General features: G+C 39.8%; 1 protein-coding gene and 1 pseudogene across 1 annotated transcript; both read right to left on the bottom strand.

The window, feature by feature from the left end:
- Window positions 1-22,885: 22,885 nt before the first annotated feature.
- On the bottom strand, window positions 22,886-28,254 carry LOC134486334 (zinc finger protein 431-like; annotated as a pseudogene).
- Window positions 28,255-52,956: 24,702 nt separating this feature from the next.
- Zfp931l4 (zinc finger protein 931 like 4) lies at window positions 52,957-61,139 on the bottom strand. The gene is made up of 5 exons (XM_063285225.1): window positions 61,131-61,139; window positions 55,395-55,521; window positions 55,134-55,194; window positions 53,940-54,010; window positions 52,957-53,618 (listed from the first exon to the last, which is right to left on the bottom strand). Exons 1-5 carry the CDS (start codon window positions 61,131-61,133, stop codon window positions 52,957-52,959), a joined length of 924 nt encoding a protein of 307 aa, XP_063141295.1. The 5' UTR covers window positions 61,134-61,139.
- Window positions 61,140-72,089: the final 10,950 nt, after the last annotated feature.

Raw genomic sequence — 72,089 nt, forward strand, 5'->3', positions numbered from 1 at the left:
AACAAAACTTGAAAATCTGCAGGAAATGGACAATTTCCTAGACAGATACCAGGTACCGAAGTTAAATCAGGAACAGATAAACCAGTTAAACAACCCCATAACTCCTAAGGAAATAGGAGCAGTCATTAAAGGTCTCCCAACCAAAAAGAGCCCAGGTCCAGATAGGTTTAGTGCAGAATTCTATCAGACCTTCATAGAAGACTTCATACCAATACTATCCAAACTATTCCACAAAATTGAAACAGATGGAGCACTACCGAATTCCTTCTATGAAGCCACAATTACTCTTATACCTAAACCACACAAAGACCCAACAAAGAAAGAGAACTTCAGACCAATTTCCCTTATGAATATCGACGCAAAAATACTCAATAAAATTCTGGCAAACCGAATCCAAGAGCACATCAAAACAATCATCCACCATGATCAAGTAGCCTTCATCCCAGGCATGCAGGGATGGTTTAATATACAGAAAACCATCAACATGATCCATTATATGAACCATCTGAAAGAACAAAACCACATGATTATTTCATTAGATGCTGAGAAAGCATTTGACAAAATTCAACACCCCTTCATGATAAAAGTCCTGGAAAGAATAGGAATTCAAGGCCAATACCTAAACATAATAAAAGCTATATACAGCAAACCAGTTGCTAACATTAAACTAAATGGAGAGAAACTTGAAGCAATACCACTAAAATCAGGGACTAGACAAGGCTGCCCACTCTCTCCCTTCTTATTCAATATAGTTCTTGAAGTTCTAGCCAGAGCAATTAGACAACAAAAGGAGATCAAAGGGATACAGATTGGAAAAGAAGAAGTCAAAAATATCACTATTTGCAGATGATAAGATAGTATATTTAAGTAATCCCAAAAGTTCCACCAGAGAATTACTAAAGCTGATAAACAACTTCAGCAAAGTGGCTGGGTATAAAATTAACTCAAATAAATCAGTTGCCTTCATCTACCCAAAAGAGAAACAAGCCGAGAAAGAAATCAGTGAAATGATACCCTTCATGATAGACCCAAATAATATAAAGTACCTCGGTGTGACTTTAACCAATCAAGTAAAAGATCTGTACAATAAGAACTTCAAGACTCTAAAGAAAGAAATTGAAGAAGACCTCAGAAGATGGAAAGATCTCCCATGCTCATGGATTGGCAGGATCAATATGGTAAAAATGGCCATTTTACCAAAAGCGATCTACACATTCAATGCAATCCCCATCAAAATACCAATCCAATTCTTCAAAGTGTTAGAACAATTTGCAAATTAATCTAGAATAACAAAAAACTCAGGATAGGTAAAACAATTCTCAACAATAAAAGGACTTCAGGGGGAATCACTATCCCTGAACTCAAGCAGTATTACAGAGCAATAGTGATAAAAACTGCACGGTATTGGTACAGAGACAGACAGATAGACCAATGGAACAGAATTGAAGGCCCAGAAATGAATCCACACACCTATGGGCACTTGTTTTTTGACAAAGGAGCCAAAACCATCAAACGGAAAAAAGATAGCATTTTCTTCAGCAAATGGTGCTGGTTCAACTGGAGGTCAACATGTAGAAGAATGCAAATAGATCCATGCTTATCACCCTGTACAAAGCTTAAGTCCAAGTGGATCAAGGACCTCCACATCAAACCAGATACACTCAAACTAATAGAAGAAAAGCTAGGGCAGCATCTCGAACACATGGGCACTGGAAAAAATTTCCTGAACAAAATACCAATGGCTTATGCTCTAAGATCAAGAATCGACAAATGGGATTTCATAAAACTGCAAAGCTTCTGTAAGACAAAGTACACTGTGGTTAGGACAAAACAGGAACCAACAGATTGGGAAAAGATCTTTACCAATCCTACACAGATAGGGGGCTTATATCCAAAATATACAAAGAACTCAAGAAATTAGACCGCAGGGAGACAAATAACCCTATTAAAAATGGGGTTCAGAGCTAAACAAAGAATTCACAGCTGAGGAATGCCGAATGGCTGAGAAACACCTAAAGAAATGTTCAACATCTTTAGTCATAAGGGAAATGTAAAACAACCCTGAGATTTCACCTCACATCAGTGAGAATGGCTAAGATCAAAAACTCAGGTAACAACAAATGCTGGCGAGGATGTGGAGAAAGAGGAACACTCCTCCATTGTTAGTGGGATTGCAGACTGGTAAAACCATTCTGGAAATCAGTCTGGAAGTTCCTCAGAAAATTGGACACTGAACTACCTGAGGATCCGGCTATACCTCTCTTGGGCATATACCCAAAAGATGCCCCAACATATAAAAAAGACACGTGCTCGACTATGTTCATAGCAGCCTTATTTATAATAGCCAGAAGCTGGAAAGAACCCAGATGCCCTTCAACAGAGGAATGGACACAGAAAATGTGGTACATCTACACAATGGAATATTATTCAACTATCAAAAACAATGCCTTTATACCCAAAAGATGCCCCAACATATAAAAAGACACGTGCTCCACTATGTTCATTGCAGCCTTATTTATAATAGCCAGAAGCTGGAAAGAACCCAGATGCCGTTCAACAGAGGAATGGATACGGAAAATGTGGTACATCTTCACAATGGAATATTACTCAGCTATCAAAAACAACGACTTTATGAAATTCGTAGGCAAATGGTTGGAACTGGAAAATATCATCCTGAGTGAGCTAACCCAATCACAGAAAGACATACATGGTATGCACTCATTGATAAGTGGCTATTAGCCCAAATGCTTGAATTACCCTAGATGCCTAGAACAAATGAAACTCAAGACGGATGATCAAAATGTGAATGCTTCACTCCTTCTTTAAAAGGGGAACAAGAATACCCTTGGCAGGGAAGAGAGAGGCAAAGATTAAAACAGAGACTGAAGGAACACCCATTCAGAGCCTGTCCCACATGTGGCCCATATATATACAGCCACCCAATTAGACAAGATGGATGAAGCAAAGAAGTGCAGACCGACAGGAGCCGGATGTAGATCGCTCCTGAGAGACACAGCCAGAATACAGCAAATACAGAGGCGAATGCCAGCAGCAAACCACTGAACTGAGAATAGGACCCCCGTTGAAGGAATCAGAGAAAGAACTGGAAGAGCTTGAAGGGGCTCGAGACACCATATGGACAACAATGCCAAGCAACCAGAGCTTCCAGGGACTAAGCCACTACCTAAAGACTATACATGGACTGACCCTGGACTCTGACCTCATAGGTAGCAATGAATATCCTAGTAAGAGCACCAGTGGAAGGGGAAGCCCTGGGTCCTGCTAAGACTGAACCCCCAGTGAACTAGACTGGTGGGGGGAGGGCGGCAATGGGGGGAGGGTTGAGAGGGGAACACCCATAAGGAAGGGGAGGGGGGAGGGTGATGTTTGCCCTGATACCGGGAAAGGGAATAACACTCGAAATGTATATAAGAAATACTCAAGTTAATAAAAAAAACAAAAAACAAAAAAAACAATGCCTTAATGAAATTCATAGGCACATGGATGGAACTGGAAAATATCATTCTGAGTGAGGTAACCCAATCAGAGAAAACACACATGGTATGCACTCATGGATAAGTGGCTATTAGCCCAAATGCTTGAATTACCCTAGATGCCTAGAACACATGAAAGTCAAGACGGATGATCAAAATGTGAATGCTTCACTCCTTTAAAAGGGGAACAAGAATACCCTTGGCAGGGAAGAGAGAGGCAAAGTATAGAACAGAGACAGAAGGAACACCCATTCAGAGCCTGTCCCACATGTGGCCCATACATATACAGCCACCCAATTAGAAAAGATGGATGAAGCAAAGAAGTGCAGGCCGACAGGAGCCAGATGTAGATCTCTCCTGAGAGACACAGCCAGAATACAGCAAATACAGAGGCGAATGCCAGCAGCAAACCACTGAACTGAGAATAGGACCCCCGTTGAAGGAATCAGAGAAAGAATTGGAAGAGCTTGAAGGGGCTCGAGACACCATATGGACAACAATTCCAAGCAACCAGAGCTTCCAGGGACTAAGCCACTACCTAAAGACTATACATGGACTGACCCTGGACTCTGACCTCATAGGTAGCAATGAATATCCTAGTAAGATCACCAGTGGAAGGGGAAGCCCTGGGTCCTGCTAAGACTGAACCCCCAGTGAACATGATTTTTGGGAGGAGGACATCATTGGGAGGAGGATGGGGAGAGCAACACCCATATAGAAGGGGAGGAGGAGGGGCTAGGGTGATGTTGGCCTGGAAACCGGGAAAGGGAATAACAGTCGAAATGTAAATAAGAAATACTTAAGTTAATAAAAGAAAAAAGAAAAAAAAACACTTTTCACAGGTCCAAAATTATAATTAAGAAAAATCCCTCACAGTACAGAATTATTTGGCTTTCAGTTAATTCCTAATGCACTCGGTTTGACTACCAAGAAATGCTATCACAACAGACAAGACAGAACAGCCGGGAATCATTTTTCCTGTGGCAATGTCTTTCTTCAATAATGAAGCATGGAGATTTTACTTAGGAACTCTGGATGCCTTCACACACAGGTTTTCCTACTCCTATGAATGCTATGTTAAATCCTCTTCTGAACATGGTCAAATGTAAAAGCAGGGATAGGAATGGGACAAGAGCTCTTGCAACTTGAAAAGCTCAAGTTGTAAGGAGCCAGAAAGGTACATTGACAGAGTCAAGGGGTCAGGGCTGTGCTGTGCAGCAAAAGATAAGATGGATTAACCTAACAAGTACATGCTAAGGGGAACTGGAAATAGATCTCCCCTGAGAGACACAGCCAGAATATGTAAAATACAGAGTCCAATGCCAGCAGCACACCACTGACCTGAGAATGGAATCCTGGTTGGAGGAATCAGAGAAAGCACTGAAGGAGCTGTAGGGGATTGTGACCACATAAGAACAACAATGTCAACCAACCAGAGCTTCCAGGGACTAACCCATTACCCAAAGATTATTCATAGCTGGACCCTGGGCTCGAACTAATAGGGAGCAGTGAATAGCTTTGTTGGGGCTCCAGTGGAAGGGGAAGCACTTGGTCATGCCAAGTCTGGACCTCCAGTATAAAGGATTTTTGAGAGAGGGGTGATAATGGGGGGCTGGATGGAGAGGGGAACACACAATAGAAGGGGAGGGCAGGGGTGAGGTGGCTGATGGACAAGAAACTGGGAAAGGAAATAATATTGGTAATATAAATAAGAAATATCCAATTTAATAAAAGTAGATGAAAAAAGTCCTTTCGCTGATTTGGTTTTCAATAATATTTTTTCCTTTTTTAGTATAATTTAATTTTTCTTGGATATTTTATGTATTTACATTTAAAATGTTATTTCCTTTTCCCACTCTGCTAACCCACTGCCCACCCCGTTTCTGGGAGTATGCTCCTATTCCCACCCATCCACTCCAACCTCAAAACTCTGAAATTATGATACAGGGGGATACAAGTCTTCACAGTACCAAGGGCTTTGTAGGTGCTCTGATTTCTTACTTGTTTCAATTCTTCAGTATTTCCTAGTCATAATGAATTTCAGTCCCTGGGCAAGATAGATGCCTCAGTGGTTAAATGCTAGGCTCTCAACCCCCTCCTACTCACCCCCAAAAGTAATTAATAAAAAAATTTCATTCCTTTTTAAAAAGAGATTTTATACCTCTCCGATTACAGCAACGTCTCCTATAGCTCAATCTGTGTGTGTGTGTGTGTGTGTGTGTGTGTGTGTGTGTGTGCGCGCACACACACACACACACGCACGCACGATGGAATTAAGGCAGACTTTGAATATCCAATGTTGCTAGGAAGTCCTGTAACTTCTTTTAAAGTGGGCATTGACAGGTTAGTGAGAAGAATAATACAAGTGAATGAATGGTGCTCAACCTCCCTGTCTTAGGTGTAAAGGAATTACTAATAAAGAGGGAACTGTAAAAGAACTGAGTTCACTGATCCACTATGAGGCTGGTATAATCTATCACAGAAAAGGAAGAGAAAAAAGGAAGATGGGGCCTTTCTGATTTGGCAATTGTTGGCATTAACCATGGTTCTATAAGTCATCAATTTTACCCAATCAGTAAAATTACAAACTGGTCATCTTGGGGTGTTTCCCAGGTCAGGGCAATCACAAATGTATATGAGAAACTGACCTTATTTCTAGCAACCAAATTTCTGTATTTATACTAGGTCAAGAACCCAAGATCTAGCCAAACTGTGGTTCCTTTGCCTTATACCAATGCTATTCTTCCCATTTGAAAATACACAATATATGAAGTTGTTGTATATAATAGCTGAATAGTCCACCACTGTTTAAATGTACCTCAATTTTTTTATCCATTCCTATCTTGTGGAACATCTGGGTTGTGTCTAGCTTCTGGCTACTATAAATAAGACTGCTATGAATACAGTGGAGATAGCATCTTTGCCATGTGTTGGAGCAGCTTTTCGGTTTATGCCCAGGAGTGGCATATCTGGTTCCTCAGATAGAACTATTTCCAATTTTCTGAGGAACCACTAGAGTGATTTCCACAGTGGTATCATCCTAAATGTGGTAACTCAGTCACGAAAGAACGCACATGTTATGTACTCCCTGATAAGTAAATATTGAAAAAAAAAGCTCAGAAAATCCATGATACCACTTATAGACGATATGAAGCTGAAGAAGAAGGAAGATCACAGTATGCACGCTTAGGTTCTACTTAGGAGGGGAAACAAAATAATCATAGGAGGAAGAGGGAGTGAGGATTCTGGAAGTGAGACAGGAGAGGGATGAAAAGGGGATCACATCAGGTTCCCCAATGGAGGAATGAGGCATGGAAATAGGAGAACATTACCTAACAATTATATCAATGTTTATTCTTTCATGTTAATGATAAAATAACAGTAGTATTTCATTTTAAGTATAAATTAATACCATCTCTTCATGTTAAAAATAAAATAATATTATTACTGTAGGGGACATGAAATACACTAAGTGTTGGTCAAATATCTTCTATCTCTAACATCACAGTTATGGAGCTAATACAGGACTTTGCTGCACTTCTCTTTTGTATATTTTCTTGTACACAGAAACCGCATGCCCTGCAGCACATGTAGGAAATATTTGGTAGTTAACCATATGTGTTCAGGCAAATGTAAATTGTTATAATATGCCAAGGATTATGTCATGTTATAATATTTTAGAACCAACTTCTATCTCAGGAAAAGAAATTTTAAAAATTAACAAATAGCAAAAGATAGAAAAATGCTGGGAATGGAACAAAAATATTTCAAATGAAGATGGATTTGTATGATTAAATAAGATTTTGTCTTAACAATAATAATGATCCATTATGGCAAGTTTGACTAGAGGTGACTTATAAGAACCGATAGGAATATCTAATCAAAATATTTCCATTTTTGTTAGCTTTGTTATACTCTAACCACTTGAAGACTGAGTCATAACAAAATCAGGGTTTATTTAAAATAGTTGTGGCTTTGAAAGGCATTTTTTACAAGGTGTTTTGTACATCTGTTCACAACATGTACTATCCTCTGAAGCCAGAAGAGAGCATTAGACCACTTGTGACTGGAGTTATGGATGCTTGTAAGACAGCATGTGGGTGCTGGGAACCCAACTCAGATCTCCTGGAAAAGTAGCCAGTATTCTTGGCTGCTAAGCCACTGTTCTATCCCACAGTTTGAATTTTAATCTATGTTTTATCAATATGTTACACAAAAGATTATGTTTTAAAAACAGCAAAGCTTTCATTCTGAGTATTCAACATTCTTAGAGGCATACACAGGGAGGAAAGAGGACAAAAAGGGTTGGCTAATATTTTGTCCCTGGCCCTCGGATGGTAGCCAGTCCCCAGAGGATGATGGGACCCATTCTGGTTAAATCAGGTGAATTTTTGATAAAATTTAAACAAATGTGAAAAAAATCCTCAGTGTTTAATAAACCATGAGCCCTTTCTGCAGCTTTATTTTGAAGCTTGGTGACCTGGTCGCCTGCTCCTTTAAACAATCCAAATGGAGACACATCCAGCACATCTGAGAAGGTCCTTAAGAAATGTTTTGTTTATTCCATAACATTTCTGCCCACCTACATCAGAACTCCAGATACTGAACCATACAGATAATATTCTATTATTTCCCCACTCATATTCCCTGCTTGCTGAGTCCTCTCAAACAAGTCAAGCTGTACTTAGCAGTATCCTAGCCTAGGTAGGATCTCTACTCACCTTAATCAAACCTGGGGTTGTTGAGGCACACAAAAATGCAGATCTGGAAGCATACAGCCCGAGGATACCCATCAAAACTTCAACACATGAAGACCATCAAGGCAACATCCCATACCTAATACAATACCTACTACCATAGGAACATCCAGGGAATAAAGCCATTCACGTGGCTAAAGGCCCTCAAGAGAACACAATTAACAAAATTCTGGAATAGGACAAATTCAGAGCACAGTTACTCTACTATAGCAAGCCCTGAATATACTAACAGAATTGAAACACAGCACAATGACCTCAAATCCAATCTTATACGGATGATAGAAGCCTTAAAATGGAAAGGAATGAATCCAGTAAAGAAATACCGGAGACTAAAATAAATCTAGTAGAAGTATTTAAAGAGGTAAGAAACAAATCCGTGAAAGATGTACAATTAAACAGATAGTGGCAATAAATAATACATTGCAAGATCTGAAAGTAGAAATAGAAGCAATAATAAAGCACAAATTGAGGAATTCTTGGAGATGTAAAACTTAGAGAAGAGAACAGCGAAAACTGAAGCCAGCCTCACCAACAGAATACAGGCATACAAGAGTGAACCTCAGGATTGTAAAAGAGAATTTCAGGTACTGATACACCAGTCAAAGAAAATCTTAAATCTAAAAAGTACTTATTCAAAACATCCAGCAAATTTGGGATACCACAAAAAGACCTGATATAAGAGTAATAGGAATAGAGGAAGATGAAGCGTCCCAGCTCCAGATCCAAAAAATACATTCAATGAAATCAGAGAAGAAAACTTTCCGAAAGAAAGAGATGACTATAAAAATTCAAGAAGGCAATAAGGCAACACATAGACGAGAAAAGAAAATCCTCCTGCAATTTAATAACCACACAGAGAAACTAAAGGACAAGGAAAAATATTAAAAGCAGCAAAAGGAAAAGGAAACATACAAAGGCAGACACATCAGAATTACAGCAGACTTCTCAACAGAGACTCCAAGAGCTAGGGGAGTTTGGGCAGATATCTTGCAATCTCTAAATAAACCATAATCGACAACCTATAATATTATAGCCTGCAAAATTCTTAATCACCATTGATGGAGAAAACAACATATTCCAAGACAAACCTAAATTCAGAAAATACATAGCCACAAATTGAGCCATAAAGAAAATACTAGAAGGAAAATTCCACACCAAGGAGAATAACTATATACAAGAAAACACCTTAAATAAGTAATTCTGTGCTAGCAAAACCAAGAGAAGACCATAAAATCATACAAAGATACAGAACACAATAATAACACAAACATCAAAATAGCAGGAATAAAAAAATCATTCATCATTAATATCTCTTAACATCAATAGATCAACAAAACCAAAGAAATAGGTAATGCCATATCAGCAAAAACATTGGAAGCAGAAAAACCAACAAAGAAACAAAGAAACAAACACACACACACACACACACACACACACACACACACACACACACACACCACATTCTTATTTAGGATTTTACTGCTGTGAAGAGACAACGTGACCAAGGCAACTCTCATAAGGGCAACAATTTAACTGATGCTTAAAGGTTCAGAGCTTCAGTCCATTATCTTCAATGCCGGAATGTGGCAGCATGCAGCAAGGCCTGGTGTAGGAGAAAATGTGAGGTCTACATCTTGATCTGAAGGCCACTAACAGAATTATTGTCTTCCTGGCAGCTAGGATGAAGTTTTTATAGCCATCATCCCCAGTTACACAAACACACCAACTGGGCCACACTTACACCAACAGGGCCACACTTCCTAATAGTGCCCCTCTATTGGCCGACCATATGCAAACCATCACAACCTCTAATATCGAAATAACAGGAATTAAGAGTTACTTATCATTAATATCTCTCAACATCACTAGACTCAATTCCCCAATGAAATGACACAGGCTGAGAAAGCACATGCAAAAAACAGGATCAAGTCTACTGTAAACAAGAAACAAACTTCATCCCTAAAGAAAGACATGACCTCAGAGGAAAAGTGCTACAAAAAAGTTTTCCAATAATGAGACCAAAAATCAAACTGTAGTTGCCACTCTAATGTCTACTAAAATAAACTTTCAACCAAAATTAATCAAAAGGGACAGAGAAGGATATTTCATACACATTAAAGAAAAATTCGACCAAGATGATATCTCACTTCTGAACATCTATGTCTCAAACTCAAGGACACCGCACATTTGCAAAAGAAATATTGCTAAATTATAAATTGCACATCTAACCCCACTGATTAACAGTGGGAGACTTCAACACCCTACTCTCACATATTGTTTTGTCCTCCTGATAAAATTAAACAGAGAGATAATGAAACTAATAAACTCTATGAATACAATGGACCTAACAAACATCTATAGAATATTCCACCCAAACATGAAAGAATGGATCAATACCTCATGGATCCTTCTCCACAATGGACCATATTGGCATTCACAAAGGAAATCCCAATCATACAAAAACATTAACGAATGCCTTGTATCTTATGAGACCACCATGGATTAAAGCTGGGCTTCAATGACAACAGAAATAGTTAAATAGTTCAGACCTATTTCTTCTATGAACAGAGATGCAAAACTTCATAAAATTATTACAAAGAGAATCCATAACATGAAAGACATCATTTTCATGAACAATTAGGCTTCATCCCAGGAATGTTGGTTTGTTCAAAACCAAAAATCTATCAATTTAATCCACCATGTAAACAAACTTAAAGGAAAAAAAATCACATGATTACCTCATTAGATTTAAAAAAATCCTTTGAAAAAATCCTACTCCTCTTTATGTAGAAGGTATTAGAGAAATCAGGGATATTGTGCATATACCTAAACAAAATCAAAGCAATATACAGCAAATTTACATGCACCATCAAATTAAATGGAGAGAAACTTGAAACAATTAAATTAAATCTTGGAAAAGATAAAGCTGTCCACTCAATTGTATATATTCATTATAGTACATGAAGTTTTAGCTACAAGAATAAGACATCTGAAGGACATCAAGGGAATACTATGTGGGAAAAAGTAGAAGCATAACTATTTATAAATGATAGGATAGTATACATAAGCAATCCCAAAACTTCTAACAGAGAACCCCTAATTCTGATGAATGCCTTCAGCAAAGTGGCTGCTTACAATGTTAACTTGGAGAAACACACAGCATTCCTTTATACAAATGATAAACAGGATAAAATATTATGGAAACAACACTGGAAAATAGCCACAAAAATACAAACTATCATGGGGTAACTAATCAAGCAAGTGAAAGATTTGTATGACAAGTAATCCAAGTCCCTGAAGCCAGAAGTTGAAGAAGTTATCAGAAGATGAATAGACTTCCCATGCTCATGAAGAATTATTTTAACACAGTGAAATGGCCACCTTACCCAAAACAATCTACAGATTCACAACAATCCACATCAAAACTCCAACACATTTTTTACAGATCTTGAGAGAATAATTCTCAACTTAACATGGAAAAACTAAAACACCCAGGATCGCCAAACTATCCTCAGTAATATAAGAACGTCAGGAGGAATCGCCATCCCTTACCCCAAGCAGTACTACAGAACAATAGTGACAAACTGCATTATAGTGGTACAGAAACAGACATGTGATCAACAGAATGAATTGAAGACCCAAGAATAAACCCACACACCTGTGGACACATGAATTTTGATAAAGAGTACAAAACCATACAATTGAAGAAAGAAAACATCTTCAACACATAGTGCTGGTCGAACTGGAGGTAAAAGAATGAAAACAGATCTATACTTAACATCCTGCAGAAAAGTCAAATCCAAGTGGATCAAGGACTAAACATTAAACTGGACACACTATTTCTCTTAGAAGAGAAATTGGGAAATACCCTTGAAAGCACTGGGAAAAGAGACAATTTCATGAACCTAATACCAAGGACTCAGGCTCCAAGATCAACAATTATTAAATGGGGCCTCATTAATATGAAAAGGTTCTGTAAGGCAAAAGACATTGTCAATCGTATAGATCAGCAGCCCACAGATTGGGAAAGTATCTTCATGATCCCTACATCTGACAGAGGGCAAATGTCCAAAGTACATAAGAGCTTAAGAAGTTAGACACCAACAACACAAATAACCCAACTTAAATAGAGGTACAGAACTGAACAGAGAATTCTTATCAGAGGAATAACCAATGGCTGAGAAGTCCTTAGAGAAATGTTCAAAGCCCTTACTCATCAGAGAAATGCAAGACAAAACAAATCCAGGGTTTCATTTCACACCCATCAGAATGGCAAAAACAAAAACAAAAAACCCCAAAAAGAAAAACAAAAAAAACAAAAAACAAAAATCAAAACAAATAATCAAACAAACAAACAAACAAACAGAAAAAACCTGAAGAGATAGTAAATGCTGGCAAAGATGTGAAGCAAGAGGAACAGTCCTGCATTGATGGTGGGATTACAAATATATACAAACACTCTGGAAATCAATTTGATGTTTCGTTTTTTAGAAAATTCAGAATAGTTTTATGTCATGACCCAGCTCATAACATTTTATTTTTAATGTCTTATATTGAGCAAATAACACTAATTGTATGCTGAACATTCTTCCTGTAATTGCACTGGAAATGGATTCTTTTCCAAAAGTATTGTTAATACAAACACAATGATCAACTTTTTTCTTTCAAAATGAATCATAAAAACAGATGAATATGTTTGATTTTCAAAAATAGTTGTGTTGTTTCCTTCTGACATCTAATTTTGTGAAGATGTAGTAAATACATGTACAAGCTTCCTCAATGCATGTAAGGCTGTGGTTTAAATTACAAATTGGATATTACAATACATGTTTCAGAAACCTAACCATGTAAATATATCAATAACCACATACATTCAACATTGACTACAGCAATGCAGAAAGAGCATCCACTCACTTATTAATTCTGAAGTGAGATCATTCTGTGTGCTAGTAGAATGATGATACCAGCATGTCAGATGAGATGAAAGTGAGTCTCTCAGTGTTTAATGATAGGATACAATCAAGAAAGGTCACCACAAATGAATAGGAGGCAGTCCGTAACAAGTCCTAGATGCCAGGGAACATAAGGATGAGTTGTGAGTAGGATTCAAAAAGGGCATGTGGCAGACTTTAGAGAATTATAAGAGATACCCCTTAGAAATTCCCCATCTTTCTTTTAGGACTATGCATTCTGCCAGGGCAGATTATCAGCATGTCCTCTTCTCATCTGAAGTCCTTCTGGGAAGTCTGCTAGAGCCTTGGGCACAGGTAAGGGCCACTTCCAAATAACAAAAAGAGCTGGGAATCCTGAGGTACCTAGCAGACATGGAACACATCCTCATGCCAATCCCTAATGTAAATCTCCACCCACTCTTCTTTCTGCACCTTCTACCTGATCAGATGATCAGCTTGGCTGTTCCTCTTAATACCCCACAGTCTGAAATCCTCCCAGGAAGGCTGTTACAGCCAGGGCCACAGGAGACCTGCACCAACTCTGGGAACCAGTAGGCAGGATGCAGACACAGACACCCAGGCCAGTTAATGCCAAAGATATCTAGATGGTGAGAGGCAAGCACAAGACCATACACAACATGAGGCAATACACTCCAGCACCATCAGAACCCAGTTCACCCATCCCAGAAAGAACTGATTACTTCAACACACCTGAACTTCAGGATGTCCTAACCTAAAATTTTATCTCATAAAGATAATAAAGCATACATTAACAAATAGAGATTTTAGAAAACAAAATTTTGTTTTTTGTCCTCAGGCTGGATCCAGGTACTTTTGACATGGTGGTTATGAGAGAACCCTCAGAGAAAATCAGGAAAAACATGGCAGACACTGTGAAGCACTATTGTTAATCAGCACATTGTCCTCAGTGGGTAGGGAACACAAGCATAACAACAACAAGGAATCCACAACTATATTAGTAAAGGTTCTCCAGTTAAACAGAGTTGGTACAATGAATCTCTCTCTAGTGTGTAGAAAATGCATACATTAGAATAGCTCTCAGGTTATGATTCAACTAATAGAACAATCCACGTGGCTGAATGTCTCAGTAGGTCTACAGTATATTCCTGAATTCTGGAATAAATGGACTCCAGTGGCTAAAAACATACTTGCTAGACAATGGTATGGCAAGTAGACAAATAGGAAAAGTTACCATCCTCAATGTCCTTTATACGTGTAGGCTGTCACCAGAAGCTATGTCCAAGATTAAAGGTAGCTCTTATCACCTCTAAAGACCCAGATTACAAACACTTTTCACTGATCCAAAATTACAATTAAGGAAAATTTGTCACAGTACAGAACTCTTTGGCGTTTAGTTAATTCCCAAGGTGCTCAATTTGGCTACTAAGAAATGCTATCACAACTGACAAGACAGAACAGCTGGGAATGATTTTACCTGTAGCAGTGCCTTTCTTCAACCATGAATCATGGATATTTTAATTAGGAAATCTGGATTCCTTCACACAGAGGTTTTCCTACTCCTTTGCTTGCTAAGATAAATCCTCTCCTGAACATGGTCAAATGTAAAAGCAGAGATATTTAAGGCTATTCATAGGTCAATGTCATCCAACAGCCTATGAAAATGATAAAAATGTTGGATACAAATGCCTCTTGAAATTCATTTTAGACTCCAAATCTTATTTGTAATTCAAGTAAATGACATTGTGAAAGTAGATTGCTCAGGGACAATGGCTACATGTTGATCATGATGTGCGATGTGACAAATAAATGGATCATGCAAGAGTTTCCACAGTGGTAAAGGACAGAGAAGAAAAATTCAGTAAAACTTAAGCATAATTTACTGTTTCAGCACAATGTACACTCTTCTTAGAGGAATTACTATTTGTCTCTGAGCTATGACATCATTGTCTCTCTCTCTCACACTCAAATATATATAAATGTATATTCCTCTGTAGAGGAAAATATCAAATACATTATGCATATATATGTATATTACATAAATATTGTAATGATAGAGACATATTTAGGAAATAATATTTTGATTTCTGAATTAAATTTAAACTTGTGTTAATTAAATGCCGATATCTCTCATAGTCTGTTTCAGTCTAGACAGGGCACTGTAACGCTTATACCAAGCATCTCCTGTTTCAAGTTAGTGTAAAGAGTTCTTAGTATTTATTTTATGAGTCACGAATAAATGCTGAACAACCAATGCTTGGGCAGCATCAAAGGACAAGGAAAGACTTCCAGTAACAAGAGGGAGGAGAGTAGGATAGCAGCAGTGCTGGCAGCAAAGAAGAATTTGAGCTAGGAAAATGTTGTCTGAAGAACTAGATCAATAATAATAAGTAAGTATTTTGGGAAGGGTTTTGGAGGTAGCAACATTAGCATAGAAAATAAGAATGTATGATTTAATACATTAGGTACAGAGTTTTAAAAAAAATCTAATTTTTGCTGTGCAGGAACCAGGGTCGAAAACAAGGTAAAGAACATTGCAATATTAATGTTCTGTTTACATTCATACTAAAAATTATTCATGATCAGATATATATGTATGCAATAAAACTATGTTTGTATGCATGTGTGTTTATTGTATTTACATGTGTCTGCAACCACAGTCCACTCTGTTAGACTTTTTTCTAAGCTACCCTGCTCCCCCATAACTTGGCAACAGCTAGATGTACCTGACTCACTATAAATGGATGGTTTTCCTCCTCCTCTTTCTCTTTTCTATTGCATTCTTGTTCTAGATCCTTACCTTCACCACTTCTGACATCCTCAACATTCGCTTCACCACCCAATATGCTGCATGCTCATGTCTGGCCTCTATTTCTCTAACATTTCCCTCTACCTTTCTCTATCTCTACCACCCTCTCAACTCACCGCCCCATGCCTTGTAAAAACCCTACTCTATATTATACCATCATGTGGTTGAACCCTCATGGGAAAGGAATGCCTCAGAATGGACCTAAAAGGAACCCCTTTCACCACAACTGATTACACATCCAGCAACATATTCCTTCTCTATCATTGTTTAATGAAATACAATTTGGTTTCATGACTGAGCATCTCTCCTGTTACCCAATGGAGACCTAATGATTTCTAGCAAAACTATGGGAGACCTGCTAACCTCCCCTACCCAAAGTTGTCATCATAAACATCCACAAGTCCAAGGGGAGAATTCTTGTTCTCCTAGCCACTGCTGTGCTTACCTTGAGGACAGAGATATTCAGTCTTTATGACTAGCCTTTTCACTGACCCTGTTTCTAGGTCATTTTCCACTGGGTGAGGTTTTGCTCTTTCCTCTAAGACAAGTCTTTTCTCGCTTCTGAGAACCTAGAGTTAGGTGACCCTCTTTCCCTCTATCACTCCTAGCACAGGCTCAGAATTTAGCCTCTAATTCGCCATGTGATGATTGGTGATCTGTCCCATCTGCAATTGTCTAGTTATTAATTGTATCCTTTGGAAGCTGTTATGGTAATTAATAACCGTATGATCGATGAAAAGGTTGATCTTAACTGCTTTGTATCACATCCTACTGGGATCTCCCAGTCTATTTCATAGTATGCAGCAAGAAATGTCTCTGCATGGGCACTCATCTGGCACATTTAAACAATTCTCTCACTAGCAATCTGTAGCATAGGTTTTCCCTCTCCCTCTCCCATTCTATCCCCATTTGCTCTGCTCCAAGTTCACTGTAGCAGGTCTGACCCTGATCCCTAGTTCTTGCAGGGGAGACTACTGGGACATTCCTTTGTTGAATGCATATACCCGTGGGAAAAACTGCTATGAAACCTCCACCACGTACTTCTCATGCATTCTGGGGCAAGAGGCTGCAATTTTCCTCTGACCAGCTTCAGGCTGGCACACGTGTTCTCCACAGCACAGCGTTGAACCCTTGACTCTGTCAGTGCCTCCTTCTGCCTCCTCACAATCTGAGCTTTTCAGGCTGCAAGAGCTCCTCTCCTACTCACCTACAAGGCACATAACTAGTGCTTTAGCCTCACAGGTTCAAGCTCTCCCTCTCCTGAGCTCTTCCCTTCCTAGGAATCCATTCCTGCACTCTACCCACCACAGCTGCTACAACTCCTGCCTGGACTCACGTTCTGCCACATCCATGGGAAAAGCAGCTATGGAGCTGCCACCATGTGCTTCTCATGCAATCTGGTGCAAGTGACTGCACTGCTTTCCCCTGCTCTCCCCCACTGCATTTCTCTCTTCTCTTCTCTTCTCTTCTCTTCTCTTCTCTTCTCTTCTCTTCTCTTCTCTTCTCTTCTCTTCTCTTCTCTTCTCTTCTCTTCTCTTTCTCTGGCTCTCTCTCTCTCTCTCTCTCTCTCTCTCTCTCTCTCTCTCTCCCTCCCTCCCTCCCTCCCTCCCTCCCTCCCTCTCTCTCTCTCTCTCTCTTTCTCTTTCCCTCCAAGTGATTACATTTTCCATTTTCTTCTACTACAGTTTGTGTCAGAATTCTTTCTTCCCACAGGCGTGGGGTGCTAGGAGACTTAATGCTGAACTCCTAAGCCAGGACTTCCTATCGATATGAGGAAGGCAAACCCTGTTTCCTTTTTCCCTCCCTCCATGCTGCTACAGTGCCCCACTGCATACAATTGGCCTCTGCCCAGCTACAGGCCAGCACAGGTGTGTCCCTCAGCATAGCCTTGACCCCTTGACTCTGTTCCTGCTGCCTTCCTGGCTCCTCAGACTTAAAGAGCTCCTGTCCTACTAGCCTACAAAGCACATCCGTGGTGCTTTAGCCACACAGGTTCATGCACTTGTGCCTGTCTCTTCTCCACAAATCATTCCAAGTAGGAAACATAACTGGTCATATCTCCCCAGCTCAGCAGGGATTAAGCCACAAGCTTGCTGGCCTCTTCATGTTCTATCCTTCACATGATCAGTATTGAGAATGGACCTGCACCCTTGAATACTCATCTGCTCTCTCTACACTCCATTTCATGAGAGCTATGTGTCAGTACGACTGGCCATTTCTGAAGACCTGTATGCCCACTCACTTCATGTCTCCCAAGACTGAAACCGACTAGACACATTCACTTTCTGTGGCTACAGTCCAACTCCACTGTGGTCCTGTCTCCTATTCCTCTGTTAATTGAAAATTTGTTTTTCTATACTACACAATCTCTCAAAGTTACTTAACAATTAAGATATTCATTCATATTCTGCTTTGGTAAATCATTTTTGCTACTACAACTTTGTTAAAGTGTGCTCTATATATTATACACATTCTCAAAGAAGTAATTTAACAAACACAAGTTGTCCAATTCAGATGTGCTTAATAGATACCATTCTCGATCTTGTCAGAAATCTGCTAATATATCAGTATTACTTGAGCTTATGACAAGAGACTCCCAAAACCTAATAGACTCCACCCCTCTACAACTCTCTGTCGATAAAGGACAAATCTACAAGAGACTGCCTCGACTGTAGGTATGAAAAACAAAGAAAACCACCACCATTTCCCTGCCCAGGTTTGGTCTACATTGTGGAAAAATTTTAGAGTCAAATGATTCATATTGTCTAAATCAAGGTCATTTCTCATTTCACACATACCTGTTCTACAGACAAAAAAACTCTACATCATCTGGTCTTCAAACGAGACTGACTCCACTCAAGTTGGCATGGAGGGAGTTATTTATAGTATGAACTATAGAGGAACTCTGTCATTTTTAATAATACATGATTCCTAGAGTGGAATTTATTCTTCCCCAGATTACTCACAACATGGACAGCTTATTTAACTGTAGCTTGACAGCTAGAAAACAGACTTAGCTCCTTTCCCTATAGTAATCTACCACTATATTTACTCATTAATTAATTTGTGAATGAGCTGAGACTTCCAAATTTCTTACAAAATTTACTATCAATGATACAAAAGTTCAGATATTTGCTTTCACAGATGTAATCTTTTACTTCCTTACCAAAACTCTGTTTCCATTCTCTGAATGCTTCCTATATTTTCTTCTGGCTATGCCACTGTGTTAAATTTACTGGAGTTCTTATAAATTTCCCTAACCCTAATAAAACATTTCACGACATGTTCCAACCATATAATGACAAATTCATATTCTAAGTCTGTAAATTTCTTTTTAATTAAATGTAATCTACATTTTAACTAAATGCTGAATCTACATTATAAGCAATACTACTCAAATATATGTTTCATTTGATTGTATTTTAACTATAAAGTAGATGTTTCTCTTATGATCAACTGTACTCACAAAGTAAAGATTATGAATTTCTTTTGTCTCATAATTATGAACTTAAATTTTTTCCAGTCATGCATATTCAGTCTCCAAGACAGAAGTAAAATAATCACTTCCTAATGCTTCTGTTCCATGAAAACCTCATGTTCAAGAATGTTGATGTCATTAACTCATTTAATATCTTTTGTAATCATATAAGCTATTGGAAACCCAATCAGATCTACCTCAAATTGACCAAATAGACTCTGTCCAGATAAGTACACCAAGCTATTATAGACGGTTGGATTCCTCTCCTGTGACCTGGAATTGAGACTCATTTGCCACCACCAACCAAAAAAATATGTTTCCCAAATATGCATAACTTTATTCTTTGCCTATAGTGTGCATATGTCCACATGTTTGTATGCATGTTTGCATTTGTGTGTGTGTGTGTGTGTGTGTGTGTGTGTGTCTGTGTGTTTTTCTGCATCTTGTGTAATTGAGGCATTTACTATATCTGGGACACCTCCAGAGAATCAACCCTCAGATATTCTAATTTCTGTCACATAAACAGACTCTTCTACTGGACTGGTTCTTATGATCTATCTACAGATGGGTTGACGGTCTGTGAGGAAGAAATAAACAGATAGCTCTCCTGACACTGCATCAACATCCATATACCCATGTTCCTAGGTTTTCCAAAAACATGTCACCCCAAAACAAGCACGATGTAGCTAAGGATCTCAATCACTCTATAACCTTTTCATCATCACCTATTTCTAATTTTTCTCTTTTAATTAAAACAAAACTGAGGAATGGTAGCATTTTGTCTAAGCTCTGACCCCAGTCTCCTGACAACAGCCATGTGTGCCTGACTCACTATAAAAGGTGTGGTTGCCCCCTCATCTGTTGCTTGCTCTCTTAACTTTTGGCTTTCACTCTGCCCTCCTGCCCCTAACACCTCTCTCCACATGAGACCCCATCTTTCACATGCACATGGCCTCTACTTTATTCTCTCTTTCTTCCTTTCTAGGCATCTACTATCCTCTCAGCTCTCCTCCCCAAGCTGTGAATAAATTCTATTCTATACTATACCATTATGTTTGTACTCCCTCATGAGATGAAGATGCCTCGTCATGCACAGGCATAGGCATCCCCTTTCCCACCACCTGAGTACTCATTCACCAATCATATTCCTTCCCTCCCTTTTCATTTTATAATACACTACATAGACAACCACAGGATATCACTGGGACTCAAATAATAGAAAAAGCAATTTTTAGTGTGGAAACTGAACCCTTTGCAATATCAGTTGCTCTTAACTGTAATCTAGTCCTCTACACAGATTTTATATTCAATTTATTTTTATACCTTTTAATTAAAATGTGTTACAGCACACGTTCCCTTCTTTTTCTAGATCTGTCATATCCCTAAGTCTTTCCAGTCAATATCTTCCTACTTTACTAAAAGTAAATATGTATGTTCCAATATATGAGTCCATTTGTATTTCTGGTGTACATGTGGTTTCAGTATTGACCACATTGCATAGATTGCACTGAATAGCCAAAGAGGAGTCTCAGGACTTCATAAGTCTTACTGTCCAACTAGCATGAGCATTTTAGTCTTTAATGAGCAGGAGAATATTGGACAGACAGCGGTCCTTGGAAGCACATATTATTAGGGAAAACATCCCTTAAATTCATTTACAAATATTAATGTTGCCAACCATGATAATATGTACTAGCAATCAAATCATTTGGAGACAATTCACATCTATGCCTTGTGTGCATTGTGGTCAGTGGAGTTGTAAGGCTCAAAGTGAGTCTTTACTACAGGGAGACACCCTAAGTGAGTCATGAGAACTGAGTTCAATGCAAATGCAAGAGGTTTATTTTCTAGCCTGTCAGGGTCAACCTTCAATCAGTCCCTCATGGTGAGTGACAGGAAAGAGACCCCAAATGGCCATAACAAGCAGTTTTTACACTTCAGTAATAATTAGGGTCTTTACTACCCTCCCCCTTTGTTTTTTGTACAAACTGCAATCTTGGAATTATGCTCAAGGGTCTATGGTGTCTAACTTCATTTTTAGGTCCTTTTCTCAGAGTCTCATATTGTTAGCACAGGACCAACAGCTGTACTGCACCTATTTTCTCTTTTATGAAGGATCTAAATGTGTTCAGTATGTAGGCTCTAAAGTTCTACAATAGTGAATTAGGGGTCATAACAAGATGGATAAGAAGGTGGTTATCCAAGGGGATAAGTTAAACCAATCATTGAACCATTCCTTAGTGATCTCACTCTTCCTTTGGCTATCCCGTCTCGCATTTTGAGCATGATATCACAATTTGTACAACCTGAGTCCCCAAGTTTTCTCTTTATCCATCTCATTGGTTCTTTGCCTTTCTGAGTGAATGTGATTATTGGTTTATTGGTTTATAGGTAGGATTTGCATAGAAATAATCTCCTTGGGTTCCTTGGTAGGACACCTCAGTAGTATAATTCATTTACTGGGATCTAGTCCCAAGAGTAGGAAGGTTTGCTGTAGGTTGCTCCTATACTCTTACATTTCTCAGCAGGGCAACAAAACAAAACTAGTGTTGACACCCACATCCATGAAATTCTACCCTGTTTCTTCCATTGACAGTAAATGTATATTTGGAGTCTCCTGCAACGGACACCTCTGGTCTCGGAATGTCCATTTTACCACAATCCTCTCAGCCCAGGGATCTGTTTCTCCCATATGGGCAGTTTGCTTTCACCAGCACTCCCTTCATGGGTACTGATGTCCCAAAACTCAAGTCCTACTGCCAGCTGACACAGGTGAAAAGTCAGGTTGGGCTACCAGGTGTTGAGCAGTTTGGAGAAACCCAGGGAAGTGACCTCATCTACAGATCCAGTAGAAACCAAGGTCTAGGTTTGACAGACCAGCAAAGGGGTGCCTAAGGAGTGAAGAATCTGCAGATTTCACATGGAATGCATGCCCCAGGGCTGCAACGCTCTCCACCATAAGGAGTATCCGAGGTAATAATTGTAGCAGGAAGGGTACCTTCCACCAGGATCCCAGCGACTGTGCCCGATGCCTCTAGATGTATATCCAGTCAACAGGCTGGAAATGGTTAGCGGTCTTTGGCCTTCCTGGAGCTCATAAGGCAGACATTTTGTGTAAAATCTCATGTTGTATTGACTGACAGGTTTGGAGCCTGAAGAAGAGATTCCTATAAGTGCGTTGGGATACCTATAGCAAGGGCCCAGTGAACAATAAGGGAGTTTGGATATCAAACAGGATCTCAAAGGGGTCAGGTTTAAATGGTAGGGGGTTTTGTTGGTTCAGAACAGAGCCAGGGGCAGGAGCATCACCCAGTCAGCACCAGTCTCCAAGGCCAATTTAGTTACGGTCTATTTTAGGTTTTGCTCATTCTATCTGCCCTTAACTCCAGGGATAGTTCGCACACTAGAGCTTCCAATTAGTGCCCAGTATCTTTGCAGTTGAATATTGCTGCAGGATGTTCTTTAGAGAAGCATTGGTCTCTACAGTGTTTTTCTTCAAGTCCAGGACCTGTGAGAATATTGGAGACAAAATGCTTTTAACCAAGAGGGTTGGGGGGTATTTCTCGAGTAGATACTTGCAGGTAACTATACAGGGCACTTGATCAGAGTACCCAATGGAACCTGACCTAAAGGATTATTTCTCTACTGCTTGATCACCTGCAAGTCTTAGGTTCCTATGGGTGGCCACCCTACTCTGAATATAGGCAATTTGGAGGAGTAGAGAGTAACTAACCTATTCCTGCCCTATACAGAATTCCTGTGGAGTGCATGATTAAAGTACCCAAGTCCCTGCCCTTTCACAGACATTTTGAAATTTTCCTTAAAATATTTTGCCATTCATTCTCCATTGTATGGAGATTAATAACTCTTAGCATTATTTGTTGAGATAGGCTTTCTCTCTAAGTCTATGTCTCTGCTTCTTACATTTGTGATCAAAGGTCTGGAGTATTTGACTTTGAATATTTAAAAGCAGTCACAGAATTAACTGTATCCATTTTATCCTTAACAACAATTAAACAATTCTCATTTACCTCGCTTCCTAGTTTATCTTATGCAGGCTGTTGCTACCACTGACCTCTCTCTCTGTCTTCAGAGCAGCCTGGATCTTTATGCATGAAGGGTTCCCAGCCTTCAGAGTTCAAACTCTAAGACACCCAGAATCCTTTGAGAAGGACCTGGTATAAATCCTAGTCACCTGGCTTGATTGTGTGGCCTTGAAAAACTTTGCTGTGTCCCACCACATGCCATTAACCCCAGAATTATAAATGGCAGTTCTGTATACCATTTGCTCTAGTTCCAAGCCTGCACAGCTTGGTGAAGAACAATGTTCTTTAAGCAAATCCTGCAAATCTGCTAAGAAACTAATTTGCCCCATGTAATACTCTCACATCATGGTAAGTGTTTTCCACTTGAAAATCTTCAATTAATTTTTAATACTCTGTTTAGGCCTACACATGAGGCACATTCTGTAGAGGTAGTTGTTCAATCTTCTCTAATACCTCACGGCAACTGTCAGAGATCTTTGTTGCCCACTTAATTTCCCTGGATTTTCAAATCAAAGTCACAAATACACATGCAGTTTGATTAATATGTGTAAATCGCCTCAAAGGCTGGATCAATCCCAAACTTCCTCATTGATAACTTCTCTCACCACATACTCCTGAATTGTTACTTAGTAAAATCTGTGTCGTATCTTTACTACCCTAGTCCCAGTAGGAAGAGGCAAAGAGGCCATACTCTCCCTGTACTTTCATGGCTGGTGTTCTCGCTTTCCCTCCTCTCAAGCTTTCATTATATTCCTTTCTGGGCATGACAATCCTCGATCGAAATCTTTTTTTTCCCTTTCCTTAGGAATCCAAAAGTACTGACTCTCACTCTCTGCCTGGACACTGGCTGCTGGAAATTTTATTTACCAATTAGAAAACACTCAGGTCAAGGACATTCAGCCTGTCAAGTGAAGGATTCTCCTGCAATTTGGGAACTGATTTTACACAAGTAGGATTAGAAACAATCCAAAACAATTGGGAACAAGCAAAAGAAACAAATCCTTAGAACTTCCTTTATGTTGTCAGCCTCCATTTTATTAAATGATGAACCTAAGTTCCAGTTTATTTGAGGTAGTGGACCACGTTCCTTTTTTCACCTTTTGTTCCTGTGAACATGACTATTCCTAACAATGCCTTCTGCTGTTTATCCTGTGCTGTTCAAAACTTGAGGCCTGTTCCTAACCACCAAAGAAAAATAGGATATAATTGTAAGACTGTTACACTCACATTCTGTAACAGTTGATTCAGTAAAAAAAAACCGTAGGAAAATACCATCCCTAAATCCTGATTGGTGGGAGAATGTAGCTGTATCTTGTCACACATTTTTTTTGTTTTTTGTTTTTTCAAACTTAAAAGCTCTATAACATTTAGCTCACAGTGCAGAGGTGGGTGCATGGCATGTCACACGTTAGGGTGAGGTGTGATTTCTGGCCCTCATCTAGCAGGAGCTTGATTACAATACTTTTTTGTCATTTGCTTTAGTTGAGTTTAATTTGTGTCGGATTGCGAGGACCCCATAACACAACAGCTAGTACTCATAAACTTTCTTTCTTGTATAAATACTTTCATGATTATGAAAACTAGAATACTGTGCAACGTGTTCAGCATATTGAATACATTCATAAGGGTTCTGTCTCGTGATGATGAAGACTTGTTAAATTTGACAGGGCTTCACAATATTAAACCCATTCATAGAGTTTTACTCCGCTATGGATTCTTTCATGAGGAATAAGACTATAAAAATTTATAAAGGCTTAACCATTTTAAATGATGTCACATGAGTTCTGTACATTACAGTTTATTTTGTGCAACTAAATATGAAAAACATAGACAGGCTTTACCACATTGTTTACATTCATAAGATTTGACTCCAGAAATTGTTCAGTTACATATTCAAAGACAGACAGGATATGTAAAGGAATTACCACATTGCTAACATACATAGGAATACATATGATTTCTCTACTTTTTATGTCTTTTTTTTTTTGTATTTTACAAGAAAAGCTTTTACCACTCTGTCTACATCCATAGTTTCATTCATGTCTTCTCTATGCATTTGAGGATTATTTTAATGTTCAGGGCTTTATCCCACTGATGATACTCATAGGATTTCTCTTGCACAGATCTTCTTTAACGTTCTTGCAGGGTATTGTGACTTGTAAAATTATAGACAAATTTCTTATATTCACAGTGCTTCTCTCCAGGGTGTATTCTTTTAAGTGTCAGGGGATGAATGTTCGGTGCAAAGCTTTTGCCATAGTAGTTCCTTTCAGAGGACTTCTCTACAGTATGTGTTCTTTCATGTTTTAAAGATGACTTTGATGTTAAATAGCCTTAACACATTGATTACAGTGATCAAATTTCTTTCCTGAATGTGTTCTATTCTATATGTGGACACCAATGCTTCATTAAAAAGTTTTACCACATTTGTTAGATCCAAGGTTCTCTCCTGTATGTGTTCTTTTATGATATTGGTTACCACTCCTTCCTGCTAAGTCTTTACCACACTGACTATATCCATAGGGTTTCTCTCCTGTATGTATTCTTTAATGTATTTAGAGACCATGGCTCTGAAAAGGCTTTACTAGAGTGAAACATTCATAGGATTTCTCTCCTGTATGTGTTCGTTTATATATTTGAAGAACATTGCTATATGAAAAAGCTTTACCACATTGGTTACATTCATAAGGTTTCTCTCCTGTATATGTTTATTTATGCATATGGAGATCACTTTTTGTGCAGAGGATTTATCACATTGGTTATATTAATAGGAGTTCTCTCATGGATGTGTTCTTCTATGATATTGGAGGCCAGCCCTTCCTGCAAAGGATTTACCATACTGGTTACATTCATAGGGTTTCTCTCCTGTATGTGTTCGTTTATGTATTTGGAGACTACTGCTTTGTGCAAAGGCTTTACCACATTGATTACATTCATACGGTTTCTCTCCTGTATGTATTCGTTTATGTATTTGGAGACTACTGCTTTGTGAAAAGGCTTTATCACATTGAATATATTCATAGGGTTTCTCTCCTGTAAGTGTTTTTTTATGATATTGGAGATCGCCCATTCTTGCAAAGGTTTTTCCACACTGGTTACATTCATAGGGTTTCTCTCCTGTATGTGTTTGTTTATGTATTTGGAGATCACTGCTTTGAGCAGAAACCTCACCATATTTCATATCTCCAAAATGTTTTTCTCTAATATGAGTAATTTCATTCTTTATGGTATGACTTTGATATGAAAAGACTTTACCATGTTGAATAAACTCAGAGTGATGTTCTCTAGTTTGACGTCTTTTATGCCTGCAAATAAAACTGGCACATGTGAAAGCTTTCTAACATTTACTATACTAATGAGTCTTTTTGTCCATATAAATTCATTTTACAATTTGTTTTAATTGAACACAGCAATCTGACTGAAGTTAATATCACATTAAGGTAATGCTGCTCCCCTACATTACGGGCTTTTGCGTCATTGAAGATAGTTAGGATTGAAAGAGCATTGATACCTGTCACACATTTGTAACATATTTTCCATAAGAGTTTATTCATATATTTGAAGAAAAAGGAGGAACTCAGAGCCTTATCACACTGATTCCAATCATAAATTTTGCTATCATTCGAATGATACTAATTTGGAATGTGAACCATGGCAAACAGAAAAACTTCCACATCCCTGTTACTCATATCGATTTTCTCCAGTTTGATTATGTCAAGGTACCCAATAATGTTTGAAAACTAATTATTTTAAAACATATAGCATGCTAGAAATTATAATATATATGACGACTATTGCATCTCTTCTAATTATTCTGGAAGAGATGGAGGTATGTTGCTTCTTTCATTATCTCCTATGTTCACATGGATTATATACAGTGTGACATAGGACATCCCATTTAAAAGAATAACAAAGAAAGGATTCCATATTACATTCAGATAGTTTGCAATTTTATATCATAGTGATGTGTTATATGGATTAATGTTCTACCATAAATGGATTCTTGAATCAAAAAAAAACTGTCCATCTCACTTATCTGAGCAATGTTATTAGAGGTATATGGTAAATAGCAAATTTAATATGGATTGTTTGCTCATACCAAAGTTATGGACAAATATCTATGACCTAATCAATTGGTTTACCATTTGCCATAGCGAAGTGGCATGACATTGAACCAACTGGTATTTCTATACCATAGCTCTACTGGCCTATGATTCAAATAGTACAATGCCTATTTGGCCATGTTTCTATATATTTGTAATTAAAAGAATGCTTCATGAACACAGGTGGATACCAGTCATTGACATATATTGCTGTGTGGGATTCATTTATCATCCATAACTTAAAGTAGTTCTTCTTTTATAATGTTGCATTTCTTTAAACTTGTGGGACATTTTAAATTCCTTCAGAGGCATATCTTTATCAACATGCAAATGAAAATTACCTTCCATGACTTCTGGATTTTTGAAAATGTTCTTCAATTTTGTGGTCTTCTCAAATGTAGCCTAAAGTGTGGTACCAGAGAAAGTATGTTACATTATTGGTTGACATGAAAAATTTGTTATTAACTTGAGTGAACATTAGTACCATGATTGATTCATTCACCTCATTCTTCCTCATTCTCAACTGAAAATACAAAAACAAATAACAATAACAAAATGTTGCCTCTACATTTTAGAAAGTAAAAAAAAAATGACTGCATTACCTATAGCAGTGAGATTCCCATATGTCTCCAGCATCACATCTTTGTAGAGACTCTTCTGAGAAGGATCCAGCAAAGCCCACTCTTCCTTGGTGAAGTTCACATGCACATCCTCATAGGTCACTACATCCTAAAAGACCCAATACATGAGTACAGTATATGATACTGACAGAAGCATATTTGTTTCCTTCACAATGAATATTTGCTTACTCACCTGCCCAACCATAGTATATTTTCATATAATAAACAGACAGATAAACTATAAAAACCTAAGTTAATATAAGAGCAAATAAATGGGTCCAGGAAACCTGAGGCTTCACTATTAATATATTGGGTATGGAACAATGTAGGGTGATGTCAGACCTTCCAACTTACTGTTCCCAGAGACTCAGTACTCAACAGTGACCTTAGGACTGAAGCTTCCTCTCACCTGTACATGACTTCTGTAATGCAATAGACAATTTCCATCTACCCTTTACTTCTTGACAAATATCTTTGTCTCAGCACCCATATATCGGCAGACACAACATGCTCAAACTCAGGCCATATCTAGAACTCAACAATCTGTCCAAAGAAATATCATAGTATCTGTTACCCTAGATCCAATTCTCATAGTTGCCCAAAAGAGTACAAACAAATATCAAAAAAGGTTTCTTCTTTCAGTGTTCCTGTGACCAGTTTTCATCAAAATCCTGAAGGGAAGTTCACCAAGAACTATGTGACCTTGAGCATTACCTATGTTTGTATATGTATATAAATTAAATAAACAAAAAATTCAAGACTCCTACAAAAAATAACTAGACGTAAACCCAAAATTATTATATTTCTAACTCTCCAGCCACTATGATCTGTCTGTCTTCCAAAGAGAAAGGGCTCATGCTCTAGATCTCTGTCAGTAAATGGAAGAGATCAGAAAGGTGGGCTATGTTCTGCAGCTTTGCATGACCCTTGTGATTTCAGGCAAAACTAGTCCCAGTGTAGCCCACACATAAAACAATGTTGAACAATAATTAAATGTCTCTTTCCTGCCAAATGGTTTATGTCACAAGATGTAGAATCTGCCCTATCCACCTACCCAACACTGTGCAGCCTTGAGAAATTTCTGCATCTCAAAAATTCCAATTATATTCTAGAATTGAATATCTGTGAATCACTGCATTGGGACTAGAAGTGAAAGGATTCTCTTCAAATACTTCTGAAAGATGATTCCTATCATCACTTTCCGAATAATATCTAAACTACTCATACAATTAGTCACACAAAATGAATGTAGAAGGTTCAGAAATTCTATAAACCCATCCTTCAGTTTTTCCCATATCTCTTCCTAAATGAACACAGAAACAAAGTTAGTGTGTACACTCAGGACTATGAGTTTTAACTATCATACGTTGCCACTGACACAGATCCAGAACATCTGCCTTCCCTGGGAATCCATACTCTGGAAGGGTTAGAAGCCAGGGCCCAGCTGACCCACAGTCTGAACCATAATCCATTTCTGTCCCAGGTGATCAGACTCAGACAGATCAGCAGATATGCTCTTCCTGGTCTGACAATGGTGACCCCCACAATCACAATGTCCTGGCTTTTGGTCTTATTTATAGCTTGCTACACATGCATCAGTGGAGAATCCTGTAAAGAACCTGCAAGCTACTTTCCACTAGTGCTACTTATTCTTAGGACAGCAAAGACTCCCTCATTAGCTTGGAAAAACATGTGGGTCTCAGGAGAGTAGCACCTCCTCTACTGGGGGATAACAAAGCAAATGAGTCAAACAATTGAAGCATTCCATTCTCTGCTGTTCTACCCAACATGTAGTCAGAGCCATCGATTGGATGTTAGGTTGGGGAGGCAGGAAGGGGTGGGTGAAAAGGTGGCAGAACATCCTTAGAGAAGTAGGGCGAGGGAAGATGGGATAGGGGTTTGATGGATGGGAAACCGGGAATGGGGATGATACTATTTGAAATGTAAATGAACACAATCCAGTAGAATAGGAAAAGGAACTTCGTTTGTATATTTGATTAGACATGCAATATCCAGAGCAGACATCTCTGCCTCAGACTTGGAAAGATTTCCAGCCAAAGTCCAGTCAAGTTCAAACAGTCACAATGAAAAATTGAAAATGGTATGAATTTTGAAGCAAGAAGCAGGTAAGGGGAGGCGGGAAAAAATAAGGCACAAAAAGGTATGTAAATGACTGTTCTTAGTATGGTGGAGTAGAAAGTTTATTGTACACAAAAGAAAAAACAAAACCAGAGCCAGGGATATCTGGGATAGTCTAGAGTAGACTTTACTATGTACATCATGAAGAGAGGAACTATGGGTAAAGGAAGAGTCAGACAAAGAGATCAGCATGATTAAGGATACACGAAAACACCAGTTACCAAAATGGTTGGGTTACATGAGGATTGGCACCTGTGAGAATGGCAAGCCTACCCCTGGGCTAGAGGGTGAGGTAGGCCAGCATATGTGTTAACAGGTAGGGACAGAGTCTGCTGAGGGAAGCTGACAACTTGGTGTGATTTCATGTGTGAACTAAGACCCACTGCCATTTTTCCCGGGTTTTAGGTTAATAACTGGCCAGAAGGAGAGGCATGAAATGGTTAAATTATACTCTCAAATATTATGTTTGAAAGTTAAAATGCACCTTATAGTCCAATACTTTCAGTGACTAAATACATGCTCTAGAGTGTACCAAGTAGTACTGACATCTTTTCTCTTGTATTGTATTTTTTCTTTCTTTTTTAAATTATTTATTTATTTATTTATTTATTTACATTACAAATGTTGTGCTGATTCCTACTTATACTTCTTCAAATCTCCTACCCCATTCCCTATACCCCTTTCTTATATGAGGCTGCTGCACCACCACTCATCCACTAACACTCACCGCACTACCGTCCCTTTAGGATTGGGCATCAAGCCACAAATCACCTAGAGGCCACTCCTCTCATTGATGACATATAAGGAAATCTTCTGTGACAGATGCAGATGGAGCCATGGGTCCCTCTATGTATAGTCTCTCTGGTTGGTGGTTTAGTCCTTTGGAGCGCTGAAGGGTCAGGATGGTAATCATCATTCTTTTTTGGGTTTACAAAACCCCTTTAGCTCCTTCAGTCCTTCCCCTCATTCCTCCATTGTGGTCCCTGTGCTCACCTTGATGGTCGATATGTGCATCACTATCTGTTTAGGTCAGGCTGGGGCAAAGCCTCTCAGGGAAGAGTTATACCGGGCTCTTTCCAGCTAGCCCCAGCCCTCAACCCCATGCCATTATGACCCCTTGGATGGCTATTTCGGCTAACTTTACATGCAATGGGTCCTGGGAACTCTTGTTTCCCAGGCATCTGGGATTTTCTACTGGCTCCCCGAGTTCCCCTTACCCACTTGTACTCACCTTCATTCAATTTCCTGACCCTACCATATCTCTACCCACAACTGATCCTTTCCCCTTCTCCCCCTCTCTTCTGTCTCCCTAACAGGATCCTCACTCGCTCTACCTCCTATGCTTATTTGGTTTTCCCTCTTAAGTAGGACTGAAGCATGCACACTGTCGTCTTCCTACTTCTGAGCTTCATATAGTCTATAAATTGTATCATGGGTTTTCTGAGCTTTTTCCAATATTTACTTATCAGGGAGTACATAACATGTGTATTCTTCTTTGACTGAGTTACCTCATTTAGGACAATGCCACTCTGGAAATCAGTCTAGTGGTTTCTCAGAAAATTGAAAATACTTCTATCTGAGGAACTGGATATACCCAAAAGATGCTCCAACATCTAGCAAAAATGCACTCTCCACTATATTCATAGCAGTCTTATTTATAATAGCTAGAAGCTGGACACAACCCAGATATCCCTGAAGGGAGGAATGGATACAGAAATTGTGGTATATTTAAACAATCAAGTAGTACTCAGCTACTAAGTACAAGGACTTCATACATTGTGTACTTTTAAACAGGAAAAATAGCATTACTATAAGGCAAAGAGACAGCAATTGGACTAGATATTGTGTGGCTTGACCAAGTGTAATACAGAAATTTGTTTCCTAGAAATAAGTTCAGTATCATGTTTATATTTGTGATTGCCCTGCCCTGGGAATCACCTCAAGGTGCCCAGTTTGGAATTTTACTGATTGTCTAAAATTGATTACTTACAGAATCATGGTTAATGTCAACAATTGTTAAAGCAGAAAGGCCCCACCTTCCTTCTTCCTCTTCCTTTTCTGAATTGAGATTATACCAGCTTCATAGATGGCCAATGAACTCAGTTCTTAAAAGGTCCCTCTTTATTTGCAATTTTTAACGCCAAAGACAGGGAGGTTCATTCGCTTGTATTTTACTTCTCACTACCCAGTCAGTGGCAACATTAAAAGAAGTTGCAGAACTGTCTTCCTAGAGCATTCAGTGTTCAAAGTCAGCCTTAATTACATGGCACAAAAAAAGGCAGAGCTAAAGGAGATGTTGCTCTAGTCAGACAATTATGAAATCCCATTTAAAAAATGAATGAAATTCTTTCATTTATTTTTTTGGGGTTTGGTGGTGGTGGGGATATTGGGGTTGAGAGACTAGTCTTTGACCACTGAGACATCTATCTTGCCCAAGAACTGAAATTACTTATCACTAGGAAAAACTGGAAAATAGAAACAAGTAAGAAATCAGAGCACATATAAAGTCTTTGGTCCTGTGAAGGCTTGTTTCCCCACTGTAGGGTAATGCCAGGGTGTTGAGGTTGGATTGGATGGGTGGGAATCGGAGCATACTCATATAAGCCAGGGAATGGGGGAGGAGTTTGGGAGAGAGGGGGAAAGGAAATAATATTTGAAATCTAAATATATAAAATATCCAATAAAAATAAAATTGTAATAAAAAGGAGTAACAATTAATATAAATTTAAACATACATCAGTGAAGTGACTTATAAAAGGGCAGACTCTACCTTGGTATAGGGAATGGCATAAATAAAATGGTGTTTGATCTTGCTCTTTTATATAATGTTAGTTGATGAGAACCATAATGTGACACTGAAAGCCTCAGTCAATATCAAGTGTTTTAAATATCTGAGCTGACTTAAAAGTGTCAATAAAGATTGTAGATATCTACATTAAGGCAGGTGTTAATATGGGAACTCATTATCCACTAGCTCAAGGTAACCTGCCCTAAGCAAACGCCCATGAAATGTTATACTTAATTGTATCCATAAATTAATACATGCTGTGATATTAAAAGTCATTCATCCTGCCTGAATCAGGTCCTTCTACACAATGGTGATCCCTGCAGCAGAATTTTCTCTGTAATCTACCTATTTTCTGCACCATTTCTCATGACAGTATATGCAGTAAACTATTTCTCTGTTCTCTTCCTGCCATGTATATTTCTACACAAAAGCCCTGCCATGAATGTTTTGTGCAGATTAAGGGCCATGCCCACTAGAGACCATTCAGCTGCTGGGAAGACCCCACTACACATGCATTTTAACCTAAGCGGCTTGTGGGAGATGACTTTGTACTTACCATTTCTGGAGTTCTGAATTTGCCAAGCTCCCCTCACAGAGACTCGCAGAGGCTCTGGGAAAATATCACACAGAAATACTCACATCTAATCTGTTAAAAAAGGGAACTCATGGGCTTGGTAGCCGGAAGAGCCGCCTTCTTCTTTGACTGGCAGGTCCATTAACAGGTTCTGATTGGCAAATAAATCTTGAGTGACATGAGCACCACCCTTAGGGATAGATGTTGCTTTGTAGGGACTGACCAACCTGGTTCCACACCTGGGACAATCTTTTTGATGTGCAGATTTGCAGTTCAGGCCACTGTGCCCCTCCTCCAATTCCTTACTTGTCTGCTCTCCTGCCAATCCCGTGGGAGGAACTAAGATTCCTGATCCCTGCTGCTCAACTGCCTGCTTCTACCTTGTATTCACTGTTTGCAAATTTGGAGCTTGCCTGAGCTCCAGTTATAGCACTCAGTAGGTATTTCCCCCTTTCTCTTCAAGGGGAGGGATAAAGCTGCCTAGCTTGTATATCCCAGTAATAGCTTATTGGGAACCTCCAAGTCTATCCAGAAGGGGACAGGTGTTCAGAATATAGACAAATCGGGATTTTAGAAAACAACATTTTGTTTTGTGCCTTCTGGCTGGGTCCAAGTACAACGCTAATACTTTTGACCTGGTGATTATTAGAAAAGTCTCAGAGAAAAATCAGGAAACACCTGACATGCTGTGAGGCACTCTGGTTAATCAGAATATTGTCCTCACTGGGTAGGGAACACAAACATAACATGGCAACAAGAACAAATCCACAGCTGTATTACTAAAGGTTCTTCAGACTAACAGAGCTGTTAGAATGAAACTCTCTTATGTAAAACATGGATTCATTCCTTGGCTCACAGTCTGTCATTCAACTATGAGAACAATGGCTCTCTGCCAATAGAAAGGTGAGGAATCCACAATGGCTCAATCCATGAGACTGAATGTCTCAGCAGGTCTTCAGTGTATTCCTGAATAAATAGACTCCAAAAATATCCTTGCTAGCCAGAGGTAGGACAAGAACACAAATAGGAGGAACTATCATCCTCAATGTCCTTCATACCTGTAGGCTGTTACCAGAAGCCGTACCCTAGATGAAAGGTGGGTCTTATCACCTCTAAAGACACAGATTACAAACACTTTTCACAGGTCCAAAATTACAGTTAAGAAAAATCCCTCACAGTGCAGATCTCTTTGGCTTTAGTTAATTCCCAAGATGCTCAATTTGACTACTAAGATATGCTATCACATCAGACAAGACAGAACACTGGGAATGATGTTTCCTGTGGCAATGCCTTTCTTCAACAATCGAGCATGGAGATTTTACTTAGGAATTCTGGATGCCTTCACAACATATAGCTTTTCCAACTCCTATGGATGATAAGTTATATCCTCTTCTGAACATGGTTAAATGTAAAAGCACAGATAGGCATGGGACAAGAGCTCTTGCAACCTGAAAAGCTCAGGTTTTGAGGAACCAGAAGGGGGAACTGATGGAGTCAAGTAGTCAGGGTTGTGCTGTGGAACCCAGGAGTGGCCACCTAAACCTTGCCAAGGGAGATGTGAATGCAGTGGGGCACTGTACCATCATCCAGGGAGTTCTAACGGGAACAGGGTGGAGCTTCCTCACAGCAGCAGGAAGCCCTATCCCAAGACCTTGGCATTCTGTTTCCTAACAACCGATGCTGGTGGTGTGAAAGAATTCTGACATAAAATGTAGTAACAGACAGAAGTGGAATATGAGACAGCCTGCAGAAGTCTCTTGGAGGGAAGCAAGAAGGGAGGGAGGGAGGAAAGGACAGAGGGAGGGAGGAATGGACTGAGGGGGAGGGAGAGAGAGAGAGAGAGAGAGAGAGAGAGAGAGAGAGAGAGAGAGAGAGTTGGCATAATACAGAATAGAGTTTATTTAGGGGGGCATGAGAGGTGACTTGAGAGGGTAGTAGGGACAGAGAAAGGCAGAGAGAAATGTTAGAGAAGTGGAGGGTGATCAGGAGTATGCAGAGAGAGGAGGGCAGGGGAATGGGGAGAATGTCAGATGTGGCAAAGGGATGGATCTAGACCAAGTAGCAATAGAGCTAGAGAGAATGGAGGAGGCCAACATGCCATTCATAGTGATTCAGGCACACCTCGCTATGGCAGGTAATAGGGGAGCAGGGGAGGCTTAGACAGAACCCTAACAGAATGAAATCTGTGGTTGCAGACACATGTAAATGCCACGAACACACATGCATACACAAGTGGTTTAATGCATACATATATACATGATAATAAATTATTTTAAATATGAATGTAAACAGTAAATTATTCTGGCAGTGTTCTCTACCATGTTTTAGTCTCTAGTACCTGCAGAGCACAACTTACATTTTGGTAGAATTCGATAGCGGAGCAATTACATCATCCATTCTTACTTTCTTTGCTGATGTGGCTACCTCCAAAACCCTTCCCAAAATACTTGCATATTAATGTTGATCTAACTCTTCAAACAACCTGGCTCAAATTCCTCTTTGCTGCCAGCACAGCTGCTATTCTTTTCTTCTCCCTCTCATTAGTGGAAGTCTGATCTTATTCATTGATTCTGCCCAAGCATTGGTTGATCAGCGTTTATTAATATCTCAGAGAATAGTAAATCAGAGACATATAGTAATTTCTCTAAGATCAATGTCCATTGTGCTGAAACAGTAAATATTCCTTGAGCTCTTCTGAATTATTCCTCTCTGTCCTTTAATTCTATGAAAACTGTTGCATGGTCCATTTATTTGTTACACCACAGAGCATGAGTAACATGAAGGAATTGTCCCTGAGCAATCTATTTTCACAATGTCATTTACTTGATTTTCACCTAAGATTTGGAGTCCAACGTGAATATTCCAGAGGCCTTTGCATCCACAATTTTGATCATTTTCATAGGCTGTGGGATGGTACTGAGCTCTGAATACCCTTAAATATCTCTGCTTTTATGTTTGACTATGTTCAGAAGAAGATTTAACTCAGTATGCATAGGAGTAGGAAAACCTGTGTGAAGGCATTCAGTTTCCTAAGTAAAATCTTTATGCTTCATTATTGAAGAAAGTCATTGCCACAGAAAAAATCATTCCCAGCTGTTCTGTTTGGTCTGTTGTGATAGCATTTCTTGGTAGTCAAATTGAATACTTTTGGGAATTAACAAAAGCCAAAGAGTTCTGCACTGTGAGGAATTTTTCTTAACTGTAATTTTGGACCTGCGAAAAGTGTTTGTAATCTGTGTCTTTAGAGGTGATAAGACCCACCTTTCATCTAGGATACAGCTTCTGGTGACATCCTACACGTATAAAGGACATTGAGGATGGTAGTTCTTCATATTTGTCTTCTTGCCGTACCTCTGTCTAGCAAGTACTTTTTAGGCATTAGAGTCAATTTATTCCAGAATTCAGAAATATATTGAAGATGAGTTGAGACATCCAGCCACATGGATTGAGCCATTACTGAATCTTTGAACTTTCTATTTGCAGAAAGCCACTGTTGTACTAGTTGAACCATAGCCTGTGAGCCATTCTTTTTTCTCTCCTCCATGTTTATTAAATTGGGTATTTCTTATTGACATTTCAATTGTAATTACCTTTGCCAGTTTCCAGGCCAGGCCAACATCCCCCTAACCCCTCACATTCCCCTACTATAAGGGTGTTCCCCTCCCAACCTTCCCCCATTACCTCCCTCCCCCCAATAATCCCATTCATTGGGGTTCAGTCTTGGCAGGATCAAGGGCTTCCCATTCCACTGGTGCCCTTACTAGGCTATTCATTGCTACCTATGCAGTTGGAGCCCAGGGTCAGTCCATGTATATAGTTGTTGGGTAATGGCTTAGTCCCTGGAAGCTCTGGTTGGTTGGCATTTTTGTGCATATGGGGTCTCACAGCACTTCAAGCTCTTTCAGTCCTTTCTCTGATTCCTTCAACAGGGATCCAGTCTAAGTTCAATGGTTTGCTGCTGGCATTCGCTTATGTCTTCGCCATATTCTGGCTGTGTCTCTCAGGAGAGATCTACAATTTGGTTCCTGTTAGTCTGAACTTCTTTGTTTCATCCATCTTGTCTAGTTTGGTGGCTGTATATATATGAGCCACATGTGGGGCAGACTCTAAATTGGTGTTCTTTCAGACTCTGTTCTAAACTTTGCCTCCCTATTCCCTCTCAAGAGTATTCTTGTTCCCCATTTAAAGAAGGAATGAAGCATTCACATTTTGGTCAACCTACTTGAGTTTCATGTGTTCTGTGCATCTTGGGTTCTCTGAGCATTTGGGGAAATATTCACTTATCAATGGGTGAATAACACGTGTGTTGTTCTGTGATTGGGTTACCTCACTCAGGATGATATTTTCCAGTTTCATCCATTTGCCTATGAATTTCATGAAATCATTGTTTTTGATAGCTGATTTGTATTCTATTGTGTAGATGTACCACATTTTCTGTATCCATTCCTCTGTTGAAGGGCATCTGAGTTCTTTCCAGCTTCTTGCTATTATAAATAAGGCTGCTATGAACATAGTGGAGCACGTATCTTTGTTATATGTTGAAGCATCTTTTGGTTATATGCCCAAGAGTGGTATAGCTGGATCCTCAGGTAGTACAATGTCCAATTTTCTGAAAACTTCCAGACTGATTTCCAGACTGCAATCCCACCAACAATGAAGGAGTGTTCCTCTTTCTCCACATCCTCACCAGCATCTGCTTGAATAAAATTTACTGTTTCAGCACAATGTACACTATTCATAGAGGAATTACTATTTGTCTCTAAGTTACTATTCTCTGAGATGTGAATAAATGCTGATCAACCAGTCCCTGGGCAGCATCAAAGAACAAGAGAAGACTTCCTCTAACAAGAGGGAGGAGAGAAGGATAGCAGCTGTGCTGGCGGAAAAGAGGAATTTGAGTCAGGAAAAAGTTGTTTGAAGAACTAGGTCAGTAGTAATATGCAAGTATTTTGGGAAACGTTTTGGAGGTAGTAATATTAGCATAGACAAATAGAATGGATGATTTAATACCTCTGCTACTGAGTTCTAAAAAAATCTAATTTTTGCTCTGCAGGTACCAGAGTCTAAAACAAGGTAAAGAACATTACAATATTAATGTATTGTTTACATTCACATCATAAAGAATTCATGGTACTGTATACATGTATGCAATAAAACTGTGTGTATGCGTGTTGTTTATTGTATTTACATGTGTCTGCAAGCCCCTACTCCAGCTGGTTAGTCATTTTTCTAAGCTACCCTGCTGCCCCATTTCTTGGCAACAGCCAGATGTACCTGACTGACTATGAATGGGCAGTTTGCCTCCTCCTCTCTCTCTTGCTCTATTGCTTTCCTGTTCTAGGTCCTTACCCTCACCACTTCTGACATTCTCCCCATTCACTTCCCCATCCCCTTCTCTGCATGCTCATGGCCAGCCTCTACTTCTGTACCATTTCTCTGTGCCTTTCTCTGTGTCTACCACTCTCTCCACTGACTTCCCTGTGCCCTGAATAAACCCTACTCTATACTATACCATCGTGTGGCTGAACCCTCAGGGGAAAGTCATGCCTTGGCATCCACCCACAAAGGCACCCCTTCCCCACAACTGACTACATATCCAGCAAAATATTCCTTTTCTCTCCTTATCTTTTAACCAAATTTTAAACATAATTAGGTTTCATGACTGCACATCCCCCCGTTACCCAATAGAGAGCCAATGCTTTTGAGCCTAACCAAGGAAGACCTGCTAAGCTCCCCTACCCCAACTGGTCATCATAAACATCCACATGTCTGAGGGGAGAATTCTTGATCTCCTAGCCACTGTTGTGCTGCCCTTGAGGACTGAGATATACAGTCTTTATAATTAGTCTTTTCACTGCCCCTCATTCTAGGTAATTTTCCCTTCGGTGAGGTTTTCCTCTTTTCTCTGAGGCAAGTCTTTTCTCACTGCTGAGAACCCTAGGCCTAGGTGACCCTCTCTCCCACCATCACTCATAGCACAGGCTCAAACTCAGCCTCTAATTCACCATGTGATGATTGGTGAGCTGGCCTGGCTGCAATTGTCTAGTTATTAATTGTGTCCCTATGAAGCTGTAGTGGTAAATAATAACTCTATTATCAAACAAAAGGTTGATCTTAACTGCTTTGTGTCCCATCTTACTGGGATCTCCCAGTCTGTTTCATAGTATGCAGCAAGAAATATCTCTGCATGGCCACTCATCTGGCACATTAAAACAATTCTCTCACTAGCAATCTAGAGCATGGGCTTTACCTCTCCCTACCTCATTCTGTTCCCATTTGCTCTGTTCTCAGTTCCCTGCAGCAGGTCTGGCCCTGCCTTTCTCTCTTGCAGGGGACTCTGCTGGGATATTGCTTTCCTGCATGCATATACCCACGGGAAATCAGCTATGGCCCTGCCACCATGTACTTCTCATGCATTTTGGGGCAAGAGGCTGCAATTTTCCACTGCCCAGCTTCAAGCCGGCATAAGTGTGCTCTACAGCACAGCGTCGACCCCTTCACTCTGACAGTGCTGCCTTTAGGCTCCTCACAATCTCATCTTTTCAAGCTGCAAGCGCACCTGTTCTACTCACCTACAAGGCACACGTTAGCCACACAGGTTCATGCACTTGTGCCTGTCTCTAGCTCCACAAACCAACCCAAGCAGGAAACACATCTGGTCAAATATCTCCTGCTCAGCAGTGAATGGGCCATGAGCTGGCTGGCCTCTGCACGCTCTGGACTGCACATTATCAGTAGTAAGATTGTACCCACACCTTTGAATAGCCATCTGCCCTCTTGACACTCCCTTTCATAAGCCCTATGTCCCCATGGCCCTAGGCATTTCTGAAGGCCTGTATGCCCATTCACTTCATGTCCCAAGCCTGAAACCATCTAGTCACACTATCTTTCTGTGGCCACAATCCAACTCGACTATTGTCAGGTCTCCTATTCCTCTGCTAATGCAAAAATTGTTTTACTATACTACGTAACCTGTCAAAGTTACTTAAGAATTAATATTTTCATTCATATTCTGCCTTAGTAAATCATTTTTGCTACTGCCACTTTGTTATAGTGTGCTGTATTTACTATACACATTCTCGAACAAGTAGTTTAACAAACAGATGTTGTCTAATTCAGATATGCTTAATAGATACCATTCTCGATCTTGTCTGCTCATATATCAGTATTATTCAAGCTTATGAGAAGAGACTCCCAAAACCTAATAGACTCCACCCCTCCCCAAGTTTCTGGAGATAAAGGACAAATCTACAAGAGACTGCTTGGAGTGTGGTATGGAAAACACAGAAAAACACCATCATTGCCCTGCCCAGACTTGGTCTACATTGTGAAAAAAAACTGAAGAGTCAAATGATTCATACTGTCTAAATCTAGGTCATTTCTCATTTCACACATATCTATGCAACAGAGAAAAAGCTCTCCATCTTCTGGTCTTCAAAGCTAGACTGACTCCACCCAAGTTGCCCTGAAGGGAGTTGTTCACATTTTGGACTATAGAGGAACTCTGCCATTTTTAATAATACATGATTCCTAGATTGGAATTTATTCTTCCCCACATTTCTCACAACATGGACAGCATATTTAACTGTAACTTGTCACCAATAAAAAAGACCTAGCTCTCTCTGCTCCCAGACCCGGTGAGAGAGAGACCCAACCGCCTGGTCAGGTGGGCACTCCTGAGGCTGCAGAGCAGAAGAGACCAACAACACTGCTCACCCCTGCCCACATCCCTGGCCCAAGAGGAAACTGTATAAGGCCTCTGGGCTCCCGTGGGGGAGGGCCCAGGAGCAGCAGGACACCTGCCTGAGACACCACCGGAACCTGAAAGAAACAGACCGGATAAACAGTTCTCTGCACCCAAATCCCGTGGGAGGGAGAGCTAAACCTTCAGAGAGGCAGACAAGCCTGGGAAACCAGAAGAGACTGCTCCCTGCACACACATCTCGGACGCCAGAGGAAAAAGCCAAAGACCATCTGGAACCCTGGTGCACTGAAGCTCCCGGAAGGGGCGGCACAGGTCTTCCTGGTTGCTGCCGCTGCAGAGAGCCCCTGGGCAGCACCCCAGGAGCGAAGCTGAGCCTCGGGACCACAGGTAAGACCAAATTTTCTGCTGCAAGAAAGCTGCCTGGTGAGCTTGGGACACACGGAAGCAGAATTTCTCTAGGACCGGGCACGTTCTGTGTTTACCGGAAGTCCCACACCCGCGGATCCCGGCCCGCAGCAGCTCTCTGCTCCCAGACCCGGTGAGAGAGAGACCCAACCACCTGGTCAGGTGGGCACTCCTGAGGCTGCAGAGCGGAAGAGACCAACAACACTGCTCACCCCTGCCCACATCCCTGACCCAAGAGGAAACTGTATAAGGCCTCTGGGCTCCCGTGGGGGAGGGCCCAGGAGCAGCAGGACACCTGCCTGAGACACCACCGGAACCTGAAAGAAACAGACCGGATAAACAGTTCTCTGCACCCAAATCCCGTGGGAGGGAGAGCTAAACCTTCAGAGAGGCAGACAAGCCTGGGAAACCAGAAGAGACTGCTCCCTGCACACACATCTCGGACGCCAGAGGAAAAAGCCAAAGACCATATGGAACCCTGGTGCACTGAAGCTCCCGGAAGGGGCGGCACAGGTCTTCCTGGTTGCTGCCGCTGCAGAGAGCCCCTGGGCAGCACCCCAGGAGCGAAGCTGAGCCTCGGGACCACAGGTAAGACCAAATTTTCTGCTGCAAGAAAGCTGCCTGGTGAGCTTGGGACACACGGAAGCAGAATTTCTCTAGGACCGGGCACGTTCTGTGTTTACCGGAAGTCCCACACCCGCGGATCCCGGCCCGCAGCAGCTCTCTGCTCCCAGACCCGGTGAGAGAGAGACCCAACCACCTGGTCAGGTGGGCACTCCTGAGGCTGCAGAGCGGAAGAGACCAACAACACTGCTCACCCCTGCCCACATCCCTGACCCAAGAGGAAACTGTATAAGGCCTCTGGGCTCCCGTGGGGGAGGGCCCAGGAGCAGCAGGACACCTGCCTGAGACACCACCGGAACCTGAAAGAAACAGACCGGATAAACAGTTCTCTGCACCCAAATCCCGTGGGAGGAAGAGCTAAACCTTCAGAGAGGCAGACAAGCCTGGGAAACCAGAAGAGACTGCTCCCTGCACACACATCTCGGACGCCAGAGGAAAAAGCCAAAGACCATATGGAACCCTGGTGCACTGAAGCTCCCGGAAGGGGCGGCACAGGTCTTCCTGGTTGCTGCCCCTGCAGAGAGCCCCTGGGCAGCACCCCACGAGCGAACCTGAGCCTCGGGACCACAGGTAAGACCAAATTTTCTGCTGCAAGAAAGCTGACTGGTGAACTCAAGACACAGGCCCACAGGAACAGCTGAAGACCTGTAGAGAGGAAAAACTACACGCCCGAAAGCAGAACACTCTGTCCCCATAACTGACTGAAAGAGAGGAAAACAGGTCTACAGCACTCCTGACACACAGGCTTATAGCACAGTCTAGCCACTGTCAGAAATAGCAGAACAAAGTAACACTAGAGATAATCTGATGGCGAGAGGCAAGCGCAGGAACCCAAGCAACAGAAACCAAGACTACATGCCATCATCGGAGCCGAATTCTCCCACCAAAACAAACATGGAATATCCAAACACACCAGAAAAGCAAGATCTAGTTTCAAAATCATATTTGATCATGATGCTGGAGGACTTCACGAAAGACATGAACACACTTAGGGAAACACAGGAAAACATTAATAAACAAGTAGAAGCCTACAGAGAGGAATCGCAAAAATCCCTGAAAGAATTCCAGGAAAACACAATCAAACAGTTGAAGGAATTAAAAATGGAAATAGAAGCAATCAAGAAAGAACACATGGAAACAACCCTGGATATAGAAAACCAAAAGAAGAGACAAGGAGCTGTAGATACAAGCTTCACCAACAGAATACAAGAGATGGAAGAGAGAATCTCAGGAGCAGAAGATTCCATAGAAATCATTGACTCAACTGTCAAAGATAATGTAAAGCGGAAAAAGCTACTGGTCCAAAATATACAGGAAATCCAGGACTCAATGAGAAGATCAAACCTAAGGATAATAGGTATAGAAGAGAGTGAAGACTCCCAGCTCAAGGACCAGTAAATATCTTCAACAAAATCATAGAAGAAAACTTCCCTAACCTAAAAAAAGAGATACCCATAGACATACAAGAAGCCTACAGAACTCCAAATAGATTGGACCAGAAAAGAAACACCTCCCGTCACATAATTGTCAAAACACCAAACGCACAAAATAAAGAAAGAATATTAAAAGCAGTAAGGGAAAAATGTCAAGTAACATATAAAGGCAGACCTATCAGAATCACACCAGACTTCTCGCCAGAAACTATGAAGGCCAGAAGATCCTGGACTGATGTCATACAGACCCTAAGAGAACACAAATGCCAGCCCAGGTTATTGTATCCTGCAAAACTCTCAATTAACATAGATGGAGAAACCAAGATATTGCATGACAAAACCAAATTTACACAATATCTTTCTACAAATCCAGCACTACAAAGGATAATAAATGGTAAAGCCCAACATAAGGAGGCAAGCTATACCCTAGAAGAAGCAAGAAACTAATCGTCTTGGCAACAAAACAAAGAGAATGAAAGCACACAAACATAACCTCACATCCAAATATGAATATAACAGGAAGCAATAATCACTATTCCTTAATATCTCTCAATATCAATGGCCTCAACTCCCCAATAAAAAGACATAGATTAACAAACTGGATACACAACGAGGACCCTGCATTCTGCTACCTACAGGAAACACACCTCAGAGACAAAGACAAACACTACCTCAGAGTGAAAGGCTGGAAAACAACTTTCCAAGCAAATGGTCAGAAGAAGCAAGCTGGAGTAGCCATTCTAATATCAAATAAAATAAATTTCCAACTAAAAGTCATCAAAAAAGATAAGGAAGGACACTTCATATTCATCAAAGGAAAAATCCACCAAGATGAACTCTCAATCCTAAATATCTATGCCCCAAATACAAGGGCACCTACATACGTAAAAGAAACCTTACTAAAGCTCAAAACACACATTGCACCTCACACAATAATAGTGGGAGATTTCAACACCCCACTCTCATCAATGGACAGATCATGGAAACAGAAATTAAACAGTGATGTCGACAGACTAAGAGAAGTCATGAGCCAAATGGACTTAACAGATATTTATAGAACATTCTATCCTAAAGCAAAAGGATATACCTTCTTCTCAGCTCCTCATGGCACTTTCTCCAAAATTGACCATATAATTGGTCAAAAAACGGGCCTCAACAGGTACAGAAAGATAGAAATAATCCCATGCGTGCTATCGGACCACCACGGCCTAAAACTGGTCTTCAATAACAATAAGGGAAGAATGCCCACATATACGTGGAAATTGAACAATGTTCTACTCAATGATAACCTGGTCAAGGAGGAAATAAAGAAAGAAATTAAAAACTTTTTAGAATTTAATGAAAATGAAGATACAACATACCCAAACTTATGGGACACAATGAAAGCTGTGCTAAGAGGAAAACTCATAGCGCTGAGTGCCTGCAGAAAGAAACAGGAAAGAGCATATGTCAGCAGCTTGACAGCACACCTAAAAGCTCTAGAACAAAAAGAAGCAAATACACCCAGGAGGAGTAGAAGGCAGGAAATAATCAAACTCAGAGCTGAAATCAACCAAGTAGAAACAAAAAGGACCATAGAAAGAATCAACAGAACCAAAAGTTGGTTCTTTGAGAAAATCAACAAGATAGATAAACCCTTAGCCAGACTAACGAGAGGACACAGAGAGTGCGTCCAAATTAACAAAATCAGAAATGAAAAGGGAGACATAACTACAGAGTCAGAGGAAATTCAAAAAATCATCAGATCTTACTATAAAAACCTATATTCAACAAAACTTGAAAATCTTCAGGAAATGGACAATTTCCTAGACAGATACCAGGTATCGAAGTTAAATCAGGAACAGATAAACCAGTTAAACAACCCCATAACTCCTAAGGAAATAGAAGCAGTCATTAAAGGTCTCCCAACCAAAAAGAGCCCAGGTCCAGACGGGTTTAGTGCAGAATTCTATCAAACCTTCATAGAAGACCTCATACCAATATTATCCAAACTATTCCACAAAATTGAAACAGATGGAGCACTACCGAATTCCTTCTACGAAGCCACAATTACTCTTATACCTAAACCACACAAAGACACAACAAAGAAAGAGAACTTCAGACCAAGTTCCCTTATGAATATCGACGCAAAAATACTCAATAAAATTCTGGCAAACCGAATTCAAGAGCACATCAAAACAATCATCCACCATGATCAAGTAGGCTTCATCCCAGGCATGCAGGGATGGTTTAATATACGGAAATCCATCAACGTGATCCATTATATAAACAAACTGAAAGAACAGAACCACATGATCATTTCATTAGATGCTGAGAAAGCATTTGACAAAATTCAACACCCCTTCATGATAAAAGTCCTGGAAAGAATAGGAATTCAAGGCCCATACCTAAACATAGTAAAAGCCATATACAGCAAACCAGTTGCTAACATTAAACTAAATGGAGAGAAACTTGAAGCAATCCCACTAAAATCAGGGACTAGACAAGGCTGCCCACTCTCTCCCTACTTATTCAATATAGTTCTTGAAGTTCTAGCCAGAGCAATCAGACAACAAAAGGAGATCAAGGGGATACAGATCGGAAAACAAGAGGTCAAAATATCACTATTTGCAGATGACATGATAGTATATTTAAGTGATCCCAAAAGTTCCACCAGAGAACTACTAAAGCTGATAAACAACTTCAGCAAAGTGGCTGGGTATAAAATTAACTCAAATAAATCAGTTGCCTTCCTCTATACAAAAGAGAAACAACCCGAGAAAGAAATTAGGGAAACGACACCCTTCATAATAGACCCAAATAATATAAAGTACCTCGGTGTGACTTTAACCAAGCAAGTAAAAGATCTGTACAATAAGAACTTCAAGACACTGAGGAAAGAAATTGAAGAAGACCTCAGAAGATGGAAAGATCTCCCATGCTCATGGATTGGCAGGATTAATATAGTAAAAATGGCCATTTTACCAAAAGCAATCTACAGATTCAATGCAATCCCCATCAAAATACCAATCCAATTCTTCAAAGAGTTAGACAGAACAATTTGCAAATTCATCTGGAATAACAAAAAACCCAGGATAGCTAAAGCTATCCTCAACAATAAAAGGACTTCAGGGGGAATCACTATCCCTGAACTCAAGCAGTATTACAGAGCAATAGTGATAAAAACTGCATGGTATTGGTACAGAGACAGACAGATAGACCAATGGAATAGAATTGAAGACCCAGAAATGAACCCACACACCTATGGTCACTTGATTTTTGACAAAGGAGCCAAAACCATCCAATGGAAAAAAGATAGCATTTTCAGCAAATGGTGCTGGTTCAACTGGAGGGCAACATGTAGAAGAATGCAGATCGATCCATGCTTATCACCCTGTACAAAGCTTAAGTCCAAGTGGATCAAGGACCTCCACATCAAACCAGACACACTCAAACTAATAGAAGAAAAACTAGGGAAGCATCTGGAACACATGGGCACTGGAAAAAATTTCCTGAACAAAACACCAATGGCTTATGCTCTAAGATCAAGAATCGACAAATGGGATCTCATAAAACTGCAAAGCTTCTGTAAGGCAAAGGACACTGTGGTTAGGACAAAACGGCAACCAACAGATTGGGAAAAGATCTTTACCAATCCTACAACAGATAGCGGCCTTATATCCAAAATATACAAAGAACTCAAGAAGTTAGACCGCAGGGAAACAAATAACCCTATTAAAAAATGGGGTTCAGAGCTAAACAAAGAATTCACAGCTGAGGAATGCCGAATGGCTGAGAAACACCTAAAGAAATGTTCAACATCTTTAGTCATAAGGGAAATGCAAATCAAAACAACCCTGAGATTTCACCTCACAGCAGTGAGAATGGCTAAGATCAAAGACTCAGGTGACAGCAGATGCTGGCGAGGATGTGGAGAAAGAGGAACACTCCTCCATTGTTGGTGGGATTGCAGACTGGTAAAACCATTCTGGAAATCAGTCTGGAGGTTCCTCAGAAAATTGGACATTGAACTGCCTGAGGATCCAGCTATACCTCTCTTGGGCATATACCCAAAAGATGCCTCAACATATAAAAGAGACACGTGCTCCACTATGTTCATCGCAGCCTTATTTATAATAGCCAGAAAATGGAAAGAACCCCGATGCCGTTCAACAGAGGAATGGATACAGAAAATGTGGTACATCTACACAATGGAATATTACTCAGCTATCAAAAACAACGAGTTTATGAAATTCGTAGGCAAATGGTTGGAACTGGAAAATATCATCCTGAGTGAGCTAACCCAATCACAGAAAGACATACATGGTATGCACTCATTGATAAGTGGCTATTAGCCCAAATGCTTGAATTACCCTAGATCCCTAGAACAAACGAAACTCAAGACGGATGATCAAAATGTGAATGCTTCACTCCTTCTTTAAATGAGGAAAAAGAATACCCTTGGCAGGGAAGGGAGAGGCAAAGATTAAAACAGAGACATAAGGAACACCCATTCAGAGCCTGCCCCACATGTGGCCCATACATATACAGCCACCCAATTAGACAAGATGGATGAAGCAAAGAAGTGCAGACCGACAGGAGCCGGATGTAGATCGCTCCTGAGAGACACAGCCAGAATACAGCAAATACAGAGGCGAATGCCAGCAGCAAACCACTGAACTGAGAATAGGTCCCCTATTGAAGGAATCAGAGAAAGAACTGGAAGAGCTTGAAGGGGCTCGAGACCCCAAAAGTACAACAATGCCAAGCAACCAGAGCTTCCAGGGACTAAGCCACTACCTAAAGACTATACATGGACTGACCCTGGACTCTGACCCCATAGGTAGCAATGAATATCCTAGTAAGAGCACCAGTGGAAGGGGAAGCCCTGGGTCCTGCTAAGACTGAACCCCCAGTGAACTAGTCTATGGGGGGAGGGCGGCAATGGGGGGAGGGTTGGGAGGGGAACACCCATAAGGAAGGGGAGGGGGGAGGGGGATGTTTGCCCGGAAACCGGGAAAGGGAATAACACTCGAAATGTATATAAGAAATACTCAAGTTAATAAAAAAAAAAAAAAGAAAGAAAAAGAAAGGGGAACAAAAATACTCACAGGAAGAAATATGGAGATAATGTATGGAACAGAGACTGAAGAAAAGGCTATCCAGAGACTGCCCAACCTGGGAGAGTCCATCCCATATACAGACACCAAACCCAGACAATATTGTGGATGCCAAGAAGAGCATGCTGACAGGAGCCTGATATAGCTGTCTCCTGAGAGGCTCTGCCAGAGCTTGACAAATACAGAGGCAGATGTTCACAGCCAATCATTGAACTGAGAACAGGGTCCCCAATAGAGGAGTTAGAGGAAGGACTGAAGTAGCTGAAGGAATTTGCAACCCCATAAGAAGAACAATACCAACCAACCAGAGCCCTGAGAGCTTCCAGGGACTAAACTAGCATTCCAAGTAAACATAGGGATGGACCTATGGCTCCATCTGCATATGTAGCAGAGGATGGCCTTGTCAGATATCAATGGGAGGAGAGGCCCTTGGTCCTGTCAAGGTTCAATGCCCCAATGTAAAGGAATGTTAGGGCATCGAGGTGGGAGGGAGTAGGTGGGTGGGTGAGGGAGCATCCTCACAGTACTGGGGGTGGCAGGGGAGGGGAGGTGATGGGATAGCAGGTTTCTGGTGGGGAAACTGGGAAAGGGGATAACATTTAAAATGTAAACTAAAAAAATCCAATAAAAGAAAAAATAAATCTCAAAAAAAAAAAAAGACCTAGCTCCTTTCCCTAAGGTAATCTACCACTATATTTACTCATTAATTAATTAATTTGTTAACTAGCTAAGACTGCCGGATTCCTTACACTATTCACTATCAATGGTACACAAGTTCAGATATATGCTTTCACAGATGTAATCTTTTACTTCCTTGCCTAAACTCTGTTTCCATTCTCTGAATGCTTCATATTTTCTCTTCTTGCAATGCCACTGTGCTAAATTTACTGGAGTTCTTATAAATTTCCCTAACCCTAATAAAATATTCCATTATATGGTCCAACCATATAATGACAAATTCAAATTCTAAGTTTGTAAATAGTTCCTTAACTTAAAGTGTTTCAGGCTGAATCTACATTATAAGCTATCATATTCAAATATGTTTCATTTGATTGTCCTTTCACTATAGACTTAAGGTGCTCCTCTTATGATCAACTGTATTCACAAAGTAAAGGTTTTGAATTTCCGTTGTCTCATAATTGTAAATGTAAAACGTTTCTAGTCATGTATATTCAGTCTCCTAGATAGAGGTAAAAGAATCACTTGCTCATACTTCTGTTCCATGGAAACCACATTTTCAAGAAGGTCAAAGTTGTTAACTCATTGTATTTCTTTTGTAAACTTATAATCTACAGGAAACACACTCAGATCTACCTCTAATGGACCAAATAGACTCTGTCCAGGTAAGTATACGAACCTATTATAAATGGTTGGATTCATCTCCTGTGCCCTGGAATTGAGACTCACACGCCACCCCCAACAAAGAAATGTTTCCCAAATATACATAACCTCATGCTTTATCTATAGTGTGTGTGTGCCCACATATTTGTGTGCATATGCATGTGTTCATGTGTGTGTGGGTGTGTGCATGGTTGGGTGCTTATGTGTTTGTGTGTGTGTGTGTGTGTGTGTGTGTGTGTGTGTGTGTGTTTCTGGAATTTGTGAAATTGAGGCATTTACTGCATCTGGAACAGCTTCAGAGAATCAACCCTCAGATGTTCCAATTTCTGTCAGACACAGAGTCTTCTAATGGAAAGTTCCTTATGATCTATCCACAGATATATCGACAGTTCCTAAAGAAGAAGGAAACAGATAGCTCTCGTGACACTGCACCAAATTCCACATATCCATTTTCCTAGGTTTCCTAAAGACATGTCACCCCAAAATAGGCATGAAGTAGCTAAGGATCTCAATCACTCCATATCTTCTGCACCATCACCTATTTGTAATTTTTCTTTTTTAATTAAAACAAAACTGAGGAATAGTAGCATTTTGTCTAAGCTCTGACCCATGTCACCCAACAACAACCAAGTGTGCCTGACTCACTATAAAAGGGGTGGTTGCCCCTCATCTCCTGCTCTCTTGACTTTTTGCCTTCACTCTGTCCTCCTGCCCCTAACACCTGTCTCCCCACGAGACCCCCTTTCTCATGGCTGCCCTCTACTTCTTTGTTCTCTCTCTCTTCCTTTCTCTGCCTCTACTATCCAAAACAATTGGGAACAAGCAAAAGAAACCAGTCCTAAGAACTGACTCATGTCACCAGCCTCCATTTATTAAATGGTGAACCTAAGTTCACCTTCCCATGAGCGGTTGGAGCTGGACACTCCCCAATACTGGACCTCATTCCTTTTTTCATCATTGTTTTTCCTGAAAACATGACTATTCCTTACAATGCCTTCTGCTGTTTATCTTGTGCTGTTCAAAACTTGAGGCGTGCTCCTAACCACCAAACATCAAAAGGACATGATTGTAAGACTGTTACACACATATTCTCTAACAGTTGACTCAGTAAACAACCTAAGGAAAGACCCATCCCTAAATCCTGATGGGTGGGAGAATGTAGCTGTAACTTGGCACAGTTGATTTTGTTTCAAACTTAAAAGCTCTACAGCATTTTTACTCATAGTGCAGAGGCGGGCGGATGGCATGTCACACATTAGGTTCTCAGTATGATTTTTGGCCCTTTTCAAGCAGGATCTTGATTGCAAAACATTTTTGTCATTAATTTTAGTTGATTTTAAGTTGTATTGGATTGCAAGGATCCCATAATACAAAGGCTGACACTCATGGAATTTCTATGTAACATAAATATTTTCAGGATGATGAAAATTAGAGAACTGTGCAACGTGTTCACCATATTGAATACATTCATAAGGGTTCTTTCTCGTGATGAATTAAGACTTGTGAAATTTGACAGGGCTTCACCATGTTAAATGCATTCATAGAGTTTTACTCCACTATGGATTCTTTCATGAGGAACAAGACAATAAAAATGTACAAAGGCTTATACATTTTAAATGAATGCACATGAGTTCTCTACATCACAGTTTATTTTGTGCAACTGAATACAAAAAACATAGAAAGGCTTTACCACATTGTTTACATTTATAAGATTTGACTCCAGAAACTGTTCAGTTACATATTCAAAGACAACTATGTTATGTAAAGGAATTGCTACATTGTTAACATACACTGGATTTCTCTACTGTTTGTGTTATGTGTATTTTTATGACACATGAGACTAATTTTACAAGAAAAGCTTTTACAACTCTGATTACAACCATAGTTTCATTCATGTCTTCTCTACGCATTTGAAGATGATTGCAATGTTCAGGGCTTTATCCCACTGGGGATACTCAGAGGATTTCTACTGCATATGTCTTCATTAATATTCTTGCAGAGTACTATGACTTGTAAATGTATTAGCGCATTTCTTAAATTCACAGTATTTCTCTCCAGAGTGTAATCTTTCAAGTGTCAGGGGATGAATGTTTGGTGCAAAGCCTTTGCCGTATTAGTAACTTTCAGAGGGCTTCTCTCCAGTATGAGTTCTTTGATGTTTTAAAGATGACAGTGATGTAAAAAGACTTTAGGACATTGATTACAGTGATCAAATTTCTCTCCTGAATGTGTCCTTTTCTGTATTTAGAGACCACTGCTTTATTAAGAAAGCTTGATCACATTGCTTAGACTCAAGGTTCTCTCCTGTATGTGATTTTTATGATATTGGAGACCTCTCCTTCCTGCAAAGTCTTTACCTCACTGGTTATATTCATAGGGTTTCTCTCCTGTATGTGTTCTTCAATGTATTTAGAGACCGGGGCTTTGAAAAAACTGTATCACAGTGGTACATTCATAGGGTTTCTCTCCTTTATGTGTGCATCTATATATTTGAAGAACTATGGTATATGAAAAAGCTTTACCAAATTAATTATGTTCATAAAGCTTCTCTCCTGTATGTATTCATTTATGTATTTGAAGAACATTGCTGTAGGAAAGAGCATTACTACATTACATATATTCATAAGGTTTCTCTCCTACATGTGTTCGTTTATGCATTTGGAGATCACTACTTTGTGCAAAGGCTTTACCACATTGATTACATTCATAGGGTTTCCATTCTGTATGTTTTCGTTCATGTATTTGAAGAACATTTCTATGTGAAAAAACTTTACCACATTGAGTACATTCATAGGGTTTCTCTCCTGTATGTGTTCGTTTATGTATTCGGAGACTACTGCTTTGTGCAAAGGCTTTACCACACTGATTACATTCATAGGGTTTCTCTCCTGTATGTGTTCTTCTATGATACTGGAGATCACTGCTTCGTGCAAAGGCTTTACCACATTGAATACATCCATAGGGTTTCTCTCCTGTATGTGTTCTTATATGATACTGGAGACCAGCCCTTGCTGTAAATGCTTTACCACAATGGTTACATTCGTAGGGTTTCTCTCCTGTATGTGTTCGTTTATGTATTTGGAGAACGTTGCTATAAGAAAAAGCTTTACCACAATGGTTACATTCATAGGGTTTCTCTCCTGTATGTGTTCGTTTATGTTTTTGGAGATAACTGCTTTGTACAAAGGCTTTACCACATTCAGTACATTCATAGGGTTTCTCCCCTGTATGTGTTCTTTTATGATATTTCAGATCACTTCTTCGTGCAAAGGCTTTATCACATTGAATACATTCATAGGGTTTCTCTCCTGTATGTGTTCTTATATGATATTGGAGACTACCCCTTCCTGCAAAGGCTTTACCACACTGGTTACATTCATATGGTTTCTCTCCTGTATGTGTTCTTACATGATATTGGAGACCACTAATTCCTGCAAAGGTTTTACCACACTGGTTACATTCATAGGGTTTTGCTCCTGTATGTGTTCGTTTCTGTATTTGGAGATCACTGCTTAGAACAGAAGCCTCACCATATTTCATATATCCAACAGGTTTTTCTCTAATATGAATAATTTCATGCTTTAGGGTATGACATTGATACGCAAAGACTTTACCATGTTGAATCAACTCAGAGGGTTGCTCTCCAGTTCGATGTCTTTTATGCCTGCAAATTAAATTGGCACATGTGAAAGCTTTCTCATTTATTATACTGATGAGTCTTTTTGTCCATAAATTAATTTTACAGTTTGGTTTAATTGAAAACAGTAATCTGACTTATGGTAATACCACTTTAAGTTAATGGTGCTACCCTGCATTATGGGTTTTTGGGTCTTTGAACATAGATGGTACGTGAAGAGCATTGATTCCCTGTCACACATTTGCAACACACTTTTTCCATAAAAGTTTATTCATATATTTGAAGAAAATGGAGGAACTCATAGCTTTACCACACTGATGCTAATCATAAGTTTTGCTATCATTTGAGTGATACTACATTTGGAACGTGAACCATGGCAAACAGAAAAACTTCCACATCCCTAGTACTCATATTGATTTTCACCAATTTGATTATGTTAAGGTACCCAATACTGTTGGAAAACTAATTATTTAAAAACTTATGCTTAGAACGTGTAATCTAAGTGACGATTATTGCATATCTTCTAATTATTCTAGAGTAGAGAGAGATATGTTGCTTCTTTCAATATCCCCCATGTTCACTTGGATTATATCCATTGTGACATAGTACATCCCAATTAAAAGAATAACAAATGAAAGGGTTCCACATAACATTCACACAGTTTGAAAATTTACATCAAGGAGATGTGGTATATCTTCCATAAATCCATTTTGAAAAAATAAATCTGTCCATCTCACTTATCTGAGCAATGTTATTAGAAGTATATGGTGAACCGCAGATTTACTCTGGATTATTTGCTCATGACAAGTTATGGAATAATAAGTATCACCTAATTTATTTGTTTAACATTTACAATAGCCAAGTGGTATGACATTGAAAAGACTGACATGTCTATACCCTGGCTCTACTGGGCTATAATTCAAATAGTAATATGCCTGTTTGACCATTGTTTCTGTATATTTGTAAGTAAAGGAAAGCTTTACAAACACAAATTAGATAATAGACATTGACACACATGGTTGTGTGAGATTCATTTAAAATCCATAATTTAAAGCAGTGTTTCTTTTACAGTATTACATTTCTTTAAACTTGTGGAACATTGTAAATTCCTTCAGAGGCATATACTTATCAATATGAAAATGAAACTTACCTTCCATGACTTCGGGAACTTTGAAAATGCTGTTCAATTGTATGGTCTTCCCAAATGTAGCCTGAAGTGTGGTACCAGAGAAAGTATGTTACATTATTGGATGATATGGAAAATTTAAATTATTAACTTGAGTTAACACTAGAACCATGACTGATTCATTCACCCCATTCTTCCTAATTCTCAACTGAAAATACAAAAACAAATAACAATAACAAAATGTTGCCACTACAATTTAGAAAGTAAAAAAAATGAGTGCATTACCTATAGCAGAGAGATTCTTATATGTCTCCAGCATCACAACTTTGTAAAGCCTCTTCTGAGAAGGGTCCAGCAAAGCCCACTCTTCCTGGGTGAAGTTCACATGCACATCCTCATAGGTCACTACATCCTAAAAGACCCAATATATGAGTACAGAACAAAGCATGGTACTGACAGAGGTGTAAATGTTTACTTCACAATGAATATTTGCTTACTCACCTGAACAACCACATCATATTTTCATATAATAACCAGATAGATAAACTATAAAACCTAAGTTAATATAAGAGCCAATAAATGGTTCCGGGGAACCTGATGCCTCACTATTAATATATTGGGTGTGGAATGATGTAGGGTGATGTCAGACCTTCCAACTTACTGTTCTCAGAGACTTAGTACTCAACAGTGACCTTAGGACTGAAGCTTCCTCTCACCTGTACATGACTTCTGTAATGCAATAGACCATTTCCATCTACCCTTTACTTCTTGACAAATATCTTTGTCTCAGCACCCAAAAATGGGCAGAAACCCCATGCTCAAACTCAGGCCAGGTCTAGAACTCAACAGTCTGTCCAAAGAAATATCATATTATCTGTTGCCCTAGATTCAATTCTCATTGTTGCCCAAAACAGTGCAAACCAATATCAAAAAAAGCTTCTTCTTTCAGTATTCCTGTGACCAGTTCTCATCAAAATACTGAAGGGAAGTTCACCAAGAACAATGTGAGCTTGAGCATTACCTATGTTTGTATGTGTATATAAATTAAATAAACAAAGAATTCAAGACTCCTACAAAAAATAACTAGATGTAAACCCTAAATTATTATATTTCTAACTCTCCAGCCACTATGATCTGTCTGTCTTCCAAAGAGAAAGGGCACATGCTCTAGATCTCTGTCAGTAAATGGAAGAGATCAGAAAGGTGGGTTACAGCCTGACCCCTTGTGATTTCAGGCAAAACTAGCCCCAGTGCAGTCCATACATAAAACAATGTTGAACAATAATTAAACTTCTCTTTCTTGCCACATGGTTTATGTCACATGGAATCTGCCCTATCCACCTACCCAACACTGTGTACCCTTGAGAAATTTCTGCATCTCAGATATTCCAATTATATTCTAGAGTTGAATTTCTGTGAACCATTGTATTGGGACTAGAGGTGAAAGGATTCTCTTGAAGGATGATTACTGTCACCTCTTTTCAAATAATTTCTAAACTACTCATAAAATTAATCCCAGAAAATGAATGTAGAAGGTTCAGAAATTCTATAAACCAAACCTTCAGTTTTTCCCATATCTCTTCCTAAATGCATACAGAAACAAAGTCTGTGTGTACACTCAGGACAATGACTTTTAAGTACCATAAGGTGTCACTGCCATAGATCCAGAACATCTGCCTTCCCTGGGAATCCATACTCTGGAAGGGTTAGAAGCCAGGGCCCAGCTGACCCACAGTCTGAACCATAATCCACTTCAGTCCCGGGTGATCAGACTCAGACAGATCAGCAGATATGCTCTTCCTGGTCTGACAATGGTGACCCCCACAATCACAATGTCCTGGCTTTTGCTCTTATTTATAGCTTGCTACACATGCATCAGTGGAGAATCCTGTAAAGAACCTGCAAGCTACTTCCCACTAGTGCTACTTATTCTTAGGAGAGCAAAGACTCCCTCATAAGCTTGGAAAAACATGTGGGTCTCAGGAGAGTAGCACCTCCTCTACTGGGGTATAACAAAGCAAATGAGTCAAACAATTGAAGCATTCCATTCTCTGCTGTTCTTCCCAACATGTAGTCAGAGCACTAGATTGGATGTCAGGGTGGGAGGCGGGAAGGGGTGAGTGGAAAGGGGGCAGAACACCCTTAGAGAAGTAGGGTGATGGAAGAGGGGATAGGGGGTTTATGGATGGGAAACCGGGAATGGGGATGATATTTGAAATGTAAATGAAAACAATCCAAAATATAGGAAAAAGAACTTTGTTTGCATATTCAGTTAGACTTGCAATATCCAGTGCAGCCATCTCTGCCTCATAATTGGAAAGATTTGCAGTGAAAGTGCAGTCAAGTTCAATCAGGTAAAATTAAAAATTGAAAATGGCTATGAATTTTGAAGCAAGGAGCAGGTAAGGGGAGGTGGGAAAAAATAAGGCATAAAAAGGTATGTACATGACTGTTCTTAGTACGGTGGAATAGAAAGTTTATTATACACAAAAGAGAGAATAAAACCAGAGCCACGGATACCTGGGATAGTCTAGAGTAGACTTTACTATGTACATCGTGGAGAGAGGAACTATGGGTAAAGGAAGAGTCAGACAAAGAGATCAGCATGATTAAGGATACATGAAAAACACCAGTTACCAAAACAGTTGGGTTACATAAGGATTGGCACCTGTGAGAATGGCAAGCCTACCCCTGGGCTAGAGGGTGAGGTAGGCCAGCATATGTGTTAACAGGTAGGCAGTGAGTCTGCTGAGGGAAGCTGACAACTTGTTGTGATTTCATGTGTGAACTAAGACCCACTGCCATTTGTCCCAGGGTCTTAGATTAATAACTGGCCAGAAGGAGAAGAATGAAATGGTTAAATTATACTCTCAAATATTATTTTTGAAAGATAATATACACCTTACTGTCCAGGGTTTTTCAGTGACTAAGTATATGCTCTAGAGGGTACCAAGTAGTACTGACATCTTTTCTCTTGCATTGTATTTTTTCTTTCTTTTTTAAATTATTTATTTATTTATTTATTTATTTACATTTAAAATGCTGTGCTGATTCCTACTTATACTTCTTCAAACCTCCTACCCCATCCCCCATACTCCTTCCTTCTATAAGGGTGCTACCGTACCCTCTCATCTACTAGCACCTAGCTGCACTAGCATTACTCTAGACTTGGGTATCAAGCCTCAAAGAGACCAGAGGCCACCCCTCTCATTGATGACTAATAAGGCAGTCTTCTGTGACAAATGCAGATGGAGCCATGGTTCCCTCTATGTATAGTGTCTGGTTGGTGGTTTAGTCTTTTGGAGCTCTGAAGCGTCTTGCTGGTTATCATCGTTCTTTCTATGCAGTTTCGAAACTCCTTTACCTCCTTTGTTCCTTCATCTCATTCGTCTATTGTGGTCCCTGTGCTCACCCTGATGGTCGATATGTGCATATCTATCTGTTTAGGTCAGGCTGGGGCAAAGCCACTCAGGGAACAACTATGCTAGGTTCTTTGCAGCTAGCACATTTTGGCATCAGTAATAGTATCTGGACTTCATGTCTGAAGATGGGCTAGATCCCTAGATGGGAGAGTCTATGGATGTACTTTCCTATAGTGTCTGATTCATTCTTGCCCCTTGCATTTCCTTTAGAAAGGAGCAACTCTGCAATAATACACTTGAAATGATGGGTGTCCCCAAACCTCAACCCCATGAAATTATTTCCCCTTGGATGGCTATTTCAGCTAATGTTACATTCAATGGGTTCTGGGACTCTTGCTTCTCAGGCATCTGGGATTTTCTACTGGCTCCCCCAGTTCCCCTTCCTCCACTTATATACACCTTCATTCAATTTCCTGACCCTACCATAGCTCTACCCACAACTGATCCTTTCCCCTTCTTCCCCTCTCTTCTGTCTCCCTCACAGGATCCTCACTCCCTCTACCTCCTATGATTATTTTGTGTCCCCTCTTAAATAGGACCGAAGCATGCACACTGTCATCTTCCTACTTCTTGAGCTTCATATAGTCTCTAAGTTTTATCATGGGTTTTCTGAGCTTTTCCCAATATTTACTTATCAGGGAGTACATAACATAAGTCTTCTTTCATTTCTGAGTTACCTCTTTTAGGACGAGATCACTCTGGAAATCAGTCTAGTGGTTCCTCAGAAAACTGGAAATAGTTCTATCAGAGGAACTAGATATACCCAAAAGATGCTCCAACATATAGCAAGAATGCACTCTCCACTCTATTCATAGCAGTCTTATTTCAATATCTAGAAGCTGGACACAACCCGGATGCCCCTCAAGAGAGGGATGGATACAGAAAATATGGTATATTTAAACATGGAGTATTAGTCAGCTATTAAATACAATTACTTCATGCATTGCATATTTTCAAACGGAAAAAAAAACACTGCTATAAGGAAAAGGGACAGCAGTTTGGCTAGATCTTGTGTTTCTTGACCTAGTGTAAATTCAGAAAAGTGGTTTGTAGAAATAAAGTCAGATTTTCATTTAGATTTGTGATTGCCCTGACCTGGGAAACACCCCAAGATGCCCAGTTTGGAATTTTACTGATGGGCTAAAATTAGTTAGAGAATCATGGTTAATGTCAACAATTGCTAAAGTAGAAAGGCCTCATCTTCCTTCTTCCTCTGCCTTTTCTGTGATAGATAATATCAGCTTCAAAGTTGGTCAATGAACTCAGTCCTTACACAGGTCCCTCTTTATTTGTAATCTCTTTACAACTAACACAGAGAGGCTGAGTAACATTCATTCACCTGTACTTTACTTCTCACTACCCACACAGTGCCAACATTAAAAGAAGTTGCAGAACTGTCTTCCTAGAACAGTAGGTGTTCAAAGTCAGCCTTAATTACACTGGCACAAAAAAGGCAAAGCTATAGGAGATGTTGCTCTAATCAGACAATTATGCAATCTCTTTCACAAAATGAATGAAATTTTTGGTTTTTTTTTTTTTGAGGGGGAGGTCTGGGTGGAGGATAGTGGGTTTGAGAGCCTAGTCTTTAAGCACTGAGACATGTATCTTGCCCAAGGATGAAATTTCTTATCACTATGAAAAAATGGAGAATAGGAACAAGAAAGAAATCAGAGCACCTATAAAGCCCTTGGTCCTATGAAGGCTTGTTTCCCCACTGTAGGGTAATGCCTGGGTGTTGAGGTTGGAGTGGATGGGTGGGAATGGGAGCACACTCATGAAAGCCAGGGGATGGGAGAGGAGTTTGGGAGAGAGGGGAAAGGGAATAACATTTGAAATGGATATAAAATATCCAGGAAAAATAAAAGTGTAATAAAAAAGGAGAAAAAATAAATATAATTTTAAAAAGACAGCAGCCAAGTGACTTTTAAAAGAGCAGGAACTAACCTGGTACAGGGAACAGCATTAATAAGATAGTGTTTGATTTTGCTCCTTTATGTAATATTAGTTGATGAGGTCTATAATGTGACTACAGAGAGCTACAGCCAATGTCAAGTGTTTTAATTTTCTGAGGTGACTTAAAGGTGTCAATAAAGATTGTAGATATCTATATAACACAGGCCATAAAATGGGAACTCATTATCCACTGGCTCAAGGTAACCTGCCCAAATTAAACGCCCATCAAATTTGTTAAACTTAATTGTACCCATAAATTAATACACAGTGTGATATTACAAAATCATTTCCCTTGTCTGAATCAGGTCCTTCTCCATAATGGTGACCCCTGCAGCAGACTTTTCTCTGTAATCTACCTATTTTCTGCACCGTTTCTCATGACACTATACATGGTAAACTGTTTTTCCAGTTTTCATCCTGCCATGTATATTTCTACACAAAAGCCCTGCAACAAATGTTTTGTGCAGATTAAGCAGCAATAATAATGCTATTCAGAGGCCACAGACAGGTGAAAGAAAAAAAAATAGGTCCACAAAGGATTTTTCTACCTGTTTCATACCATCGGCTGCTGGGAAGACCCACTACACATCCCTTTTATGCTAAGCAGCTTGCTCCTCCCATTTGTGGGAGATGACTTTGTACTTACCATGTCTGGAGTTCTAAACTTGCCAAGCTCCCCTCACAGAATCTAGCAGAGGCTCTCAGAAAATATCACACAGAAAGATCCTCGTCTAATCAGTTAAAAAACGGAACTCGTGGGTTTGTTAGCCGGAAGAATCGCCTTTTTTTGACTGACAGGCCCATTAGCAGGTTCTGATTGGAAAGTAAATCTTGAATGACAGGAGAACCACCATAAGTAATAGAGGTTGCTAAAAGGACTTACCATCCTGGTTCCACACCTGGGCCAAGCCCTTTTTGATGTGCAGATTTGCAGTTCAGTCCACTAGTGCTTCTCCTCCAATTACTTGTCTGTTCTCCTGCCGAGCCCCTAGGAAGAACTAAGATTCCTGATCCCTGCTGCTCAAATGCATGCTTCTACCATGTATTCACTGCTTTGCAAATTTGGAGCTTGCCGGAGCTCCAGTTATAGCACTACTTAGGTATTTCCTCTTCTTGTTCCAGGGATCAAGCTACCTAGCTTGCATAGTCCAGTCATCAGCTTACAGGGAAGCTCCAAGTCACTCCAGAAGGGGACAGGTGTTCAGAATATTAACAAATAGATATTTTAGAAAACAAAATTTTGTTTTGTGCCTTCAGGCTGGGTCCAGGTAAACCGCTAGTACTTTTGACCTGGTGGTTATTAGAAAAACCTCAGAGAAAATCCGGAAACACATGACAGATGCTGTGAGGCACTCTTGTTATTCAGAATATTGTCCTCACTGGGTAGGGAACACATACATAACAACAACAACAACAACAGCAACAAACACATAGCTATATTAGCAAAGGTTCTTCAGGTTAACAGAGCTGTTAGGATGAAACTCTCTCTATTATGTAGAAATGGATTCATTACAGTGGCTCACAAGCTATGGTTCAACTAGTAGGTCAATGGCTCTCTGGCAATAGAAAGTTGAAGAATCCAGTAATGGCTCAATCCATGTGCCTGAATGTCTCAGCTGGTCTTCAGTATATTCCTGAGTTCTGGAATAAATAGACTGTAATGGCAAAACATTACTTGCTAGCCTAAGGTAGGGCAAGAAGACAAATAGTAAGAGCTACCATTCTAAATGTCCTTTATGCCTGTAGGCTGTCACCAGAAGCCGTATCCTAGATTAAAGGTAGATCTTATTACCTCTAAAATCCCAGAGTAAAAATACTTTTCATGGGTCCAAAATTACAGTTAAGAAAAACCTGTCATAGTACAGAACTCTTTGTCTTTTAATTAATTACCAAGGTACTCAGTTTGCCTCCCAAGAAATGCTGTCACACCAGACAAGACAGAAGAGCTGGGAATGAAATTTCCTGTGGCAATGACTTTCTTCAACAATGACATATGGAAATTTTACTTAGGAACTCTGGATGCCTTCACACAGAGGTTTTCCTATTCCTATGAATGCTAAGTTAAATCCTCTTCTGAACATGGTCAAATGTAAAAGCAGGGATAGGCATGGGTTAGAGCTCTTGCAACCTGAAAAGCTCAGCTTGAGGAGCCAGAAAGGTGGCATTGACAGGGCTGTGCTGTTGAGCAAGGCAGTGGCCACCTGAAGCTTTCCAAGGGCGATGTGAATGCAGTGGGGCACTGCAGCAGCAAGGAGGGAGGTCAGAAGGGAGCATGGTGGGGTTTCCTCATAGCAACAGGAAGCCCTGATACAGGATCTTGGCATTCTGTCTCCTAGCAACCCCATGCTGGTGGTGTGAAAGAATTCTGACACAAAATGTAGTAACAGACAGAAGTGGAATATGCAAAAGCCTGCAGAAGTTTCTTAAAGGGAGGAAGGGAAGGAAGGAGGGAGGGAGGAAAAGAGAGAGAGAGAGACAGAGACAGAGACAGAGACAGAGACAGAGATGGTATAGTACAGAATAGAGTTTATTCAGGGGGGGATGGGGAGGTGAGTTGAGAGGGTAGTAAGGAGAAAGAAATGCAGAGAGAAGTGGAGGCTCGCCAGCAGCATGCAGAGAGAGTATGGGACTGGAATGGGGAGAATGTCAGATGTGGCAAGGGCATGGATCTAGACCAAGTAGCAATAGAGCTAGAGAGAATGGAGGAGGCAAACATCCCATTCATAGTGATCCAGGCGCACCTGACTGTTCCTAGGGAGCAGGGGAGCAGGGGAAGCTTAGACAAAATGCTAACAGTCTGGATTCTGTGGTTGCAGACATATGTAAATACCACAAACACACAGGCATAACATACAGGTTTAATGCATACATATATATATATGATCATGATATATTTTTAACTTGAATGTAAACAGTACATTACTCAGGCAGTGTTCTATTCCATGTTTTAATCCCTAGTACCTGCACAGCACAACTTAAGATTTTGGTAGAACTCAATAGCTGAGCAATTACATCATCTACTCTTACTTTCTTTGCTAATGTGGCTACCTCCAAAACCCTTCCCAAGATACTTGCATATTATTGTTGATCTAACTCTTCAAACAACTTTTTCCTGGCTCAAATTCCTCTTTTCTGCCAGCACAGCTACTCTCCTTCTCTCCTCTCCCTTGTTAGAGGAAGTCTTCTCTTGTTCTTTGATTCTGGCCAGGCATTGGTTGATCAGCGATGAATATATCTCAGAGAATATGGAATTCATGTCTCAGAGTAAACCAGAGACATATAGTCATTCCTCTAAGATCAGTGTCCATTGTGCTGAAACAGTAAATTTTCCTTGAGCTCTTCTGAATTATTCCTCTCTGTCCTTTAATTCTATGAAAACTGTTGCATGATCCATTTATTTGTTACACCACAGAGCATGAGTAACATGTAGGAATTGTCCCTGAGCAATCTATTTTCACAATGTCATTTACTTGATTTTCAACTAAGATTTGGAGTCCAAGATGAATATTCCAGAGGCATTTGTATCCACCATTTTTATCATTTTTATAGGCTATAGGATGGTGTTGAGCTGTGAATAACCTTAAATATCTCTGCTTTTACATTTGACCATGTTCAGAAGAGGATTTACTGTGGCGTGCATAGGAGTAGGAAAGCCTATGTGTGAAGGCATCCAGATTTTCTAAGTAAAATCTCCATGTTTCATTGTTGAAGAAAGGCATTGTCACAGGAAAAATCATTCCCAGCTCTTCTTTCTGGTCTGTTGTGATAGCATTTCTTGGTAGTCAAATTGTGTACCTTGGGAATTAACTAAAAGCCAAAGAGTTCTGTACTGTGAGGGATTTTTCTTAACTGTAATTTTGGACCTGTGAAAAGTGTTTGTGATCTGGGTCTTTAGAGGTGATAAGATCCATTTTTAATCTAGGACACAGCTTCTGGTGACAGCCTACAGGAATAAAGGACATTGAGGATGGTAGCTCTTCCTATTTGTCTTCTTGTTGTACCCCTGCCTAGCAAGTACTTTTTTGGCATTAGAGTCTATTTATGCCAGAATTCAGAAATATACTGAAGACAAGCAGAGACATCCAGTCACATGGATTGATCCATTCCTGAATCCTTCAACTTTCTATTGGCAGAGAGCCCTTGTTCTCCTAGTTGAACAACAGCCTGTGAGCCATTCTAATGTATTCATTTTTTCCATAGTAGAGAGATATTCATTGTACCAGCTCTGTTCATGTGGAGAACCTTTACTAATATAGCTGTGGATTTGTTGTTATTGTTGTTGCTGTTGTTATGTTTGTGTTACCTACAGACTGAGGACAATGTGCTGTTTAACAAGAGTGCCTCACAGCGTCTGCATGTGTTTCCTGATTTTCTCTGAGGCTTCTCCCATAACCACCAGGTGAAAAGAATTAGCAGTTTACCTGGACCCAGTGTGAAGGCACAAAACAAAATTTTGTTTTCTAAGATACATAATTGTTACTATTGTGAACTCCTATCCCCTTTGGGACAGACTCAGAGCTCCCCTGTAAGCTGATTACTTGGGGATGCAAGCTATCTAGCTTGATTCCAGAAGAAGGGGAAATACCTACCTAGGGATGTAATAGGAGCTCAGGCAATCTCCAAACTTGCAAAGCAATGAATACAGGGGAGAAGCAGGCAGTTGAGCATCAGGGATCAGGAAACTTAGTTCCTCCTAGGGGCTTGGCAAGAGAACAGACAAGTAAGCTATTAGAGGAGAGACACTAGTGGACCGAGTTGCAAATCTGCAGATTGAAAAGGAATTAGCCCAGGTTGGAACAATGGTATGTCCCTTCAGCAACCTCTAACTCTATGGGTGGTGCTCATGTCACTCAAGATTGACCTGCCAATCAGAACCTCCTAACATACCTGCCAGTCAGAAGGGAAGGCAGCTCTTCAGAAGACTACCAAGCCCACACATTCCTCTGCATAACACAATAGAAAGCAGTGTTACTTTGTGATTTTTTTCAGAAAGCCTCTGCTAGGTTCTGTGGGTGGAATTTGGCAAGTTCAGAACTCCAAACATGGAGTTCTAGACCTGGCCTGAGGTTGAACTTGGGGTGTCTGCCCATATTTGGGTGCTGAGACAAAGATATGGGTCAGGAAGGAAACAGTAGATTGAAATGGTCTCTTGCATCTACAGGAGGCATGCACAGGTGAGAGGAAGCTGCAGTCCTAAAGTCACCGTTGAGTACTGAGTCTCTGGGAAAAGAAAGTCGGAAGGTCTGGCAGCAGCCTACATCATTCCATACCCAATACACTAATACTGAGGCGTCAGATTCCCCGAAACCATTTATTTGCTTTTATATTATCTTAGGTTTTTATAGTTTATCTGTATGGTGATTGCATAAATATATGATGTGGTTGGGCAGGGGAGTAAGCAAATATTCATTGTGAAGTAAACATTTACACCTCTGTCAGTATCATGCTTTCTTCTGTACTCATGTATTGGGTCTTTTAGGATGTAGTGAGCTATGAGGATGTTCATGTGAACTTCACCCAGGAAGAGTGGGCTTTGCTGGATCCTTCTCAGAAGTGTCTTTACAAAGTTGGGATGCTGGAGAAATATAGAAATCTCACTGCTGTAGGTAATGCAGGCATTTTTTAATTTATTTTATTTTGTTTTTACTTTCTAAAATGTAGGGGCAACATTTTGTTACTGTTATTTGTTTTTGTATTTTCAGTTGAGAATGAGGAGAATGAGGTGAATAAATCAGTCATAGTTCTGAAGTTCACTCAAGTTAATAACTTAAATTTTCCATAATATCCAATAATGTAACCTACTTTCTCTGGCACCATACTTTAGGCTATATTTGGGAAGACCATACAGTTAAAGAACATTTTCAAAATTCCAGAAGTCATGGGAGGTAATTTTCATTTTCATGTAGATAACGATATGCGTCTGAAGGAATTTAAAATGTCCCACAAGTTTAAAGAAATGCAATATTATAAAAGAAGAACTGCTTTAAGTTATGGATGATAAATGAATCCCACACAACAATATATGTCAAGGACTGGTATCTAATTTGTGTTTGTATAGCATTTCTTTAAGTGAAAATATACAGAAACAATGGTCAAACAGGTATATCAATATTTGAATCATAGACCAGTAGTGCCAGATTATAGAACTGTCAGTCTGTTCAGTGTCAGACAACTTGGCTATAGCAAATGGCAAATAAATTGATTACATGATAAACATATCCAAAACTGTGTTATGAACAAATAACCCATAGTGAATCTGCTATGCAACATATACTTGTAATAAGATTGTTCAGATAAGTGAGGTGGGAGTTTTTGTGATTCAAGAATGGATTTATGTTAGAACATTAATCCATATACCACATCTCTTTGATGTAAAAATTCAAACTGTGTGAATGTAATGTCGAACCTTTTCATTTGTTATTATTTTAACTGGGATGTTCTATGTCACACTGTGTATACTCCATGTGAACATAGGGGATATTGAAAGAAGCAACATAAATCCCTCTCTACCAGAATAATTATTAGACATGCAGTATTCATCACCTTGATTAGACATTTTAATCACGCTATAAGGTTTAAGTAATTAGTTTTCCAATACTGTTGGGTACCTTGACATAATCAAAGTGATGAAAATCAATATGAGGAATAGGAATGTGGAAGTTTCACTTTTTTTTACTTCTTATTTACATTTCAATTGTTATTCCATTTCTAGGTTTCCAGGCCAAAAACCCACTAACAACTGCCCCTCCCCATCTATATGGGTGTTCCCCTCCCTATCCTCCCCCTGTTACCACCCTCCCCCCCAACAATCACGTTCACTGGGGGTTCAGTCTTGGGAGGACCAAGGGCTTCCCCTTCCACTGGTGATTTTACTAGGCTGTTCATTCCTACCTATGATGTTGGAGCCCAGGGTCAGTCCATGTATAGTCTTTGGGTAGTGGCTTAGTCCCTGGATGCTCTGGTTGTTGGCATTGTTGTTCATATGGGGTCTCAATCCCGTCAAGCTCTTTCACTCCTTTCTAAGATTCCTTCAACAGGGGTCCCGTGCTCACTTCAGTGGTTTAATGATGGCATTTGCCTATTTATTTGCTGTATTCTGGCTGTGTCTCTCAGGAGAGATCTACATCTGGTTCCTATTGGCCTGCACTTCTTTGCTTCATCCATCCTGTCTAATTGGGTGGCTGTATATGTATGGGCCACGTGTGGGGCAGGCACTGAATGGGTGTTCCTTCTGCCTCTGTTCTAAACTTTGCCTCTCTCTTCCCTGCCAAGGGTATTCTTGTTCCCCTTTTGAAGAAGGAGTGAAGCATTCGCATTTTGGTCATCCTTCTTGAGTTTCATGCATTCTGTGCATCTAGGATAATTCCAGCATTTGGGCTAATATCCACTTATCAATGAGTGCATACCATGTGTATTTTTCTGTGATTGGTTTACCTATCTCAGGATGATATTTTCAAGTTCCATCCATTTGCCTATGAATTTCATAAAGTTATTATTTTTGATAGCTGAGTAATATTCCTTTGTATAGGTGTACCACGTTTCTGTATCTATTTCTCTGTTGAAGGGCATCTGGGTATTTCCCAGCTTCTGGCTATTATGAATAAGGCTGCTATGAACATGGTGGAGCATGTGTCTTTGTTATATGTTCGGGCATCTTTGGGTATATGCCGAAGAGAGGTATAGCTGGGTCCTCAGGTAGTTCAATGTCCAATTTTCTGAGGAACCTCCAGAATGATTTCCAGAATGGCTGTAACAGTCTGCAATCCCACCAACAATGGAGGAGTGTTCCTCTTTCTCCACATCCTCGCCAGCATCTGCTGTCACCAGACTTTTTGATCTTAGCCATTCTGACTGCTGTGAGGTGGAATCTCAGGGTTGTTTTCATTTGCATTTTCCTTATGACTAAAGATGTTGAACATTTCTTTAGGTGTTTCTCATCCATTCGGCATTCCTCAGCTGTGAATTCTTTGTTTAGCTCTGATCCCATTTTTCAAAAGGGTTGTCTCCCTGCAGTCTAACTTCATGAGTTATTTGTATATTTTGGATATGAGCCCTCTATCAGTTGTAGGATTGGTAAAGATGTTTTTCCAATCTGTTGGTTGCCGTTTTGTCCTAACCACAGTGTCCTTTGCCTTACAGAAGCTTTGCAGTTTTATGAGATCCCATTTGTCGATTCTTGATCTTAGAGTATAAGCCATTGGTGTTTTGTTCAGGAAATTTTTTCCAGTGCCCATGTGTTCGAGATTCTTACCCACCTTTTCTTCTATTACTTGGAGTGTATCTCGGCTTATTTCTCTTTTGTGTAGAAGGTTATTGATTTATTTGGGTTAATTTTATACCCAGTCACTTTGTTGAAGGTGTTTATCAAGTTTAGTAGTTCTCTGGTGGAACTTTTGGGATCACTTATGTATACAATCAGGAAAACTTCCTGTGTGCTATAGGAAAAGCCAATTAGGAACTCTGGAAGCCTTGGCTGAAGATTTTCAAGGTTGGAGATATATGACAGAGTGAGTCCAGGATATCACAAAACCTGTCACAGTGGGTGAATTTGATCGATAGGGAGGAGTGTACAGTCTCCCTCTGTAACTGCTCTTCTATAGGGAGCAACTAGGAACAGACTATAGCAGGCCCTAAGTGTGCAAGGAAACTTCCTGTATAGTAGATTTGATTCTTAAGAGCTGGTGTGCAAGATTATTGTGTGTGTGTGTGTTGTGGGGTGGGTGGCAGTGGTGGTGGTGCAGGAGAACACAAGGACAGGGACCTGGCAAAAGTGGGAATAAAAAGAGAAATGCCAGATGACAGTGAGGAGTCATTTTCTACAATGCACTGTATGCTTTCAGTGTTACCTGGTCTTAAGATGTGTGCAGTATTTGCACAGAACTGTGCAGAGGAGACTTTCTCTGAGATATTGTTCCATAAAGGAAGAATCCCCAACAGCCTTAGGGGAGAGAAGAGTGAATTTGTGAGGCAGACTGATCCTGAGGGCTCAGTGGAAGAAGACCACTTGGGAGGTGTGTCTAGGTCTCTCACATCTTGACTTAGTTGAAACCCATTAACCTCAATTATGGGGGATGAACAAGTTGTTCCAGGAGAGGGCATGACCTGAATGTTTTTTCTCCATCTAACAAAGGAGAACATTACCTAACAAATATGTCAATGTTTATTCTTTCATGTTAACAATAAAATAACAGTAATCCTTCATTTTGAGTATAAATTAATACCATTTCTCCATGTTAAAAATAAAACAATATTATTCCTTTAGGGGACATAAAGTACAGAAGTGGTGGTCAAATATCTTCTATCTCTAACATCGCAGTTATGGAGCTAATACAGAACCTTTGCTCCACCTCTCTTTTGTATATTGTATATAGACACTGCATGCCATGCAGCCCATGAGACAACATAGGAAATATTTGGTAGTTTAGCCATGTGTGTTCAGGGGAACTTAAGTTGTTAAAATATGCCATGGACTATGTCATGTTATAATATTTTAGATCCAATGTTTATTTTGGGAAATGAAATTTTGAAAAAATAACAAGTAGCAAAAGATAGAAAATTGCTGAGAATGGTACAAAAATATTTCAAATGAAGATGGATTTGTATGCTTAAATAAAATTTTGTCTTAAGAATAATAATGAACCCTTATGACAAGTTTGAAAAAAGGTGGCTTACAAGAACAGATAGGAATATGTAATCAAAAACATATTTGCATTTTTTGTTAACTTGGTTAAACTCTGATCACTTGAGAAAACAGAGTCATAACAAAATCAGGATTTATTTAAAGTAGTTGTGGGTTTTTAAGGCATTTTTAACAAGATGTTTTGTGCATCTGTCCACAACATGTACTATCCTTTGAAGTCAGAAGAGAGCATTAGACCACTTGTGACTAAAGTTAGGGATGCTTGTGAGCCAGGATGTGGGTGTTGGGAACCCCACTCAGATCCCTTGTAAAAGGAGTCAGTGTTCTTGGCTGCTAAGCCACACTCTGTCCCAGTTTGAATTTTTAATCGACTTTCAAGCAATATGTTACACAAAAGCTTATGTTTTAAAAACAACAAAGCTTCCTTTCTGCATATTCAACAATCTTAGAGGCTTACACCTGGGAGAAAAGAGGACAAAAAAAGGGACAGCTAATATTTTGGCGCTGGCCCTTAGAGGGTTAGGAACTCCAGGAGGACCAAGAGGATGATGGGATCCCTTCTGGTTAAATCAAGTGACTTTTTGATAAAGTTAAACAAATGGGAAAAATTATACACTGTGTAATAAACCCCAAGCCAAATCTGCAGCTTTGTGTTCGAAGCTAGGTGACCTGGTGACCTGCTCCCGTAAAGAGTCCAAATGGAGACACCTCCAGCCTATCTGGGAAGGTTCTTAAGAAATGTTTTGATTTTTCTATAACCTTTCTGCCCCCCTTCATCAGAACTCTGAATGCTGAACCATACAGGTAATATTCTTTTTCCCCACTCATATTCCCTGCTTGCTGAAAATAACTAAGTTGTACTTAGCAGTATGCTAGCCTAGGTAGGACCTCTGTTCACCTTAATCAAATCTGGGTCTATTGAGCTACACAGAACTGCAGATCTGGAAGTATACGGCCCAAAGATACCAATCAGAAGTTTGACTCATCAAGACCATCAAGCTAACTCTCCCCCACCCCCAATACCTACTACAACAGGAACATCCAGGTACCAAAGCCATTTAGATGGCTAAAGGCCATCAAAAGAACACAATCAACAAAAGTCTGGGCACTATGACACCTTCAGAGGACAGTTACTCTACTACAGCAAGCCCTGAATATGCTAACAGAACTGAAAGCACAGGACAATGACCTTAAATCCAATCTTATAAGGATAATAGAAGACTTTAAAAGGGAAACAAATAAGTCCAGTAAAGAAATACAGGAGACTACAATAAAAATGTTAGAGGTGTTTAAAGAGGAAAGAATAAATCCCTGAAAGATATACAATTAAACAGATGATAGAAATAAATAATACTTTGCAATATTTGAAAGTAGAAATAGAAGCAATAAAACAAATACAAACTGAGGAATTCCTGGAGGTGGAAAACTTAGAGAAGAGAACAGTAACAACTGAAGCAAGTATCACCAACAGAATACAGGCATGGAAGAGAGAACCTCAGGATTGGAAAAGAGAATCTCAGGTATTGATACATCAGTCAAAGAAAATATTAAATCTAAAAACTCCCGTACACAAAACATCAAGAAATTTTGGGATACCACAAAAAGACCTAACATAAGAATAATAGGAATAGAAGATGGTGAAGAGTCCAGGCTCCAAGAACCAGAAAATATATTCAATGAAATCAGAGAAGAAAACTTTCCCAAAGGAAGAGATAACTATAAACATATAAGAAGCCTGTAGAAAAACACTTAGCCTAGACAAGAAAAGAAAATCCTCCTGCACTTTAATAACCACACACAGAACCTATAGAAAAAGAAAAAATATTAAAAGCAGCAAAGGAAAAAGGAAAAATACAAAGGCAGAAATATTCGAATTACAGCAGACTTCTCAACAGAGACAATAAGGACTAAGGGAGCCTGGATAGACATCTTTCATTCTCTAAAAAAAAACCACAAACAACAACC

The sequence above is a fragment of the Rattus norvegicus genome, chromosome 3, assembly GCF_036323735.1.
Source record: "Rattus norvegicus strain BN/NHsdMcwi chromosome 3, GRCr8, whole genome shotgun sequence".
NCBI classification, from domain to species: Eukaryota; Metazoa; Chordata; class Mammalia; order Rodentia; family Muridae; genus Rattus; species Rattus norvegicus.

Bases quoted from the DNA above. Each gene is read 5' to 3' on its own strand.
- Zfp931l4 (XM_063285225.1), bottom strand. The intron at 55,195-55,394 runs GTAATGCACTCA...ACCACACTTCAG, and splicing joins TAAGAATCTCTCTGCTATAG to GCTACATTTGGGAAGACCAT. The intron at 54,011-55,133 runs GTAAGTTTCATT...TTTAATTTGCAG, and splicing joins AGTTCCCGAAGTCATGGAAG to GCATAAAAGACATCGAACTG.